The 72,089-nt window shown below is 39.6% G+C and overlaps 3 protein-coding genes across 3 annotated transcripts; 2 read left to right on the forward strand and 1 right to left on the reverse strand.

Moving 5' to 3' along the window:
• The first annotated feature begins 1,008 nt into the window (after nucleotides 1-1,008).
• Nucleotides 1,009-14,223, forward strand: LOC115815708 (syndecan-1-like). Its single transcript, XM_030778703.1, has 5 exons — nucleotides 1,009-1,163; nucleotides 10,965-11,040; nucleotides 11,231-12,006; nucleotides 12,575-12,698; nucleotides 13,113-14,223. The coding sequence occupies exons 1-5, from the start codon at nucleotides 1,098-1,100 to the stop codon at nucleotides 13,277-13,279; spliced, it is 1,209 nt and encodes a 402-aa protein (XP_030634563.1). The 5' UTR covers nucleotides 1,009-1,097; the 3' UTR covers nucleotides 13,280-14,223.
• Nucleotides 14,224-32,566: 18,343 nt separating this feature from the next.
• LOC115807531 (hippocalcin-like protein 1) lies at nucleotides 32,567-55,826 on the forward strand. The gene is made up of 4 exons (XM_030768558.1): nucleotides 32,567-32,983; nucleotides 51,011-51,543; nucleotides 52,940-53,045; nucleotides 53,439-55,826. The coding sequence occupies exons 2-4, from the start codon at nucleotides 51,166-51,168 to the stop codon at nucleotides 53,534-53,536; spliced, it is 582 nt and encodes a 193-aa protein (XP_030624418.1). The 5' UTR covers nucleotides 32,567-32,983; nucleotides 51,011-51,165; the 3' UTR covers nucleotides 53,537-55,826.
• Nucleotides 55,827-59,959: 4,133 nt separating this feature from the next.
• Nucleotides 59,960-63,147, reverse strand: odc1 (ornithine decarboxylase 1). Its single transcript, XM_030775933.1, has 9 exons — nucleotides 63,046-63,147; nucleotides 62,584-62,757; nucleotides 62,190-62,362; nucleotides 61,876-62,092; nucleotides 61,585-61,668; nucleotides 61,283-61,445; nucleotides 61,068-61,183; nucleotides 60,586-60,800; nucleotides 59,960-60,098 (listed from the first exon to the last, which is right to left on the reverse strand). The coding sequence occupies exons 1-9, from the start codon at nucleotides 63,145-63,147 to the stop codon at nucleotides 59,960-59,962; spliced, it is 1,383 nt and encodes a 460-aa protein (XP_030631793.1).
• Between the last annotated feature and the right edge of the window lie 8,942 nt (nucleotides 63,148-72,089).

Genomic DNA, 72,089 nt, shown 5'->3' on the forward strand with positions numbered 1-72,089 from the left:
CATGAAATAAACCACATGAACCAGATACGAGTGTCTCTCACAGAGAAGAGAGACATGCGTCAGACACTGCAGCCTCTGTGAACATCAGCTAAAGATCTAACATCCACAGCCACAGCTGGCGGACAGACACATCCTCTAAAACTAAAGTGTGTTGTCATTGTCTGGACGTGTCACACATCATTTTTACATGCAGATGAGTGTTGTCTGATTATGAATGACGCACTGAATTTTTAGCGATCTTGCTCTCATAACCTTTTACCTTACACCTACAATAAAATCTTAAAATATTGAATATTTGTACTACAGTGCATGTTACCATCATTATGAATAGATTCAATGTATTCTGTTTAAAAAAAACATGAGATAGAGCCTGCCGTCTTTCACATCGTGCAGAGCCTAATAATGAACGTAACGACGTTTCTCACGATTATTATTTTACATTTCGCTGGGATCGTTCATTGGAACGTGACAGATTATATAACAACAGAGTACGTCGATAGATAAGAAACGATATTTGTTTTAGGATGCAAACTTTGCAGGGTAGACTGATCACTTTTGTTTTACTATGCTTTGTGAAAGCGAGTAATGGGGGTATAGGGGATAGGCAAAAACTGGGCGGGAGCAGTTTGCTCTGTTTCGCGTTGTGTATACAGTCAATTTTTTTAAGGTTATCGGTAAAACTGCTGGTCACAGCCGTAGGCTACCAAGTTTCGATGGATTTATGAATGAATAAGCCACTCATAGGAATAACAGAATCGAATGTAACGCTCCACTTTACTGCATATGTAAGTATGCATTATTTTGATCGTAAAACCAAATGTCTACAGGATGTTGTTTTATAGCCAAATTTGGTTTGGGGGCGTATCTCATTGACTCACCTTTGGTAGGCCACACCCCTTACGTCAGCAATGCGAGTGGGTGGGGCTTCAAAACTAAGAGTTTATATATATATGCAACAACCGACGGCGGATGTTGCAGTGTACAAGCGTCCATTTGGCAAGACTACAAGCACATTAAAGTTACTTCTACACGAAAGTTCATAAATTGCTTAAACAGAGAGCAGACTAAAGTTACATTATAGCACAACTCTAGAAAAAATGAGGATTCAACCTAAACCAGTGTTTGTGCTCCTCCTCTGTTTGTGGATACCTGTTGCTCACTCCGTAAGTGTACCGTCTGATAATTATCAAAGCTTTTAGACTAAGATTTGAAAAAAAATGCATGAAAGGCTGATGGTGAAAATGTCCGCTCAACGCGCGTTTCTGCCAGAAGTCAGTATGTCGTCACATGGTTTGAGTTTATGTTCTTTTATCAGAAATTCAGTATCAGTTGACGTTGTTCTTTGCATCAGAGAAAAAGTGTTTTTAGTTGTGTGCACAGATAGAGACATCGCTAGCGTGTGATACTGAGAAAGTTGGTCAGTCGTTTTTATTCAAAGAACTGTTTTGATCTTAGCGAATTTAACCCGTACTTCCCACATTAAAACTGAATAATCATTCGAACATTTTCTCAGTGTATGCTCATGACTTCTAAACAGACCTTGTTTCAGTTAAGATTCGGGTAACAATATAGCCTACTGCCGCTAAACCACACAACTTGATCAATATCGACATGACAAGATGAGCGAACTATGGTACTATTATTCAAAGCCATGTGCACGTTTTTTTTTAATGAAATCTCGCCCTTGTGGATACTACTGAGATTAAGAAACTATGTGCAACTGCTCTTTCATATTCATTTCTCGTGTTTCAGTTGTTTTGAGATAAGCAAGGCGTTTTTTTTTATTAACGCTAGTTTTGATCTTAAGTTGTGTTATACTGTGTCACGTCATTCTGTATATTTTTCGTTTTCATACATGAAGTGTGCAGTGAGATTTCTTCAGTCTTATTCATAAAGTGCACACCTCCGTATCATGCACGGCTTTCAAATCAGTTCTTACTTGATTACCCTCGTGTCAGGCAGACATATGCCACAGCTATGTACCGCCTGCACCATGATTTTTAATATATACATTTTGACTATATCTCTTCTTCACAAACACCAAAACCCATGTAAAATATATATTCTACGTTTTATTTTAGGAGAAATATGAATAGGTTTCTGTTTGCAACTGTTGTAAGGAGACAGCATGGCTGTTACCCCACAGGTATTCAGACACAAGGGAATAGATGACTTCACATGTAAGAATGCTGAAATGGAAAGTTTTAGCAGCTTCCAGGGCACTGACTGATGGTTATACCTTAACCGTGCAATAGAAACCCTCTGTGGGAGTGTGTTGTAGTAATTAAAATAGATTGGATGACTTGGCGTGTATGATCAACTGTTTAAGACTGTAAGCAAATAGCTTCCACTCTTGCAATCTATTCTCAGTATTTGGGAATGTGACTAGACATGGCAATGTTTCTTTTTTTTTTAATGGAAACGCTCTATTAATAGAAGCAAAGTCAAATCCTACTAGTTATGCTCTTTAAATCTTAACATTTGAGAAACTCTTATTATAATTAAAACTAAGGGATAATTACATTCTTTCTGTGTTCATGAAAATAACTATCCCATTCCATCAAAGCTTAACTCTTTAATTTAAAAACAGACAGATGGTATATGGTGTACTTTGCTTGCTTTGGAAAACAGGAACTAACTCATATCTCCTGTTTTACAAGCCGTTTCCTAAGCTACTGAGCCTTATATCCCTTCATGTACAGTGATAGTGTAGGCTGTGACAGTGCAGCAGTGTGCCAGATTGTAAATGTGCTATTAGGTGTACACAGATTAAGCAAACAGAACACTCCTGTGTCCTCCTTTGTTCACCAACGTCCAGGTTGTAGGCTATTGTTCTCATGCTCAGTGTTCTTGGCCCCTTGGTGTTGAGTCAATTGGTGTAACTTGTTTTTGATTTTGAAGTGTCATAAGTCAGTAAAAAAAACCTTTATAAAAAAATGGTGGAAAGAGAAAAGACGTCTATGAAAGATGAGGTCATACAACCATTTGGTTTGAAGGTTGCATACCTCTGTTAGTGTGAAGGTTAAATAAGGAATGCATCGTTTTTCCACCCTCTAGTTCCTTAATGACCAGTATCCAGTCATAAATCACTGCTTGAGCTTGTGACTTTAGGCATGCTCAGATTAAGGAGGAAAATGTAGAGACCAGTATACAGATGGTACTTGGAACCAGAGGAATGTTCCTCATTATTTCAGCTGAGGTAATATCTAAGAATTAAATTACAAATGATCTATAAAATCAGTGAATCTCTGACTTATATTTAGCATTTCTCTATGTGTGTGTGAGAGAGAGAAAGAGAGAGAGGGAGGAAGAAAGAAGCTCTTCTGGTAATAATATATAAACTACTAGTAAACTAATATATAAAGCATAGTCTTAACTTGTAAAGTCAAAGATGTACAGCCTGAGGAGGGTGTTGAATTGTTGACAAAGTGTCATATTTTGAATTCGGAATATGTTGCATGTGTTAAACTGTTGTTGCTCGGTTATGATCACAACAGACTAATAGCTTTGTCCAAAAGTTTTTTGATCTGAGCCTATATTGTAAAAAACAACGTCCAGGGTTTCCTCTAGGCCTAGCAAAATACATTTTCATAGTACTTCTCAAAGGAACCCATCTTGGGTATTCTCTAGGTACAGCTGAATATATACACACTGAATATAACATAATAAAATAGTAAAAAAAGAAGCTAATAAGCATTTGATTATTAGGACATTTGGATAAGATCTATGACACCGTAACCCAGCAGTGAAATTACATTGGCTTGTTTGAGCCACTGATCAAATTGAATGATCGGTTTCATTAATGAAAATGCGCTGAAAGTTTCTCTGCTGTTTGTTATTTGCTTAATCTTATTCACCAATCATGTCAAACCAGATTTAAGTTCAAGTTTATTTGTATAGTGCTTTTTATAGTAAAAGAATTGTCTCAAGGGAGCTTTACAGAGATCAGAGCATGAACCCCCTTAGTGAGCAAGCCCAAGGTGACAGTGGCAGGGAAAATCTCCTTAATAAAGTAAATAGGGGAAGAAACCCAGAGGAACCGTGACTCAACAGGGGGAGCCCATCCTCCTCTGGTCAGCACATAGAATAGAGACACTAAAGTATAAAATGAAATGAGTCCAGGGTAGCTAGATTCAATGGCTTATAAATCATTTACAGTATATATATGTTTTTTACAGTTTAAAAGAGTTAATATACAGAGGTTCTGGGAGTTCTAGATGGTATGAGATAATTTTATTAATTTGATTAATTTAGATTAATTTGATAACCAAGCAGTGTTCATATCAGTAAGTTTATCTTTAAGACAAACTGTATAATGGCTTAGAATGATTAGCTTTAGTATAGTTAAAACTGAGATTATGATGTGGCTATAAAAGATAGGTTGATGTTGGTTCCACAGTCAGGTTGAGTTAGCTTCACAGGTGGGCCATTGGCTCAGAATAGGTGCTTTTGGACCAAACAGTTCTAGGGACTCATTGAACTACCCACTGGGGAACTCTCCCAAGAGCTACACAAGCTTTTTTCTGTTTGCATTTGCACAGCCAGTAGGAACGCTGAAGTGACATAAGCTGGGCATACGTATGCCATACCACTTGCTTGTTTTGAAATCAGGTGTGGTGGATGCCTAACGTAGCAAGTTGAGAACAAATGCTAGCGAAGATTTTTATGCTTCGCTTAGACACATTAAAATTGCATTGTATGTCCTCCGTCACATATAGGCCCAATAAAGCCTGGACTGTCAGTCCATTCATCCGTGTTTTTGCTAAGAGCTGTTGTTTACATGGCTAATGTTGCACATTGACTTTTCAAAATGCCGGTTGCAATCGTGCACTTACGTCTGGACCAATGACTGTACACTTGTGCCACTCATGGTTCCTTTTTTGCTGGGAGAGTACCTACCCTGAAGTAGGTGCTAAGAAAGTCCAAAGGTTCCAAGAACTATAATCATCCTCAGTTCCTGCAGCGTGGACACACAAAAAAGGGAGTACTTCCTCCAGCAGTTCTAAGAACTATGACAAAGTTCCTACGGTCCGAAAATGCCTAATAGGGGCTTGCAGGAGGGACAGTAGTATATAGGCCTCATGCTGGGAGCAGACGCTTGGGGCTGGCACCTTGTAGACCTATAGGTTCTTTCCAATAGAGGCAAATTAGTCTCTGTGAAAATTCTTGTCTGAATTGAGGCCATCTGAAAACTATGTTGACTGATCCATATCATAAATCAGCAGAATCCAAAGCCGTGACTGCAAGATGACTCTGTGACAGATCCGTTTGATTTATTGGTTGTGATGTTCTTGCTTTTTGCAGCAGTTTCCTTGTATGTAAAACCAAGGTTTCTCACCTAGCAAGTTTAGGCTACAAGTTTTCTTTGGCCCAAAAAAACTGCTTCAGCTGGTGGGTCAACCATATATTTTTTTTTTTCATTCCTTCAAGCGAAGCTTAACAACACTGATTAGAGAAGTCAGGTATTTGATTATCTGCATAGGACTGTTCTTCTGTTCTCACAAAAGGTTTGGACATAGCAGTGCCATTAGCAGTTCCATGACTTAATTTTGATGTTTTTCATGCATGAAAATGGTCTCTTTTTTTGTCTGTATTCACATACTATGTGCCCTGTGTGTTTTGTGAATTTTGGCACTAAGTTGGACCTTGGAGCTATTTATTTATTTATTTTTTGATATAGAGGGTAAAATTCTGTATTGTTTTCGTCACATCAAATGTAACAATACACAGTATACATAACAGTAGATACACTCACAAATAAAAGCTTTTGTGCGCATTCCTATCTGTTTGGATTAACCGGAGTGGAGTGGAACCTGTACTCACTACCTGTACTGATTAGCAAGTTTATCTGTTCATCTTTATCCACACCTTTCTTTTTTCTCATTCTATCCTTACATTCTGTCATCCCTCAGACCTCAGTATTGTGGAAAAAATACTGTCTACAGTAAATCATTGACATGCCTTAGCATGCATCACACTTCAAAGGAACCATTCACTGTATTGAAACAGAATAGTCAATCATCTGATGCATTTGACAGTTTAAGGTGTAAGATGTTTGTTTTTTTGTTTTTTTTTATCCAACAGAAACTCTGGGAGTCAATGTTCCATACTTCTACAATGAGGGCATTACATCACACCGTTTCTCCTTTTTATTAACCACATGCACGCACGCACGCACACACACACACACTACAAACACTATACAGAGTTATCTCTTATCCGTCACCTTGTCTTTTGACCTTGGTATAATTTTAGTTTCTTAGACGGCATGTAGAATTATGCTCTGCCAGCATAATTAAGTTGGTCCTTTGTCTTTGTTTCACTGCTCGCCACCTTGTTAGGCCCATTTTCATGTCTGTTAAACCCAGCAACCTCGTGGAGAATTTTACTATCCTTCCACTCAAGGGCAACCCAACAATGTTGCTTTTCTGATAGAGGCACATTTAAGAAAGGTTTGGTATCTAGTTGCCATTTTCTTACCTGGGTTTCAGGTGTTGGCCAACTCTGTCAACAAGCTTTGATTTAGTGCCGACTGCCTTTTAGCAAACCACATCAGCTTGTGTTTGTGTTTGCTAATCACAAAGAGACTTGTGTGCGGTTGTAGCCACAATCAGATCAAAGAATGAGAATGACACTGAACATTACCTCTGAACAATATACGGTGTTGAAGGTTGATGCCCTAACAATCACCGTAACTAACAGAGTGTTCAAAGGCCTTGAGAGGACCTGGGTGTAGTTAGTATGTTACAAATCGCACAACCTTAGATTGCATAACAGCGTGCACGTTAATGTATGTATGCTTGCGTTTGTGTTTGTGAACGCGTGCAAGTGTGGGTGTATGTGTGTTTGTGCATCTGTGTATTTGTGTGTGCGTGTGTGTGCGCGTGTGTGCGTATGTGTGTAAGATGAGCGGACACATTCGGTCCAAGGAGGAGGTGTTCAGGTTGTGTGCTGATGATGAGCGTGGTGTTCCATCTTTTATGAAGGTATTTGGCACATATCCTCTAACCCCTCAGATAGCTGTGAGTACTCCTTGTTTCTGCTGACTCATCTTGGCACTTAGCTTGGTCACATCTTGCTTATGTGACTGCATACTCTCGTTTCTCTGTTAAAACTCATATGCACATGTGTTGGATCATATCTCAGTTTTAGCACATGTTTGCTGAAATATTCCCGAATAAGTGTGCCTAGCGTAGAATGGGACTAAATTTTCCTTAACTCGCAGAGTCCGTGGTCCATATTTATGTAAAGTGTTTCTCCGTATGGTTTTGTTCACACCTTTGTTTCCTTGTTTCTTTCATTGTTTCTCTTTCTCTCGCTCTCCTCATGATCTCTAGCTACATACCATACTTAACAGTGTGTGTTAACCTTGCCGGCTGATGACAGCATTCTGTCAGCATATCCAATACAACCTGAATCCCCCTCTGGATAAGACCACATTCCAGAGGTGCCAGTCTCTAAGAACTCTTTGATGGAGGGGTCCGTGGCTGCAGCAGGGTGTTGTTTAGGACAAAAGGGAAAGAGTAGAAAGAAGGGGGCCCAGGAAACCCAAGATATCTATCACCTAGAAGTTGAACATGTATAGGTTTCGGATGTACTCTTTTCTTTGATAACAGTGTTATTAAAGCCAGGGGTAGTAGTTTTATTTGAGTTTAGGAGATAGTAGATGGTAGAGGGTGTGTGACATAAACTTTGTAGACACTGCAGTTTTGAAGTCGTGGCAGATTATGTAAAATTTGAACGAGTAAAGGAAGAGGAACAAACTGTATGAGGAACAGCGTGTTTGAATGTAAACCAAGGCCGGGAAAGCTCAGATGCCTCGGCCTGAGAGAGACTTGTTTATAAAATGGGTCCGTCGCTGAAAGGGAGAGGGGATTAAAGTGATACTGAATGCAGCGAGCAGAGAGAGATAACACCTTCCTGCCGGACGTGTCAGCTGAGGGCTTCCAGACGTGGGGACAGGCACCCACAGGGGGGTTCTGCCCAAAATCCGGCCATAGGCCTCAGCTCTTTGATTTTTTTTTTTTTTTTTTTTTTGTAAATGAGCACAGACCTTTTATCTATAGGAATTCAGCTTAATCCATCTCAGTATCGGCTCCTGTGATCATGTCCACTTTGGTATTTCAAGGGCTTTTTACTCTTTCTCTTTCTCTTACTCTTAGCAGGAAAAGATTGACCTTGACTCTCTACACGAGGGGAAATCGCTCTTATCTCTGATCTCTGGGACTTGCCTTGTGTCCTTATTGCCAGGAACATTAATCTAAAGCAGTTTCTAAGGTTACCGTATGTGTGTAAACTGGGACGGTAGAACTGAGGAAAATGGTTTGCAGGAATCAACCGGCAGGGCTTGGAGACATTTCTAATGGCAGGAAATCAGCCGTTCATGCAAATCCTTTTTTTTTTTTTCTTCCTTTGACCAAGCCCAGTTTACTGAGCCGGAGGGGGGAGCGTAGGTGGGATATCACACATATTTGTGACTGTTCAGGACATACGCCTCCAATCCCTCTGGGCTATTTTTATGCTTCCTTGGCCTTCCTATTGCTCCTCTGAACTTCAATAAATACATTGAATTAGTGCTGTCATATGTTCAAAGAGACTCAGTGGTTTCACATTTCCCTGGTTTTTATGGGGCCATCTGTGCTATTATACAATTCGTACCTTAATCATTTTTGGGTGGGTGAGGAGTAGAAGTTGTACTAATGTAAAATATCTTATTTTTAATGCTTTGGTCAGTTGACCGCCTTCAGGTTAGTACTGTTCTTTGTAGTTGTACATATTCATGAGCTTATGTAAGGTTTGATTCAGCTATGTTGTTATTTGTGAATATTTGTCTGTTTTGTTTGTTTCAAAGTATTCCTGAAATCATGTTGTTTAATGAACCTATTCCAAATGGTCGGAAGTCAGAAAAAGTATGTTAAACACAGAGTCAGCAATGTTGCTCAAGGCCAGTGATGGGCATATGCCCAGAACATTCTCAAAATAAGTCACACAAAAACATCCCATCGTGACATCGCTCCAAGTATTGCCTTTTCATTTCTTTGTAGAAGTCTTTCAAAATTCCCATTGATCTAAACAGCTGTAGAGCCCGCACTGTTGACATCCCCCACCAAGTAGCTGCATGGTCTCTGGGCACATTTTAATGGAACTTGAAAGGGGCACCCTTTTGAGATTTCCTTAGAATGGGGCAGAGATCTGTTTTTTAATGTATTAATGATTTTTTTTTTATTCTGTGGAACTGGGCTCCCAAGTCAAGCTGTGAGCATTTTTCGAGCTGTAATCGGACACAGGCACACCGAGCTCCATTGTGATTGGCTGTCGGGCTGAAACGTCGTGAAAAGCGATACCCCTTGGTGTAATGAGGCCGATTGCTGTTGCCAAGAGACTGACTGAAACTCCCATACGCTCTCAGTGTCTGAGAACGTTAAGACCTGACCACAGAAAGCGTGTGCATGACACCTGATAAGACACCCACTCCTCCTCTGACTCCTTACATTATGAGAGTTACGCAATGAGAAACAACGAAGAGCAGGAGAACTAACATTATTGAGTAACTTGGAGTGTGAGGATAATGAATGAGCAGAGTGAAAGAGAGCCCCAAAAATAGCATGGATACAGGGTTCTGTCGGCCAGATCTACTGGATTTTGTCAGCCAAAATAATCACTTACTGAAAGAAATTCATGACCTAAATCACTTTCTGATGTCAAACAATCACCAAACATCTTTCAATAACATAAATTTCATGATTGTTGCATGATAAATTTGTCGTGACTTCATTACATTGGCAAAAATCGTAATCTTTCAGACTTAAATGGCCAGTTACCATTCTCTAGCTGATACAGTTACAGCGTGTTTAAAAAGCTCTGTGAGATTTAACGAGGGGGGTTGATTCAGCTTTATGCTCATGCTGGGAGCTCCACTGAAACACTGCTGATTGTTGCTGCGGTCGAAGGAAATACTTTCCCTTACAGAGCGATTTTCCTATTTCTATTGGTTTTATGGTAGAAAAACATTAAACTTAAGTTAAACAGAGATTTCTGGGTATTAGTCTAATGGGAAAGATTAAAAACTTTCGTTGAATATCTTTCTAACTATTTTCACACAGATTTGCAAAGGGAATGTTTGCTGAATCACTGACTGTGAAGTTCTGGTTTGTCAGTTATGAATCAGATAGAGGTCAATTAACTCGCACATTTGATTTCCTTGTATGAGTCACTTTAATTTGAATCCACACCCTCTACTGAGCAACAAAAATTCATGCGGAGGTTCCCAGCCATTTACTCTATTGTTTTCGGGGTTTTCACCTGTTCATGCTGTCCAAATATGATTCGTCATCTTATTGTAGCTTCTTTAGCACTGAGTCAAGAGCCTGCACTGAGAGCCCTTGTTTGGGTGAAATGTCTGTTGAGTTTACCAACCCGTTGCACGCAACCCTGCTTATCAGTGGCCTTCGTGTTCTCATGTTAGTTACTGAATCGTTCCTTCTTTCACATCACTCCTGTTATCCCATGGAAACGCTTAATGTAAATAATCTCCAGGAGCTTCAACAGAGAAAATTGTTCAAACCAAGCAAATGGTTAAAGTTTCTGTGGTGGAATGTTGTTTTAAGTTATGTTTTGATTCTTTTAATTATTGTTTGTTGCATCTCAGACACAGTAATGTACACCTGATATGCCACTAAAGCTAGAAACCCCTCAGCAGAAAGATGAAACTCACTTCTGCTATGCACCATCCTTACTCAGTCGGCTCCATACAGTCCAGTGTTGTTTCACGTTTGGCGCTAGAGACTAGGGGTCAAGAGACCAGTGACTCATATAGGGCTAACTATAGAGACTAGAGGCAAAAGACTATGTGGTCAGTGCAAACTGACCCAGAGCATTTGGATGAAACTGATGAAAGCCATGGACAGCCTTCACATGAAAAAAATAACTCATCAAATGTCTCTCTCTCTCTTACTCTTTTTTAGCAGCACATTTCCAGTCCTCCAGAGGATCAGGATTCATCAGGAGATGATCTGGAGTTCTCGGGCTCAGGGGAGGAAGGTAAAAACAGCCAAATTCTTCTGGATTTTTATTTGACTCATCCAGGAAAATAGTCTTAGTTGCCCTCCAAAAAACTATTCAGCGTGAAGAGTTTTTTGGAGGGCAACTAAGACTGTGTCACATATGATATTGCATTTGATGGTATAGCTGAGGTGGACTTATCTAACTGTTTTTTTCTGACCTTGTGCAGGTTCTGTAGGTGTCACAGAATTAAATATCCCTGAAGTTTCGTGGAGTACCAAGATCACACTTCCAGCTTCCAATGTCACTGAAACAGCATGGGTAACAGACGCTCCTGTCAGGGGTCCAGAGAAGACCACGGTTGAGCTACATTCAACTAGCATCTTGGGATCAAATGACAAAATACCAGACCCAGTCAATACCACTCCAGTAGTAAAAATGACCACAGCCAAATCTGATGCTCAGCCTTCTCCCACCACCATGCCTCCTCATATCCCTCTCACTGAGCTCGGAGATCTGGAAACCACAGCTTTGATCCCTGAAGGTGTGGAAGAGACCACCGTTTCCCCAGAGGAGGAGGAGGAGGTCCCACCTGTGATGGTCATAGAAGACACTACCTCCACTTCTGCCACTTCTGTTGTGGGGAGTGAGATGTGGACTGTGACTCCACCTGAAGAACCCACAACGCCTTCAGTGGTGGTGGCGGAGGAAGAGGAGGAGGAAGAGGAGGAGGAACGACAGACCACCCCTGCGGTTGTTATGGTGGAAGAGGAGGATGGGACCACTGTTCCAGTTGAAGTTGTCGACATTGCTGACATGGAGACAACTCTTCGTCCTCAGATGACCGTCAGCACAGTGGTTGACCCAGTTCAGGAAGAAGAAGAAGAAGAGTCAGGAGATGGTGAAGACCTATCATTTATAGCTCAGACCACCGAAGAGCCCCAAGGACCTGGGTTGGATGTAATCATTCCAGAAACTAGGATCAAGATTAATGCAGTAAAGCCGGTAAGAAGCAACCTAATAGCTGTGCATGTTAAATATAAGTGATCTCCAACTAAGCCTCTGTTTCATTCACATAAAGTGTATTGGTACATTCATTTGCAGCAAAACATTTAATACTGGGCAGTGGTTTGGTATGTGTAACTATCCATGCAATTTTCCACTGGTAGTTAATGCAATAAGAGTATATATATATATATATATATATATATATATATATTGTACTACACACTTGTTAATTTTCACATGAATAGTCTCATATGTTGAAATATAGATTGCATTATTATCCCAATCTGTCTGTGCCTTAAAAGCAGGCATATGTTTTTTACTAAAATAATATGCATACTGAATGTTAAATTAAAGTTCAGGCATTAGGGCTCAAGAGACACACTTTGTTGTCTTTATGTATTACAAAATAAATGAAGTCCAACTTTATATTTGGTATCCCACCCCCCCAGCCCTAAGCAATGTGAATGGGAGGGAGGGGGAGGGATAACATATTTGCTTTAAAATGGAACAAAATGCAGTCAATTCATGTGTTGTGTATTTGATGACACTATATATTTTCTTTCAGGATGACGAGGACTTTCAGTTCGAAGATATCAAACCCTCGGAGGAGAAGCCTCTGCCAGAAGAGTTTCCTCGCGAGGGCGCAGCTGAGAACCAGAACTTAATGGAAAGGAAAGAAGTCCTGGCAGGTAGGTTTTAGTGTCAGACAGTCGCTTATTGTCCAATACACCATTTCATGTCTGTGAAAATGACAGCGTATTTAGTCATGGTAGTTTTTCAGTGTGATTTGTATGTGAATTCATATTACCAAGGTTTATTAAAGCCAGGTTTAAGCAAGCTGTGTTTTCCACGGAATACTGACTGTGTTTTTTTCTTGTTATTCCAACCTCTGAATTTCAAATTCATGACTTTTGCACATCTGATACTTAGATGGTTTGATGGGAAGGTTTATTCACATTTTTTGAATGGTGAATTTATAATGAATCAAATGTCTTGGTTCTTTGGGTCTTTATGTTAAGTCTTAACATAAGACACATAGTTGTGACTAGATGGTTCCATGAAGTGTTCAGATCATTCTAAAGAAATGTCTTCCCTTCCTACAGGTGTGATTGCTGGTGGAGTGGTGGGCTTGGCATTTGCTGTCATGCTGGTGGCTCTCATGATCTATCGCATGAAGAAAAAGGACGAAGGAAGTTACGCATTAGACGAGCACAAACCTGCCAACGGAGGCTACCAGAAACCCCAGAGACAAGAGGAGTTCCTGGCTTAAAGCACTTTTGCTCAGCGCTGTTCAAACAGCCTCTAGTACCCTGCTTGATTTTCACTTTAACCTCTCCTTTTAACAAGCAGTGCTTAGTGACTTTTACTTTCTCTTCTTCTTGACTTGGTCTGGACTGGCCATCGCTATAAGGATGGAATTTGGAACTCAGTTGCTCAGTGGATGTTTGGTGATATTTCATCTTCTTTTGGTTTTGCTATTTCTGGATTGCTCTGGAATGGGATTGTCCTCTAAACTCTCATCTTCAGAGTGCGTAGCTTTGTGAAGACTTCCACTGGAGTTGAAGCAATCCCATCAGATGTGGACTAACATTTCTTCTTTCACTACTGTGCCTTATGTCCTCAAAAGAAAAAAAAGAGTCTGCACGCCTGTCACAGAATGTGCATAATTCCAAGCGCAACAGCTCAATCGTCAACAACCCTCTTGCATCACAATGTAAAAGGATGTGTTGCCATAGTAACTGAGCTAATGGCCATAATAATTTTGTAAACCTGGCGATAAGGAGTGCACCTTCTGTATTTTTTGTATGTAAGCCCTTAGAATTCATATAATCGACAAAAGGTTAAGTTCCAATCTTAACCTCCATTGGACATGACGACTATGCAACTCCTAGAACTCTTTGTTTTGGTTTGTTTGGTTTTTTTTGTTTGTTTGTTTGTTTGCTTGTTGTTTTTAATGGTATTCTGTTATTGTGTGTATCTTTATCCTGATTCAGAAACTCACATGAGAGCAGATGAGCAATGTCCTTATTTCATCTTCAGCTAGCTTGCTTACTGTCCATGAAACATGCTGTTGAGACAACCAGACAACCGATGTAGACTTGGTGTCATAAGTTTGCCAAATATCAATATGTAAATAATGATTCATAAAACATGATCACTAATGTTCTGTTAGACACCAGCAGAGCAGAAACACAGGAGCATAACAATATTAGACGCTGGCTGAATTAATATTACCATTAACCCAATGTGAAGAGAGCAGGTCGAGCTATACCTCATGTGGTGATTTCAGCTCCTTGTAGTTCAGTGTTGGATAGCAGTAGAACACATTTAGATGTGGGTTCAATTAAACCTCACTGATAAAGCAAATGGCTACTGTATATATGCACAGGTTTGTTATGAAGGCCTGTGTGTATAAATAAGTATTTCTGTTGTTGATTTGTCTCTTCAAGGCTGTATTTGTGGGAGGTAAATGCCCAGACTAATGGGCTGTCTTCCTTATTCCGATATAGTCGTTGTATGTTTGTGTCTGTATTTGTGGTGTGAACTGTCTACTGCTTCACATGCCTCACAAAATGTGATGCGTGTTGATCTTCATTTGATAATTCAGACTTTGGATCTACAGTTCTTTCTGAAACTTTTGAAACTCGAGACACATTCCATCAGTAGTGTTAATAGTACATTTTCAGTAGACTTGTATATTTGTAGTTATGCTGCACTCTCACTCACCATCGCGCCTCAGCACCGTTTTGTGGTGTGGATAGGTATTGCTCCTATATATAAGAACTACTCTGAGCTTTAATGGGTCCTAAAGGGAAAACAAAATGCTGGATCTCTGAACATCAGCCTGTATCTTACACCAAAGTTGGCACATGTGTTTTGTTCTGTACAATGATAAATAACTGCCCCTTTAATCCACGGCTGTGTCAAGTGGACTGTAAAGCATTTGTTTTCTTTTACAAATGTTCTTTTTTTTTTTCATTTTAAATGTGTTTTTTTTCTACATTCTTTTTTTTTTTTTTTTTTTTTTTTTTTTAAGAACTGTTTGAAGGGTCCTAAGGTTCCCTTCAAATTCGAATCTCAGCCTGGCTGAGTAGATTGTTATGGAGGTATTTTGTTGGGGAATAAAAGGTCCCCGTCAAGCAGCCCTCGGCACAGAGATTTTCTTAAGACTATATTTTTGTCTTTCCATCATGGTCTCCAAAGTTCCAGAGTTGCCCTAGTAAATGCTGCTGTGCAAGGGAGAATCATGTTTTATGTTTTGTTTTGTTTTTGTATAAATCTCTATTTATTACCTGCCATTGTTTTTCTATGTTCAATAAAAGCAACCTTTTTCACCACTGCAGAGGCGTCTGAGTCATTGTACGCCATGTACTAAGGTCACCTGCTTAAAAGGATGTAAGCCGACCCTGCCTGACATGGCTTTTGCAGCAAAAGGAGAACCCTGTGACTCTTTGTATCGTACAGGTACACTGAATCTCCTGCTCTTTAGACCATCCACTTGTTTGGTTACCAAGGCACCAAGCTCATAGTGTTGCATATAGAGGAGTCTAAAAAGTTTGCTGTATCAAGACCCACTTTGAGTGTTGCTGACTGAATTTTTTTGGTAGAAAGGTCCTGACTGAATTTATTGTAAGATGAGGTATAAATCCTTGATGGGTCTTTAAAACTGTTCTTCAAACAGTAGTACTTTGAGATACATGAGAGGCCCCAAACACACCTAATAAACAGTCATTATATCCCTAATACCTTTGACTCATCTCATACAGACAAAGTGTAAATCCTGGGTGTAAACCTTTAAAGCATGTAAAAGCAAATCGCCATTGTGTAATCTCCTTTTTGGCTCTCTGTTTTAATGTCAAGGTGAACTTCTTGTGTCAGCCTTGCTCCAGCTGTATATTCCTGTGTTTCCAGCTTGTCCTTTTTTCCATGTTAAGTCCATTCCAAATACATGGTTAAAGGTGTAGTCATGACAAAGTGAGTCATTCACTGTTGAGTGTGCTAGCCTGGCTGATTCACAATGACTGTACAACATGTTAATACTTGACAAAAAAAGAGACCTGTTGGAGTTGCAAAACAGTGATTTTGTGGGAACTCGATGTCTCTACCAGGACTGTATTGAGTGGGTGTCTGAGAAAGCCCACCACAACAGTAAATCCAGAACAAATCTGAGAAATTTTCTAAATTATTCACTTGTTTTTTGGAAGGGGCTTTGTTTCACCCACCCTCACAAACTGCCATGGAAATGTCACCATACGCAGCTGCCATCCCAGAAAAAAAAAAAAAAAGGGAAAACGGAAGAGGAAAACAATGGGGGTATTCTGGGTTTGAGCCCAAGATATGATTTGGAAATTTGCTATGTCCTGGGAAGTAATTGATGGAGGTTCTTGACAATGCTGCCGTGCCTTTGAAAAAAGGTACCGGACCACGACACCATTTCAGGGGCACTGCACACCGGCTGACACAAAGGACCTGTTTTGTTGATGGCAAATTTCCATTGTAAAATGGGCAATAACATTGTACTGTAATTACATTCAAATTGCTGTACAAGCAACCAATCTGTCCTGTAATTGCAAGGCTATTACTTCAGACTTCTTTGAAAGTATGTTAAGGTTTTAGGCACAAGAAATATTTAGGTAGGACTTTCAGTTCAAATACTATAAAAAGCCCCCAAACTGCCTCTAAAGCTGAATCAAATGATCAAAAGCACATATATGTGATATTAGATCATTTTCTCAAAGTCCTCTCATAGCATTCAAGACAACCCTGCCCTAGACATTCTTATATTTATTTAGATTGAACAGTCCTAGTTCAGAACATTAGCTAATGATCTCATTATGAACTACTCATACGCCAGACAAAAGTCATACATTGGGTCAGGAGCAAGAGTGCAGAACCAGAACAAACACTTACATTGCAGAAACACTGTTAAAATCCTCTGACCCACCCACAAGGGCCTTACCCTCAGTGGAGATGCTGCAGTTTCTGCCTGAGGAACAGATGGTTGTTCCTTGAACATGAAGTGCATGAAGAAACTGGGTAGTGTAGGTGTTGGGATGGTGAGTAATTGTAAGGGTAGTTCTGACTTGCCCAGGCTGGTTCCCCTGTGTTCCAGAGACAACCTACCACTCCCTCCCCATTGTTATCCCACCTCTCACTAAAATGTGACTAATTTAGCCCCAGGCTCTTCAGCCTCTATGCCACTGTCTAAGGAGGGAAAGCACAAGAGAGCTGAGAGAGAGAGGGAGAGAGAGAGAGAGGGAGAGAGAGAGAGAGATCAACAAAGACCCCACAAGGCTGTTAGAAGAAGAGGCGGGAAACAGCATTAGAGGAGGAAGCTCACATTTTTCAAAGCTGTGGTAAGCTTTCATGTCTTTAGCGAGGTATTTTTCTTGACAGTCGCCAAACCATCTATCAGATGACAGCTGGTCTGCAGTGTGCAAAAACGCTGGATAAACACCATTATCTGAAGACAACCCCACAACGACTACCCGCTCATGATGGAATCCATATGGGAAAAGAATGGCCAGGGTGAAAGACAGAGATGAACTTCTCACTTCCTCTCTCCTTAAGAAGCATCTCCAGTTGACTGATGATTTTTTTCATAATGTCAAACATTTGTCAGTCTTCAGATTCAGGGTCAGCATCAATTGAGCGTTTGAGGATTAGTTGTTTTAGCCGCAAGATAAATATAATTGCTTAGGACATTTAAAATGAATCGTTGTGTAACAGGGAGTCACGCTGTGTGAGTCATGCTTTTCTGTTTTCAAGGTGTTACTACATAGTTTCAGGTAGAATGCCCTGTCTGTGGTACTAACATCTTACATTTGAATTTTGTGGGGGAAAAAAACGTTTTGCACTATCCTACTACAAACTGTATTTATGCCACAGCAACCAACAGAGAGATGTCCAGATGGATGGGTGGATTGGGAAAAGCAGGGTCGGGTAGGGGACGGATCAATGGGCAGTATCACAGACAGTCCAGAGAACGCTTATTCATTACTCACATGGATTCGGGGAACAGCAGCAGCTTTACAGACTGTGGGGGAGACATTCTCAGTCTTCAAGAGTTCTTCAAACACAGCCAGTGGCTCAACATACCGTCACACCATGTGTTTACCTTCTCTCCTCCCAACAAAATACACTTCGACAGCACCATCATATTGTGCAACAAGGGAAACCATTCAGCCAATACACAGATGTACAGACACACCAACATCTGACGCATTGGCTCAAATAGACCCAGCCTTGCAGGGGGGCTTGCCTTAATGAGAGATTTGTGCATTCTGATTGTTGCATTATACCGTAAAACAGGTCTTTAGTCCTTATTTGTGACTTCCTTTCTGTCCACAGAGGAGAGTTCACACAGACACACTACATATGCCTACGGTGCACTGTTCACCTTTACCATTAAATGAGTGAAAGAGTGAGGATTTGTACATTGCATATTTGTGGGACATGCTTGTGTTTTAAGGTCTAAAAATGATTGTGAAGTCAGTTTTGTTGAAGTCACACAATGCAATTAGAGTTTTGCTCCAATTAGCATTACATCAGATTCCCTCTAAGAGATGTTGCACTTGTGTGAATATCTTTAAGAAATGGCTCATTAAACAGGACATACCACAGACTGTTTGTCTGCCCATTACCTGATGATCTATTTACCTGCTGATCCATTAAAAAAAACTGAACAATCAGTTTATTCCAAGTTTCCTCTGTTCCTGTTTAGCCAAGGAACAAAATATCATCCATACTAGGAAATGGAAATTTAAAAAAACAATATTCAAAGCATGGATTTTACATATAAGACAATAAATATTTTGCCTTGTATACAGTCAATTTATTGTCAAGGCCTACCAAACAACTTCTTGCTTGTTGTAATCCACTGAGCAATTTGAATGCTGTGATTTTAACATCACTGACCAAATCCATTTTTTACTGTGGAGTTTGAACTTTTAAAGTTTTGACAAGTGCTGCTAGTGGCATGCCTAATCATTTTTCCACTGATGCAGTAGCACTGATACATTGACTGTTTAGTTTTTCACAGCAATATTCTCCTTGCCAAACCAACCTCCCATAACTGTTAATATCACAGATGTCATGCTTTGTGTAAATACAGAACTCTAATCCTTCAAATACCACACTCTTCCCATGGCAAAGGCAGAGCCGACACAGGGATAGGCTTGTCCCTGCTATACCCACAGAACCTAAGAGCTCTAAACTACATAGTTTTACCTGAGGCCATCCAAACACGGGACAACAGCAGTAAACCATGTACTTAGTCTGCACTATTAGTCTGCCGTCGGGCCTGGCTACAGCACATCTGAGACCCACAGTGTACATCAGGGAAGTAAGCTGTACTCCCAACATAAGCCTCTCCCTAACTTTACCAATCAAACGGATGAATCATCACTGTTATTCAATAGAGAAGACTTCACTAGACCACAGAGGGGTGGAGACCAGGTGCATTAGCTCAGGGCAGAATAATACACCCACTGTAATGAGGTGGACTTGTGGGAGCAGTACCTGTCAAAGTGTACAATATTATTTTATCATTCTCTAAAAAGAATGTGAAGAAACCTTAGGTTATATGATGAATAGACAGATACTCTGCATACGCCTTATTGAGTAAATTAAACTTTTGGGAAGAACAGTTTCCCAAAAATTGACACCCCAAACAAATTGGATTAATTTTATCATTTATATTTTTTGCATCCAAGGCAACTTCAGGTCAAGATAAGATAAGCCAAAATGCAGTAGTCAGTAGGTGAGTACAGTCAGGTGCAGAGCACTGGGTTAAAATCAAAACAGTAAGGCTTGTGAGTGCTGAGAATGGATTGAGAAACACTGACTTCAGCTAAAGTAACTTGTAGTCAATAAGAACATATTTCATGATTGCATGTATATATGTGTGTGTGTCTGTGTTCATGCGTGTGTGTGTATGTACATGTGTGCATGCGTACATGCATGTGTGTGCGTGTGTGTGTGTCCTCCTGTGTCGTAAAATTATTAAGACTTTTGGAGAAATTTGACCACATTGACTTGCTGGTGCTACATGTTGGTATTGTGTTTGTCAAGTTGGTAAAATGTGTGAAAACAGTGAAGATATTTATTGAGGCAGTGGTATAATTACAGGTTATTGGTGGTTATGGAAGCCATCACATGGTTAGCCTTTGAAGTGACACAGTGGAAGCTGGTATGACAAGAGGCATGCAAATAGACAGTCTCATAAGACAAAGAAGTGGTTCTTTTCTGAATCAACAAAAAAAATGGAGAGAATCTGTTAACCCTCCCCCATCCCCCATTGTCTTCATGGACAGGCCTACTCCTTCCTTCGTGCTTTCCCCTGCTGTCTTGGACAATAGAATGTCTGTTAAATTTTGCTCCATACGGAACACACATTTGTGTGTTTGTGTTTGTGTGTGTATGAGAGGGAGGAACTGAATATTTCCGTCACCATGAGCAGGAATGAGTGTCAGAGTGTAAAAACAGTGACCACTACATTCTCACATGGTCGTTATGTAACTAAGCAGCTGATTACAGCTGTGTCTAATTGTTCCATCAGACTATAGTATTTAATCTCTATGAAACCCAACTGGTGAACTCATGAAAGATCAAGCTTAGACTGATAGCAATTAATAGCTTAGAGGTCACTTTTATTGCTTTATTGTTCTTTTTTGCCTATATTTGTGTGTGTGTTTAGACCTGATCATGTACCTTGTGGCTGAATACACCGTAAGCTGTGCAGTGTAAACTAAGGTGTCCAGCAGTACAGCACAAGTTAAACTTGTTGCTGAAGACACATCCATAAGAGGATTAATTGATCAAAATACCCATCTGAGTCTCGCAGTTCTTGGACTGAACTGCTGAACCTTAATTTAAAAAGAACCTGTGCAGGCCTTTTGTTGCCAGAGCTCTCTTTCTTCTGTTGAAACTCAAAGTACAGGGATATGATGCAGGGAGATGCTTTCAGCCCCCAGCTACGGAGATGTAAAGTGTTTTTGGTCAATTGTGCATGGATTTTTTACATGTCACTTCAGTTAAGCCTCATAACTAACATCATTAGTTAGAATCATCAGCTGTCCACCGGCAAATCGTTCCTGTCAAAGCTCTTTTTCAAATGTTGTGTGCAATGTGAAACGCTGTTGGTAATACCATCTAGAAGACCACGACCACTCTGTAGGGTAAATATCTTGGACTAAAAGACTTGTGAACTTCCTGCGGACGGATACTGTGGATATTATGACATTACTATTTTTGGTCGTATTTGGAGTCTCATGAGACTTTTTGTCTCCAGATCTATCATAAACCTCTGTGAGTCTTACAAACTCTAGAACTGTAGTAGACTGACAATGATCTTCAGAGCTATTTTATACCATGTTCAAAACCGACCATAGTCATGAAGAAACAAAATGCTAGTGGTGTTTTTGTGCCTTCTGCTAAAGCTCACCCTATGCAGTCCCATAAAGTCACAAGTGAACCACAGTAACCTTCTCTAACATCTTTTCAATCAAACAATGGCAGGAGTTCACTCTTATCTTTGGGAAATGTCCCGCCTCTAAATACCATGCAGGGTATGCCGGATATCAGACTTCACATTCTCGTCCAATTTATAATAATATCCAGGGTCACCTTAGAGCACACTGTCAACAATGCTTCATTCCAGTCATATTACGTACCGTCTGAGATGTAAGTAAACAATGCAATATGTATAAACAATATAAACAATATGTACAAATATGCATGAAATACCAGAATTACTCACCCCCCTGGATTTTAGTTTCACATTTCATCATGTTTATTTATTTTGTTTATTTATTTTGTTTGTTTGCTTTCTTCTGATCCACCTTGTTCCAGTATTCCTGTTTGAGAAAGCGGGAGCTCTTCAACGATTTACCTCCAGCCATTAACTCACAAATTAGCTAATACATTCCAGAACTGCTGTTGACTGGTTGATGAGTATCCACATTTTCAAAATAAATAAAGAAATAAATAAGAAAAGTGAAAAATTGTGACATGTTATTTCCCTCTCAGAATAAAGCTCACGCATGCCAAGGACATTATACCACTAGATGAAAGCTGACATTTTGATGAAGGGAAGGAATAGAGCTCAGGTTTCCACCTGCCATGTTCACCCTCAAGCAATTACCAGTATTTAAAAGGAGAGGGTTCCCAAGCAGCATAATTTAATAACCTAGGTGTGACGAAGGACTTGCAATTTCATCAGTTTTCACTGACGCTTGGTTTGTTGGGGTTTGTATTGTTTAATCCTTTATAGTTCATTTACCATTTTTCCTTTCATTTCAGCCAATGAGAGAACGTATTAATGCACTTTGACATCTGAACATGAAACTGAGTGCCACATATCAACTGTTTTCACACAATCGCCTCATTCAGGCCTTTCCTTCCATTCCCCCCAGTCATGCTCTGGGGATGCTCTACAACAGCAGGGACAGCTGTACCTGTATGGTGAGAGGGAACAAAAAATGTAGCCCAATTCAGTCAAATGCATGAGGGAAACATGATTAATTCTGTACAAGACCTTAGACTGTGATGAAGATTCATCTTCCAAAATGACAATGACTCCAATGCCTAAACGTCACAGAGCCTGAGAAAGTCTGCAAGGAGGAGTGGGCAAAATCCCAAATCCAGATGCTTAAAGCTGATAGAGACACAGCCCAGACAACTATGCTGAAAGGGTTGCCAAAGGTGCTTCAACAGTTTTGTCACAGTGGGTGAAAACCAAAAAGAAAAAAAGAAAAAAGAAAATGATTTTCACATTCTGTTTTTTTGTCCCAGTAAAAACACTTGGCACCTATAACTTGTCCAGTATTGTAAGTAGGGCAAAGGGGATATCTTTTCAAAATGAAATTGAAAGCACTATAAATAAACAAACAAATGAATGCATACATATATATATATATATATAGATATATATATATATATATTCGAAGTGGCAACGTGGAACATGCTTTCTAAAAGAACTTTGTACTAGCCTTTCAAACATTCATAACTGTGAAGTACTGAAGTCTGCTGCATTGCTTTGAATGTATTCTTGGCTTGCTCTGTGATTATAACCATGCTAAAAATGGCTTTGAGTGGTAGCTTGCGAAGCTGCTAAGGAGGGAGGGAGATACAGAGGGAAAGAGACAGAATTGGGAACACTCTGACTCTTTTCACAGCAGGTGGTTGAACCCTAACGGAGCAGGCATATCAAGAGCCCACTTACACACACACCTGGACTGTGGCAGCTTGGTACACACTGCCTGGGTCTGTCAATTCTACATTATCACGTACAATTATTGTTCACAAGTAACTTTAATGTACACCATGCACATTTGATGCCAGGTGTTAAACAACACCCTGATAACTTTGGTATCTTGCCTTTAACACAACATCTTTTCTTTTATTTCTTTCTGTTCTTTCTTTCTTTCTTTCTTTTACTTGTTTAGAGGTGGGTTTTGAAACTGTTTTTGTCCTTGGTGAGGGGATTGAAAATGAACACATAAGCAATGCGACTGTAGAACATTTGGAATGAATTTCATTTCCTACGACCTGCTTTCATCCACAGTCATCATTCACATGTTATCATTAGACCATATGCCCATGGGCGCCCCTTCTCCAGTTCTTATGTGTTTTTTTATGGTGAAAATACACACACACCAGCTTGCCTGGATCAAAAGGGAAAGGATACCCGGCATCCTCACCAGGCTACATTAACAAGTTCTATAAATGGGCTTTGGGTTTATGGGTCATTTTATAGAACTGAGGTTCAGCTAGTCAAGAGTCTCCTAGGGCATTCAGAGACAAACATTAAAAAGTCCCTCACAGCCTGAGTTATGGCACCGAGCTTTTAACAGGCTATCACGTTACCAAAAAAGCCATGTGAAGCAATAATCACTTTTCACTCTTCTCTTTTTACATTGCATCTCTCTGTTTCTTTCACTAATTCACTAATCTCTCTCTCACTGTCTAATAATGGTATTGAAATGTGTGTTGGAATAGAGTGGCAGATTTTAAAAGGTGTGGTCTGTATTTTAAAAGCATGACACTGAAGATGCTTTTTTTTTTTCTTTTTGCAGAGGGCCACCAAAATGACTTCTAACGAGGCTGAAGTTATTGCAAAACTAAACTGGCCGATATGCAAATATTCACGTTTCTTAACGTGTGCGTGTGATGAAATCACGTAAATCTGACATCGTTTAAAATTTCCCTTGCTCAGAAACAACATTCACTTGCCAATTTGATCCATGTAATGCAAAGCCTTAATGTTATGGTAGACACTGGCTGTGCTGAAAGCCGCCACTGTTTTTAGATTCTAGGACATCGATTGAAGCCTTATCATGTTATTGTTCCTCTCATCACACCTCTTCCCTTATTTCTATTTTCTCTCTTCCTCTTGTTCATCCCATGGCCCTTCTTCCTCACACGCGCTCTGATTTATGGTTGACTCTTTCCCTTTTGTGATAAATAAACACGTTTGTCAGTACATAATTAATGTTGCCATACGTTGCTTTAATGGTAGCGGCAGCAACGCTTAAAAGTAGGGTTTTTTTCTGGGTGCCATACGGTCAGAGCCGACAGGTCATAGAGAGGGAGGGAAGAATTCAAAGGCCCAGGCCTGTAATTTATAGCCTGAGCAGAACTCTCAGTTGGGCTCCTTGAGGTTTGGGCTCCTGGGGTTTGGCAATTCCTATACTCGCTCCATATGGAGATCCTCTGTTCACCATTTCTTCAGAGGTTGACGGAGCTGTCCAAACTTCAGCGCCCTCGGTCGCACACCACATTTCATGTGTTTTGTCGCACATGTGCATCTGTTTGTGTATGTGGTGCTTTTGAGAAAGTCATTGTCAGTGAGATATTGCTGTTTCTTTTGTGGCTGAGGAGGTTCTAATGAATTTCCTCACTCTTAGGGGTTGGCACATAAAAGGAGAAAACTATTTCTTTTTTTTTCCACCCTTGTACAGAACCCCAGAAGGAATGCAAGCTGTTTGTAAATTCTGCACTGAACATCAAAGCAAGTGATTGGAAAGGTGGGGTGGAATGGGGGCAAGATGGTCAGTGATTCATTTCAGAAATAAAATGTGTGTATCAAGAATGTTTCAAAACCTAATTCACCCAAAGACCTCTCAAACTTGACAGCCACTTAACAGTTATGAAAAAGAAAGATAACAAAAGCAGTGAAAGGTACACTTTAGGTTACACTTTGGGTCTGTATTTATTATGTGTCAAATACAGTGAAGCCTTGGATGACTGGCTCGCTGTTTGATCTACATAGGAACTTTTCCATGTGTCAGGACTGATTAAAACCTGCTTTTTTTTTTTTAATCTAAAAAGCTTTTCTGGAGTTGCTCTCAGGTGCTGCTGTTTCAGTAGTCAACTGGTTCTTAAGAGGCTCCACTGACTTTGCTCAGGTACCTTGAACTCAGTTAAAATAAGTAAGCCTAGACAGATCTCTAGGTTCTACAATTTAGAGTCCAGCGCAGTCTGCTCAAAAACAAAACCAAACACTGTTTCATACTGCACCCTAAAACACATTAATAATCTAAGTACTGCTTTTAGAACTGGAGTTAATTATGAATAGTGATTGTCTTTTGCTGAAACAACTAACAGCATCACACTTCCTGTCAACGAAGCAACACACTCCACAATGTGTCATTATTTTTGTGCTAATTTTTTCTAGATTTGTGTAGTTTGGTGTACTGAAGTAAATTTAGACTGACTGACGTAAATGATTCTTTTTCCTGTTGTGAAGGCCCTGTGCAAGACTGGCAACTTCATAATTGTTTCTGTGTTTTTGCTAGTAGCTTACCCTCGTTTAGTTAGCCAGACCTGGAAGAGTTGTCTTTGGCTCTGACAGCAATTTTCCAGGTCCTGTAACTCTTTAGTTCATGAAATGGTTAGGCATTGTTAGCTTTGATTTGGATTATATTTCCTCCCCTCATATTTTGTTGTTGTTTCCACTGAAAATGTTTGTTGCAGTTTTGATTCGTAGTCATCCATTCAGATTGCCTTAGACTTAGCCACTGGGTTGTAACAATACTGTTTAGGAATTAGAGCTCAAAACATACTGCATCAGATGACACAGAACTTGGCTTGGCTTTAACAAATGGATTCCAAACAATGTAATAGCATGACTCCTTTAACTAAACATCCTTAAGAAAAAAAAGATATATAATTGTAAGAATATGACGGTAACTTTTGTAACCATGATGTTCTCTTGCTGACTAAGAAAACAACAGTAGCTGATATTTGCTTTTAAGAGAAATAAAATCTAAGAATCATATGAATACCTTCCACGTATGGCTCATATAATTTCTGTCTTTTACTTTATGAGGCTACTGTCGTCCACCTTATGCCACTAGGATACAGAGATAATGGTGGAAAAACCAACAGGAATCTGCTTGACATTCTGAACATACCAGCATAACCAGTTACAACCTTTGCGTGAGCCTCATATGTGTTTTGTGTATATACATAGGACAAACCAACTTACGTTATGAAGAAGACATTATGACTCTCTACTTAGATATTCACTCATCACTAATACAGAGGTAGGTTATGAGAAGGGAGGAACATGGTGCTGCCTTCAAAGGCAGAAAATGATAGGAATGTGTATTTGTGTGTCTGGGTGTGCGTGCGTGTGTGTATGTGTGTGTGCGTGCGTGTGTATGTGTGTGTGTGTGTGTCCCGAGGCGCCGTATCCATTTCCACAAGCATGTGAGCTGTGCCAATGCTGGAACAGAGCTGTCAGTGGAATGTGGTAGCTCTGAATAAAGACAGTGGATTTTCCCAGGATCCTAAACAGACACACTGGGGACTCTGTGTGTGCCATCCTCATCAAAGATGGCACAGAGAGAGAGAGGGAGAGAGAGAGAGGAAGAGACGGAGAGAGAGAGAGAGAGCAAGAGAGAGAGAGAGAGAGAGAGAGATTTGATGTAAACAAACACACACGTATTTTGACACTTTGAGGAAGATAAAAATAATTCTTGCAAAACTCAAACTTCCAGTGTTCGTTAGCTCGTTTTCTCACGTATGCTAGTTACCTGTTGTATGATTAGAATGTAGTTTGCACCACCGTATTGGACATTCTTTGCCTCAGGAATCCCTAAAAAATAGAAAAAAATATCTTTATTGTGGATCTCACAAATCACAAGCAACAAGTTATTATTCCTTCCATTTCAGTTGAAGGCCTCATAATCCCTTTCACTCTTTTGAAGTTAGAGGTAAATATAAAGGTACACAACAAGATAGGCCTGTGAGACAGGCATGTGTGACATGACCTGAGAGAATGCTTAGATAACTTTCACATTCAGAATGAAAAACAGCTCAGGTCAGAGCTTAGCTTTGAGGAGCCGCTCTTTGTGTCAGTTTTAAGTTTTAGGGTGGAGTTGTGCTTGATAAATCCTAAGTGTTCTCAAGGCTGAATATGCACTGACTATAGTGATAAAGTGAGATTTTAAAAAAAAACACAGAAAATATCAGCTGATGTGAGAAATCCGTGATCATTCTGGCATTAGAAGAAACTCTTCATCACTCTATGGTGTGAATTTGACATGGTAATATTATGTGTCTCCATGACAAAATGTGTATGGACTTGAAATGTTAACAGTGTTGCTGTAGAGCACAGATAGGTCTGTTTTGGACAAAACTTGTTGAATTTCACAAGCTCATGAGGCCAGGATACAAAGGATACCAGGACACCCTCTCTCTCTGAAGAGAGAAACAGACTGGAGACAGAAAATCTGAGCAATCAAATAACATCGCCCTTTCTCAAGTAGGAGAGAGAGAAATATTTTGCTGCCTTGATGGTCAAGCCTGCCTATCTATCTATCTATCTATCTATCTATCTATCTATCTATCTATCTATCTATCTATCTATCTATCTATCTGTCTATCTGTCTATCTATCTATCTATCTATCTATCTATCTGTCTGCCTGTCTGCCTGTCTGTCAGTCTGTCAAGCTGTTTACTTATGTTTGTGATGCTGCCTCTTCACTTCACCTCACCTGTTTTCACAGAGAAGGAATGACAGTGCATTGCCCATCATGCAGCTCTACTATGTTCCTGCTGTTGTGGGAACCATGCAAACAATTCAATCAGGAAAGAGATGACTACGAGTGATAATGGGTGATAATTCATGTGCCTGTCTGAGATCTCAGCCAATGCACACAAACCTTGCCCAGTATGCAATGTATTCTTTGCCAATCGTAGGTATTCCATGGATTGATTCAACACAAGGTTATCATTGTGTTAAAAAAGTGATGTAATGTAATCCAGTGTGTTGGCACTATTTTGCATGCTTTATCAACAGCCTGAAAAATGTGTTTCAGTATTTTCTTTACCATACACAGTTTTATTTGTCAAGCCACAGTGATCGTAATCACACACGTGTGGTTCATTTCATGTCTATGAACACAGAGCCACAGAAATTCATATGAATGAAATTTCAGTCCAGGTGTCTTTCGTGATCTGTCTTCACCCTTAACAAACAAAGAGTCCCTCAAGAGTCCCTTGAAAATCTTTTAACTGGGCTAGGAATATGTAACTAAGTGAATCCATGTTATAAGTGACTTAAACCAGTTTTACTTGTTACCCCAGGCATACTACTAACGCTACTTTCATTCAAAGATCGTGAAAATGGCACTCCAAACATCCCATATATCCAAAAGCTCTGCCGTGTGAATGGGGGATGTTGGCCATCAAAGCCATCTCAGAAAGAAACCTTTTCAGCTAAGCTCATTGGTTTCCACTCAAGAGTGTGGGAAACTGGGGATGAACAGAGTCTTTGTGGATCATGGTGTTCTCATTGCTTCATCAATGGTAAACTTATGCACCCAGAGTCCAAAATTTCACCACTATGACGAACATTCAAAGAACCTCTCAGTTCCTTATTCCACACGATGAAAGGAGCGGAACTCTCCCTGATGTTCATTCCCGATTGGACAGAGTGATCAGTGAGGCAACTGGACATCTTGAAACAGAGCTAGGGAACATCATGTGCTATCTTGCCAACCCCCCACCCCGTTTTTTTTCCCCCAAAAACACCTTCATTAAAACCACTCCTTGTCATAGTGATATCATGAGGGTGTCATATGGTCATAGTATTCAACATGACGAGACAGTATACACAAGTTCTCGTCAACATGCTTCAGCCATTGCAATTTCGCTACCTTTATAACATGCGGGTATTTAAAATCATGCTGTGAGTTTCAGCCTCACAAACTCTTCAGACGTCTATACGCTGAAGAATAAAGATTGAAATTTGGCTGTCATTGGTTTAACAGTACACCCTTCATCTTCACACTTGAAAGACAGTTTAAAGAGAGCGAAATCAAGCCATTCTCATCCACATTAACATTTCACATGATCCAACAAAACAAGGACTACAAAGATTTCTTTGTGCTGATTGAAGAGGAGCACTAGAAAGCCTGTGGCTCAACTGACAGCAGTGCAAGATCCTCTAACCACTTCTGAGATCCTTTTCTTTCTCTTTTTTTTGTGTGAATTTTCCCCTTTAATGCCATTGAATGGAGCAGGCTTAACAAATCATGACTTATCTTGTCTTATCATTGTACTACACCACATGAATTCACTGATTTAAGCCCTGAGAAAGTAGTTTTACATATTAAGTCTTGAAAAATGAGGAGGAGCATGGGAAAGGTGAAAGTTCTGCAGCTGATGTGTGACATCTATGGGTGTAACTCAGTCATTGCAAGGGGCGAGATCAGGTCTGACTGTAAAAGGCATGCCACCTGCAATGTGTGATTTTGGATTATGTTCACTAGATGTCCTCAGAGATCTGTTTTCCCTCTTTTTGTTTGTCTGAGCAGATCAGACTCTTCTGTTAACACTACATCTTGGCTCTTCTTTTGAAATGATAGTCCCTGGAATGTGCCTATTAAGCTTTCATCCAAACCTGTCATACATAGCGCATAGTCTAGACTTTCATTTGATTTAACCTGAATCTACTGAGGTCAGGCTGAATGCCTGGATGGGTAAGCCTGTGAACTGATCATCCGATTAATAACTCCTAAAGGACACATTGTCCCATTTAAGTATACCTCTTTGTGGCACTCCTCCATACAAAGTCAAACTGAGTAGGCAGGTAAAATAACAGATTAATGATACTGTGTGTATGCGTACACATAGGGGACACAAAGGAAAGGATCAGTCTGAAATTAGTACATTCAAAAACATGCTGTCTTAGGTTGTCCTTAATTTGCCATGCCTTAGTTAACCGCTTGAGAGGAGGAAAAATTGCTGTGATATTTCAGGCTTGAATGAGCATGGTTCAATCTGAATTTTTCTTCTTTTTTTTTTTTTTTTGAAAATAGAACCCAAATTTTCCAGTGTTATTGCCCTCTGTGATGATAGCCACTTATGTCTGTTTCAGGAAAGTATTTTCACTGAAAGTTATCAGATGGAAATGAAAGCGTTTCTTCGTCATTATTTTCTAGACTCCATCTATTGCTGTCGTGATCAGTCACTGAAATCTCAACAGATAAAAACACAGCCTTTGATCAGCGACACCCACCATCAGGAGGAGAGATCATATATGAAAGGAATAAAGGAATTTAAAAATTAAAAATGAATAAAAAAAACCCAATTTTTACAATTCGTCGTAAGAAAGATTTATTAAATCAAGGAGAAAGATATCCACAACACTACAGTAGTCACCATGGAAGAAAGAACTTATTTTTGTACATTTATTTAGAATTTTAAATAGACCTAAATTTGCAGAAATCAAATTATGACAAAGGTTTGCTACAGAAGGGGACAGTCATAAAATATTCATAAAGCTTTAATGAACAACTTCCTTTTTTTTTTCTTCAAACGGTCTTTACCACTTGATTTTTGTCTGTTAATATGATGAAGAAGGTTATAAAGGTTATTGCTTTAGTTATAAAGTCAGGCCTTGCTGGTTTGAAAGTTCGCAGAATGCATTAGCAAAGCTTTCAGTTTAAAACCCAATAATCTTAATTACAAAGGGGACAGCTTATCTTACTTTCATCAGTATATGTATTTTTTTTCTAGATCATTTAATTATCTTTTCATACATTTAACAGTGGGTGAAAAAAATCCCATCTGAACAATTCTCCTGTGATTGCTCCGAGAAAAGAAAGGCTTTGTCGGCGTTAACAACCGACAGTCTGGTAGAGGGACTCCTATCACCATGGACACAGACTCTCCGGAGATATTAGATATGCCACATCCCTCAGGCACTGCTGGCATTGCTCAGAGGTTCCTCTGTCACCCCACCTTTTAGGTCTTTGTTCTGTACGACTATTCTGTTAAGTTAGATTGATGTGTTTATTTATTTATTTAGAATAATGTAAAAAAAAAAAAAAAGATCTGTCTTCCTTTCAGTCTCTCTCTTTTAATCAATCAGTCCAGAGCAATATTTCTCAGTCTATCTATCTATCTATCTATCTATCTATCTATCTATCTATCTGAATTCTCCTTTAGTTACAGTGTTATTTTTCTCTCAGCTTCCAGGGTAAAGTTGGGAAGAATCTCCAGATAATTGGCAATACAGTAAGTCTTATCTAGTGTTGCTAGGAGACAACACTACAGGTTATGAGGAATTGAGTTTTTCCTCCTAGATGTCACCGTTTAGGTTTCGTTGGTGGCAGGTCTAGAGAAATGGGATGTTCCATAATACCAGCAATGTAGTTTGAACACGTGTTATTGCTCCTCACTGTAATCACCTGATTTGATAACACACACACACACACACACACACACACACACACACAAGCATGAGTCACATCTTTAATCACATATTAACACTGGTTGGATTACCCATCATATTTCTCAATCTAGCTACACTTCATAGCTAGTTAACTCGTCTTGGAGGTTTGACAGTGCAAATTATTCCTATGAGTGACAGTGGCTTCCACATATTGGAAATATGAAACACTCGCGTCTTGAACACGCAGTGTAATAGTGAAAAGAATATTAGAAACGTTCCTTTTCAGATGTGTAAATAGCCAAAAGTCACTTTGATTTAGATTATAAACGCTTTGCAGATCTATTAATAGTTTTTCAGTGAAGACACCTTTTGTCCCATAAAGCTTCACTTTTGATTGGCTGTATTTAAAAATACTCATTTAACAACAGTCAGAAGACCATAAAACGGATCACGTAAGCAATCTGAAACGTTTCGAAACCTCTTAGAAAAAATCAGGTAACTCTTTGAAGAAACTACAGTAATTATCGTCCTCTATTAACACCCTTCGATGTACTGGCATTCCCCTGACTAGAGAGAAAAAGGGAGTGTGCGCAACCTGATAAATGTCCTTGTTTTTAAAAACTTGTTTTTCTGTCCAAACGATAGCTTACATAGTTTATATTCAAATTTCTAATAACACTGACTGTATTATCAAAACTCACACATTTATATATGATCAAGGTGTAGCCAGGCACCGAAATGAACTGCATGTTGTGTCTCAGTTGATTAAAAATGACAGTGTCTCCCCCCATGTAATTATGAAGTGGATGCGTCCACACAGAGTCATAAGGTCAGGAACACAAAGAGCAGTGTATGGGGCTGGAAGTTGAAATACTTTTGAAAATATGACAGTGACGACTTTTGAGAGAGGGCTGACCACAAGAGAAATGTGAAACATCGTTTAAACCAACAACAAGTTGCCTTGCTCAATTACCTTTTCTTTCTCGAGATACACGAGTCAGGTCGCCACCAGTCTCATCAAAATATTTTCCAGAAGTGAACGGTTTTCGCTTGCTCGCGATTCGCGGAATTATCACACCATAATCCGAATTTCTACCGATATCTTTTATACGTCTGTGTTTTTTCTCTCGTCTGAGATGATAGTCATTAATTGTGTGCAGAAGTGGCGTAAAGAAAAGGAAGGCGGATCGCACGGGCATCGTTGACACTGCGTTGTTATTCCGACTGCACTTCGCTCCATCACTTTCCATCTCCTGTCACCGAAAGGCTCCGTGGAGAATATTGTAAGTACAAATTTGCAGTTAGTTTCTCTTTTTTTGTGTGTGTGTTGTGATCTGTATGGCTCAGAATGTTTAATGTGTAGTCAAATACGTTCACTTTGTTTTAACATCTGTCACCTTTTTTTACAAAAACTCCAGTCTGTCTCAAATAGCAGTTATCGTTGCTTTGATATTTTTGGAACCTGAAAAGTGAATATACTTATGGGCCAATACAATCCGTTCGCTGGATTGTTCCCGCGCGTTCGCGATCAAACAAATCCTGAACTAATGGCTGCCGGTTGTCATTTATTTTCATGCTGTGTTTTCAATGAAACATGCAAGAAAGTAAATCAGATAATAACCATTTATTTATATGTAAGTTGTCAAATGAAAAGTTAAAGAGGATAATAAAACAACAGAAGTAGTGTTATGGCCGTGAAGAGCAACAGATGGAAGTGGTAGCGAGTACAAAAGTAAAACTGAGTAAGCGATTAGACACTTGGGAGATTATTTAGTCTAACGGTCACAAACCTGCCTTGGTTTCAGGTGAAAGAAATGATCATTCAGCAACACATCTTTTTAAAATCTTATTTACTAATGGTGTTTAGATACTCACTAGGCGTTATTCTGCAATGTGATAGTTTTGGGGATTTTTTTGTATCTTTTGGACTCTATGTTTAGAAATGGACATTCATTCTCTCTCTCTCTCTCTCACACACACACACACACACACAGATTCCATAACTTTCTACAGTTAGCCACTGTGTCTCTCACACAAATCCACAAACAGCTATGGTGTATTATGCGTCTCATAGTGTTGTACTGTTGTAAGAAATTACAAGATAGCAATTAGAGTGATACAACTCTGACACATACCTGAGTGGTCATCCTCCACAGAGAATTTATTGATGGTCGGTGTGAGCACTCCTGGTAACTGCGCTTCTCCTCCATTGTGACTTCTTCTTTTCATCAGATACCAACTTCATGACTACTGAGAGCGCCACTCTCTTTTCCTGCATATGTAACTTAAGATAACTAGTAACTGACTAACTGTGTGCATTTGTAATGAAAGTCTTTGGGCTCTGAACTTATTAAACTTTACATTGTTTGTGTACAACTTGTAGGTTGATGAAATGACCAGTCAGCAGCATAAGACATTCATTTCAAATTGCCAAACAGCTCCAAAGGATTATTGGCACTCTGTAGTTAAACAGTAGAAAGAGAGAAAAAACCAAAACAAAACAAAAAATCTATTTCCAGCTAAATATTTTTTATGCAGTATGCAAAGTTTTTGATGCTGCTTTGGGCAAACCTATGGGACTCGCCCACCAACAAAATTGCGTAACGCAGCGTAGTTGCGTACAGTTATGTGGTTTGTTTGACCTGATGGAGGCCTAATCAAGCCATGAGGTATTTAGCAATTTAAAGACACAGTAAGTAAAGCAAAAGACTTTTGCAGTGTGTTTCGTCTGCCTGGCCAGAGAAACCAGACGGGAATCTGTCTGTTGCCTTACAGGTATCTTGCAAGAGGGGAGTAAACTTGTGGTACTGTTACTACATTCTGACTGAAAACTATTCATTAGCGCCAAAGTAGAATTAATAGATTCCAAATCATTGGAGTGTTTCAGGCAGTGCCTCAGTTTTTGGTACTTTAATGAGGATTCGAATCCCCGTCAAATAACTCTGCTTGTTTTCCTTTTTTATTCTGCCAAAAATATGAACTAAAGCCCTCTAAGCACATGTTCTTCTACTGAGTTTCAAACTGAAATCTGTTTGATAGAGGTGGAGATGTAGTTTGTTACACCATAATATTTGATGGAGTGTGGGTCACATCAGAGATGGATTCATAGTGAAAATGACCATTTGTCCTTTGTTTCTCATCATTTTCCATGATGTTTCACTGGTTCTTACCTGTTTGCAGTTATGATATACAGCTGCTATAATCCTGGCATGGACAGCATACTGTATGTCGTATAAGGAACTGAAGTTGTGTTGAGTGTGAGAGAAAGCAGTTAAATTTCTGTTAAGTTACATTTTGTAAAGCTTGATCTAATCCAGGAATCACTAGATTTTTTGTACCATGATGAAAGTTTGATATATTTCCAGACATGGCATACTCCATGCAGTGGATTTATTGTCAGAATTTGATGAAAGAATGAAACATTACTAAAGCTAAAAAAAAATCTATTGAATGAAATAAATAATACATTGATTATTACATTTCCTGAAATGCTGTTCTGTCCTCAAAATATCTAAAAATATTACTTTTTTTTTACTATGTAAATAGGATAGAAAGGCAATGCAGCTAAGACATGAGAATGTGTCATTGATTTTACATAGTAATCTCTATTTGTTAATTATCAGGTATGGAAGCAAGAATGGAAGGTGTTGTATGCTGAAAAGAAAAATTCATTTCTGTCATGGCTCTTTTCGACATTTTTTCTCTCTTCTTTTAAAGCTACATGGTATCCTCCGTGTGAAAACCACAGGAACTAGGCACATCAAATTGATGTGTCACAGTGAGATTTCAACTTCCTAGAGAAAACAAAAAGGAACATAAATAATGAACTAAGCGTAGACTAGAAGTCAAACAGACTTTGACTAAATGTTTTGGCAGCTTCTTACATTTGCTCTCTGTTAAACAACAGTGAATCACAAACATTTGCAACATAAGTTTGAAGAGACAAGCTGATTCATGCGAACGTGTATATGTACGTATGTACTTTCAACGAGTTGCAATAAAATAATTTTTGTGTGTCGTTAGTAGATGCACAGTTATATATAAGTTAAAAAAGGCTGTCTTAATGTTAGGTCGATGTGTTTTTTTGTAAAGTGCAGAGCCAAAACCATGAATGTGCATGCATAATTAATGAGAGGGGTGTTGGATGATTGGGTGGGTGGACAGATGATAAGTAAGTGGTCCGAATATTCCACAGTTCAGTTAAAGTCTCTTGTTTGTTGTGTGTGTGTGTGTGTGTGGAAGTTGGTGCCATGTTTGCCTAGTCCCTTAGAGCATTTTACCAGTGCTTCCATCTTTTTAGTGCATATTTTGACAGATTTTCAGTTCGGTTGATCAGTTGACCGGGACAGTTGATAGTTCGTGTGTGTATGGTGTGGAGGGATAACAGAGAGGTATTTCAGAAGAACAGAAACTGGAAGGAGGAGAATACAGATGGAGGTACACCAACAGAGGAGGGGGCACAGATGGAGAGATGGAAGGAGAAGGGGAGAAAGATGAAACAGAATCACTAAATCACTCACGATGCAATCTGAGACATTCCTTTCCAATTAACAATTATTACTTCAAATAATAACAATTTCTCCTGTTACATCCCTACAAGCATCCATTCATCCATCATTCACAGACCCATACTGTCATTAGGCTCATTCTTCCAGTGGCTCTCAGACAGCCAAGCCTTTTGTGTATGTGTGTGTGTGTATGTGTGTGACAATTCCGCTGAAAATGAGCAAAGCCCAAAAGAACATTACTCTTGACTCCAGAGAACACACAAAACAGCTGAGGCCTCTTTCACCATTCTCTCAAAGTGACATTCAAAAGAAAAAAGGGAAAAAAAGAATAATGTGGTGATTTTTAGATTTGCAAAGGAGAGGGAGAGAGAGAAAGACAGAGAGAGAGAGAGAAAGAGAGAGAGAGAGAGATCTGAGTGGACAGATGTGTAAAGGCCCTTACAGACTTTAAGGGCTTTCGTTAAGTGCTGATGAACTTATTAGAGTGCGTGCATGTGTGTGTGTGTGTGTGTGTGCGTGTGTGTATCTGTCTGTCTGTTGTGTTTTCCCAACGCTTGAGAACCTGCAGAAAATGAGGATCTTGAAAAAGATTGATTACTGTTTACCTACCAGTGATTTCTTCTCCCACACCCACACAGTTAATCAATGTGAAGTTTCAGAGCCAGAGATGAAGTTTGAAATCATAAATCAAATTCCTTGCAGGCAGTTTCAGTGATCCAGTGGTCAACAGGATGTGGGTTTTGACCAAGTCTTACATTTCTTGTGTAACTACTGTACTTGCATTTGTCTCAGCTGCCATTTAAATAAATTTTTATCTATTCATATTGTTACTCCATAATCATGCGAAACTCATGCTATTATCATGTTATAATTATCATATAACTTCACTGTAATTTTAGGTAGGAGGTTCTGTGCTGTAATACTATTTGAAAAAGCTAAGGTAGAGATCTTTCATTGACCTGTAGTGCTACATTAGTTATGTTATCCCATTAAATAATAATAAAAAAAAATAAAAATCAGACATGACTGTTAGTGGTTGCAGGAAATTTTCTGTCCTGAGAGACTGAATGACATTAAAAATTGCTGAGTGTTCCTTATTTGCAGGAAGACCAGAAGAGCCCTAAAGCTCAGGCTATACCCATGAGAGGAGTTATCTCTTTATTTATGAAAGGTTACTGGAGTGTAGGATAAGACTACTGTGCCCCGCGGTTGAATCAAAGGTTTATGTTGATAAATTGTATTCTAACTGAAAGTGCAAAAGTTACAACTTTTATCTTCTTCTTCAGTTGTTTCCTGTCCATGACTACAGCAATCAAAAGCACCTTCTCCTTCCTCACCTTTTGAGGGGGGTGGTGTGAAAAGAGGTCTTTTAGATCTCTCACTCTTTTGTTCAGCACAGGAGAGAAACACTCGCTGGGCTCATATACAATGGTCAAAGTATCAGAGAGATTTGAAAAAGATTAGAACACACCAATTTTATCTAACTTTTTTCCTCCATGACATACAGTGAGTTACTCAATTCATACTAATGTGGCAGTTAGATGAAAAAAAGTTTCAGACTCAACAAGGTTTCACAGTTCTGGTTTTTTTTACTGGAAAATGCTCAGCAATTGTTGACATTTCAGACTGGAAAGAATATATTTTCCACTCTTCATGAGAAAGATTGCACAGTGCAGTATGAACAAGGTCAAAATCCTCTGTGTAAAGCTTCATTCAAGAGCCTTAAAACATCCTCAAAAAAAACACAAACCATGCAATGATGGAGCAGTTTGAAGTACCAATTAAAAACAGCAGCTACCACCCTCTGAGATTACTTTTTAAAGTTTAATTTAATCTGGGTTAATATGCCTTAATCTGCTGATCAGACATTTACAGAAATTGTCGTACTCCATAAAGCTGGGGATCTCTGCACTGGGATAGATGCCATCCTGTCTTGCGATTGATTAAGTGGGAAGGATTAGACTTTATAAAACTGGGTAACGATTAAAGACTAAAGCCAGGGGGCTTTAACCCACAAAGTACTCTCTGAATTGGACTAGTCTTTCCTTTACATTTTATAGAGTGTCTTTTTCAATTTGCTCAGTTTCGTCCCAGGTTGAACTGCACACTGAAAGCATTATTTACTTAACTAACTGTTGGCAGCTACCTAGATGTTTGACACTCAGGGCCCACATACACAAGCATTAAAGGCATAGAGAGAACCTGGTCATATTATTTGCCAAAGGGAGAGGGCCGACTGTATTCCCATGGACTCCTGACCAAAGCTGGCGAGTACAGTATACATGGAATTCCAAGTAGTGAAAGTCAGATATAGGGATTACTTCCTCAGGAACCTTACAGTGTTTTATTGACCTGGTCATATATATGATGTGACCGAATGGAAAGGAGGAATTTAGCAGTAATTTAAACTGAAAACAAATGTGAGTTTATCTTCCATTTCTGAATGAAACGGTTGTGTGCACACATTGTATGTGGTGGTCTAGCTTTATCTGGTTATAGCAGGAGAAACAGGGAAGCCAGGAAACAGTGTTGATATCTGTCAATGTTCATTAATGATTAACCAACACTGGAGTGCCATAATACGGCCTTGGACAAAGGCTGTGTGTGCGTGCATGTGTGCACGCCTGTGTGTGTGTGTGTGTGTGTGTGTGTGTGTGAACAACCTTTACAGCTTAGTGTGCCAACAGCAGCCTTTCCTACTTCAGATTTCTACACTCTAATGACTTTACAAGGTGTTTTTAGTTTTAATATCTGTGTTTCTGATTGTACATTGAGTCACATGTGTTGACACTCTTCCTCAGACAATAGGAAGAATGCTGAAAAATAATCTCTCTCTCTCTCTCTCTCTCTCTCTCTCTCTCTCTCTCTCTCTCTCTCTCCCCCCTTTTCCGATAATGCATCTTTATAATTATGTACACTGTATAGCATATGCGTTACTGGGGAAGACAGAAAGAAAACATGTCAAAACAATAACAAACACTATGGACACAGCAGTAAATTCCCAATTCCTTCATTCGTTATGTTTGAGCATAATGTAGTGAAGAGGACAGTTGGGGTTGGGTGGAACCGGAGAGAGAAAATGGGGTCGGGAGGAGATTAAAGAAAGAAGACAATGACTGATTGAGAAAAAGATAACGTGAAGAAAACAGATTTTGGAAACAAGAGAAAACACGTGTAAAGCTTGATAGATGAGAGAAAATTAGTTGCAACTGTAATTTGTAGGTTGGGGATTGATATGAATCCACCCCACCCCACTCCCACCCGGTCTTTCCATGGCGCCGGGTTTCCTCTCCAGTGGTTGTCTTGTAGTCATTTATAGAAAGGGTTTTTCTCTGACAGGAAGTGGGTATATTCATGGTGTTGATTGCTGGCATATTTTTAAAGATGGTGGGTGGTATTTCTCTAAGGTGTTAATCAACAGGCACTTCACACACAGGAACCTCTGAATATCCCTGCTTCTAATTGTACCACTCAGTAATGAATGAAAAAGTTATGAGTTGCATAAACACTGTGCAAATAAGAAGATCTTAGTGTTACAAACATTACAACCAAAATTATACACATTTTAGACCTTTGAATGGTGTAAACTGAAAACATAACATTCAAAAAGGAGGGGATCGCTGGCATTTGGGTGTTGTGAGTGCATATTGTTAATGTCTGTGTCTAATCACAAATAAACCCTCCTTGGTCAAAAGATCACATTTATAATAGGGAAATACTGAATCAGTCCATTTTTTTTTTTTGGTTTGTTTTTTTTTAATTTTCACCCCTCTTTGGAATTTGGAATGGCCATAGACTCTTGACTAATGCTAAGCTTTCCTCTCTGTTGGCAGCCAGCTCAGCGGAGGTAAGTGAAGCTGGCACACGCTTCCTCCATTCCTCCAGTCTTTTCACACTGCAAACAGCTTAGTATCACCAAGCATCTTAGCATACTCGGAGGAGACTGGTATTTGTATGACTGTGTACATTTGCATTACTGCAGCTATGCAGCTACAACTCAGACACCAAGACATGAGTGACCAGCAGCTGGCAGTGAGAGGGACTGTGACTCTGATTGACCCACACTGTCAAAGGCAACACGGCCAGGTCGGGTTCCCCTCGGACAACTGGGCGTGGTTGTGGCACAGCTAGGATTTAAACCACGAGTCCCAGATACAGAGGAATGAATCACGTTTTTGAATATTTATTAAATATGAGATATATGGCGTTAACTAATACTATAGATTTTAAATCAAAATACGGTGGGCCGTCCACAAGTGGAAAAACCGCGAATATCTCTAGGGACCCCAAACCTTAACACTTACTACTGTAGCCTATATTTACGGTAGTAAATGATAAAACAGATTAATAATACATAAGTCTTATGCATTTATGACTTACTAAACTTTTTTTTAGTTTTCTTTATGTTGCACACTTGAATAAAACGTTGTCGAAAACAAGTGTGTTAATTCGTTTTCTTCATTTATTCCATAACAGCGTATAAAACTACACATCACTCCAGCATTTTATCTCACTGTGTACTCTCCTCTCTTCAGTTTTATTTATTCTACACAAACTCCGACAAGAACCTCGCTAAGTCACTCACTAACTCCTCTTCTATTAAAGGTATAGTAGCAAATTATGTCTCAATAAAACAGCATGTATAATAATGAAAAAAAGTCTACAAAATCCTAGAGGGGACACAAAAAGTACAATTATGGGGGGTGTACCGCATTTACATTTTCTAATCTACAGGTGTTATCTGCGATTTTCCAAAGTAGGTCGTGAAACTCCCAAAAATTTCCCATTTAATTATTGATGGCAAACTCGCGAATATTTGAATCCGCAAAAGTTAAACCTACAAATCCAGAGGGCTGACTGAATATCACAGTCTCTCACACTAACCATCAAGCTAATACTCTAACTGACTCTACACTTTACTGGTGTAATCAGGCCAATACTCTAACTGACTCTACACTTTACTGGTGTAATCAGGCCTTATTCATAATAAGCCAATACTCTAACTGACTCTACACTTTACTGGTGTAATCAGGCCTTATTCATAATAAGCTAATACTCTAACTGACTCTACACTTTACTGGTGTAATCAGGCCTTATTCATAATAAGCTAATACTCTAACTGACTCTACACTGTACTGGTGTAATCAGGCCTTATTTATAACAAGCCAATACTCTAACTGACTCTACATTTTACTGGTGTAATCAGGCCTTATTCATAACAAGCCAATACTCTAACTGACTCTACATTTTACTGGTGTAATCAGGCCTTATTCATAACAAGCTAATACTCTAACTGACTCTACACTTTACTGGTGTAATCAGGCCTTATTCATAATAAGCTAATACTCTAACTGACTCTACACTTTACTGGTGTAATCAGGCCTTATTCATAACAAGCTACACTTTACTGGTGTAATCAGGCCTTATTCATAACAAGCCAATACTCTAACTGACTCTACACTTTACTGGTGTAATCAGGCCTTATTCATAACAAGCCAATACTCTAACTGACTCTACACTTTACTGGTGTAATCAGGCCTTATTCATAATAAGCTAATACTCTAACTGACTCTACACTTTACTGGTGTAATCAGGCCTTATTCATAACAAGCTAATACTCTAACTGACTCTACACTTTACTGGTGTAATCAGGCCTTATTCATAACAAGCTAATACTCTAACTGACTCTACACTTTACTGGTGTAATCAGGCCTTATTTATAACAAGCTAATACTCTAACTGACTCTACACTTTACTGATGTAATCAGGCCTTATTCATAACAAGCTAATACTCTAACTGACTCTACACTTTACTGGTGTAATCAGGCCTTATTCATAACAAGCTAATACTCTAACTGACTCTACACTTTACTGGTGTAATCAGGCCTTTTTCATAAAAGTTCTTTCCCATTGCTTTCATTTTAGAGCTGAAAGTGAGACTAATTCTGTTTACCATGCACAATAATTTATTCATAGTTATACATTTCTCTAACTGTATTTTCAAAAGTCCATAGTAATTCAGTCTGTTTGATTTTTAATTGATTTTACATATGGCCTCCAATTTACAATCCCATGTGAGTCAGACTGAATTGTATGATGACTCTTTAAAATGCAGGACACATGTGTGACCGTATTTTCTCAGATATTCTAGGTGTAGGCCGGTATTATGACCCTCAGTGATTTGCTCTTTCTTAGCTGTCTGTTTGCTTTGTCTTTTCAGCAAACTGGGACAGGTTGACTACAGGATGTTGATGTTAAGCACACAGAAAATCCAATATTCAAATAACTGTAAATGTAAATTTTGGATTACACAAAAACTATGCTATAATCCAACCTTGTAACGTAATCATCGATGGATTATAATTGGCAGCACTTGAAAAGCAATGACTTCTTTATCTGATTGTTAAATTTAGATTTTAATTGATGCCAAAGAATTGGAGATTATAGATGCCAAAGAATTTAGTGCTTGTTATGTGGTGGAGTAGAAGCACCTGCAGACTTGCAGCAGCGCCAAATCATTAGTAAATTCACAGTAAGGGGCTGGCAGTGCTAAATCAAACTGCCTGTCTTACACACTCTGCACAAGGGATTTGGAGGCCACTGTGAAGGCACATACTAATGTTTGTGCTGATGGTGAACAATCTTAAAGAATGTGGGCAGTTCACACACACACACACACACATACATACGTGTACACACACACACACACATACACACAGTCAATCAATCAATCAGTCAATCAATCAACACTTTACTGATTGCTATTTACCAGGATAAGGATCTCTGGGCAGCAATTTAAGGGTCAGATTTAAAGACCTCTGAGGACCAGATCTCTGGTGTTAAGGATCTGCTTAAGGATCATTTTAGGGATGAGTTTAACATTTTCTTAAGAACCAGCTCAGTAAAGGTTGGTTTTGAGGTCTGTAAGACTTCATTTATGAGACAGTTTAAGAAAGTTTCTAGTGAAGGTTCATGCTTTAACACTCATGAGCAGTCGCACTGTGAGTGGCCCATCATAATGCTTGTACAGGAATATATGTTATGACACATTTTCATGAATATTGACTATGTGTACCAATACTCTGTATATTATAGACCATACATACAAACAAACAAACAAAGCAGGTGTCATACTGTCTATATAAATGCTGTATTTGTGAATGTATAGGACTGTGATAGAATTGAAGGAAATTGTTTTTCTGAGACAATCAAAACAAATGTCAGAAAAATATGAAAGTTTGTGGTACTCAGGTGTTAGGGTATAATTTAAGGCAAATGTATGTTTGGTTTTTGTCGAGTGTGTGTGTGTCTGTGTTTGTATGTGTGTGTGTTTGTGCATGTACACGTGTGTGTGCTGGACAGCAGTGCTGGTGTCGAGTGGCAGCCATAGGTTGTTACAGTGACTCAGGTTTCTGCTGGGCTTCTGTGAGTTGACCTGGTTGAGTGACTAACACTAAGGACATACATTAGTGATGAGAGGCACAGGGCTAATGCTGTCTTTCTGTTTACTCTGCTATTGTTGTGCCTCTATACTTCAAGCTTGCTCTCTCTCTCTCTCTCTCCCTCTCTTTCTCTCTCCCTCTCTTTCTTTCTCCCTCTCTCTCTTGTAATCCCCCTCCCCCAGTCTAAGTAGCAGTTGTGTCCAGATGGTTGTGGCACGGGGAGAGTTGACAGCCTTCATGCTTGGCGTGCATATGGCGGGTTGGAAGGCCAGTGTTTGTAATCATGCTGGTCTGGCATGTGATAAATAAATGACAGTTGATCATCGGAGGCAAACAGCTCAGGAATTCCTTTAACTGCTTCTTAATCCTCTCTGACTTATGCTTCCAATCTATTAACCCGTCCAAGTCTGATTAGAGTATCTGTTTAGTTCTTTTTTCTTTTTTTTTTTTAAGTCAGTCAAAGGAATGTTTCTGTACCTTAATTGAAACACTATTTGTTTTGTAAATCAGAACTAGTGACCTTTCTGAACATAAATATAGCTTTCCTGTTTAGACATCAGGCTTTCCATGTACTTAACAATGAGAGAAAAAGAGGTGAGTGATGGATGGAGGGGAAAAAAATGGAAACATTTGTGTTTTTGGCACGGGTCAGTTAAGGGGATTGACAGATAGACAGTGAGTAAAAGCATAGCTAGAGAAGGAGCAGTGAAGGAAAGAAGTGACAGTAGAGATGACAGCTTGGGTTCCTCCTCTGTGGCAGCAACAGCATGTGTGTGGGAAGAAGCACAGAGACAGTGGAAACCTCAGAACAGGGGGATTAGGCAAAGTTCTCCCTAGAGAGAGAGAGAGAGAGAGAGGAGAGGGGGACAAAGAGTGGTTATAGTTGCATGAGAAATATACAAAGCCATGTTAATATTTATCATTGAACAGTGAATCACACTGCTTCATCATCAAGTGCGTGAGTGGTGGATTTTCTCTGTGTGTGTGTGCATGTGTGTGTGTGCGCGCGTGTGCGTGCGTGTGTACGTATAAGAGAAAGAGAGAGATTAAAAGAGAGACAAAGAAGAAGCCGTTATCTAAGAGATGATCTTTCTGTCTTGAAGTTGTCATGTATATACATTTTATATACATTATATATACATTCATTCCCATAATGTCACTTGCCTGCCTGTTTTTAATCTCTCAGTAGGCAATCATGTCTTCTTCTCACACTCTGAGTCTTGTGGGAGTAAAAGGTCAGTTCACAGTCCTTGTAAGCTTGCTTACTGTCTTATGAGGTGAGAGTAATAACGTTATTACATCCAAGCCAGCAGTATTTTTAGACATGAATAAATCCCACACTAAAAAAACACACGATGCAATTAGTCACTCCTTTGAGATTAAAGACATATTATCTAACTCCTCCTAAGAGAGAAACTTGTACCAAAAAAGTTTTGCTTTTTACCCCCACAAATTATGTTCACATGGCAACATCCAGAATAGTTAAAGTCTCTGATGTGTTTACTTGGATTATTTACAAGTGTATGATAAAAATGCTTTATATTTTTGTGTAACAAACAGAAGTATTAACTGATGCACTCTTACGTGTTTTATTTGCCCATAAACTTGTATTTAATGGTCCTCTCTTCTGTGTGGCTGTATTGCCATGTTCTATCTGCCTTGTTTTGTTTGGGATGTTTTCTGTTTCCTTTGGCCCTGCTCTGTTGCTGCAGATTGATGCTAAATCTCTGTCTTATATTGTCATATTAAACCTTTGCCAGTTTTTTTCTCTTTATTTTCAAAACAGTAAAAATACATCTTTGTAAAATTAGTTGAAGGACTATATGAAAGCAACGGACATGGGAATCTAATGTGTTACATATTGTTTTCCTATGTCAGTTTGACTGTTAAAAAGATAAGTGAAAGTCATCCATGTGTTTTTTAATAGAGGAGTACCATGATTGATTCAGGCACTAGTTTTTCTTTCTGGTTTACCCATTGTGATTATAAGGCACTGGGTGTGATCCAGTGACTGCTGGGCATCTGTGAACACTGGATCTCAGAGCCTCTGTCTTTTCAAGGCTCTGCATTAAAGAGGAAAACATATGGACAGATACCTACCTACCTCTCTATTTTTCTATTTTTCAGTCTCTCTATTCTATTTTCATGTGTAGAAACGACTAGAAAATGGTCCCGTGACTGATGCAGAGCTGTAAAATAGTGGAGAGAGGTTCTGTGGTTAGCAGAAGAAGCTCAGTAACCTGAGGCATAGATTCCTCTGCAGTACTGTGCTCTGCCTGTTTGTCCTTCAGGAAGACTCTTCACCCCAAGGTTACTACTGAGATGGATGACCTCTGACATAGAAAAAAAAGAAAGTCTAAGTTTCTCTGTGATGAGAGCAGCAGCTGAATTAATAAATGTAAGTCATATACTTATAATTACTACCACATCACATTTTAGAAGCTAAGAGCCTGTATTTAAATATATTCTGGGGGTATGTGGTTTAAGGCACTTACATTAGAGCCATTGAACTTGTCGTGAAACTTGATAACCAGCTAGAGAGAAGACAGACACAGGCTTTTGAAGGAAACTTAAGGTAAGGGGTTGACTCTGCAGAGAAGGGTAACTTCTCTCGGTTCCTCTCAAGCTTGCCTCTTATTTTCACTGTGGCCTTAAGATAATGTTTCATCACCACTGTGGCCTCAGACTTGCTCACTTGCAGTCTTGGGCCTTGGTTTCCGTAAAGCCTGTTTGAACTGGAATTGTGATGAGTGCATCACAATGGAAGAATAGGTGGTCATACACACAACTCTATGGAGAACAACACTATACAGAAGTGTAAATTTAGAGAAGAACAAAAGAAGCTTGCACGCCAGACATTTCTCCAGAATTTTTAACAAATAGGGATATGGTCACTGGAAATGACAGAGATAAGCTACTACTGGAAACCAAACAGGATAGGAGGGATATACAGGCATAAGGAATGAAGAGATGGGAGAAATTGTTAAGAGATGTAGGGTAATGGAAGAAACAAGCCAACTATCAGAACTGAAAGATGCAAAGTGTAGAGTGAAAAGACTTAAGGGTCAGACTGGCAGCTTGACTTTTATTGAGAGAGAGTTCATGAGACTTAGACATAGTGAACATGCCTGCCTTTATTTTGTGTGTGTGTGTGTGTGTGTGTCTTCTTATATATGTGTTTGTTTGTGGTGTGATATTCTTGTATGACATGCAGGCAAGTGCACGGGTCTTTGTCTGTATCTGCACACACATGCCGTGGGGGCGTTGGTGGTGTGTGCAGATGCATGACTGTGTGTCTTATCAGTGGACATCCTCTTTTTGTACTATTGTAATCCAGACTGCAACACTCTCTTCCTTCCCCAGAGGAGTGTGTGTGTGTGTTTGTGTGTGTGTGTGTGTACACGTATGTTTCCCCAGAACAGGAGGGATCCATTGTTACCCACACACATTCAGGATATTTTGGGGTGGGCAGATTTTCCACATCCTGTTGTTCCTCCACCATGCCGTTCTTTCTGTGAAAACCTCTCAGCATTTCATCATTAAACACTCATTTCCATCGCTTACTGTCCTGTGTGTCTGCATCTTTGCATGTTTATTGTTCATATTTTTTCACGTTTGTGTATGCGTGAGCGTGTGCATGAGTGTGCACATGCATAGGCGTGTGCAATTAAAGAGGGCATGTGCGTATGCGTGCATGCGTATGCGCGCATGTGTGTGTGTTTGTGTGTTCTACAGAAAATAAAAGAGCATTTTCCACCTCTCTTATCTCTGATAAGATTGGGACACAGAGAGAGTGAGCAGACAAGAGAGGTCTAATGTACATTAAGTCGACTCTCGTGTAAGCAGGACATTTTTCAAATGCTCCATTCAATGAAAAGGTTACTGAAATCTACCAGAAGTTACATTTTTAAGTGAGCGAAATTAGCAGAGAAAATTTAAACACACAAAAAACAAACTTCCTAGGTGCCAGTGTCGTTGTGTTTGGGCAGTGTACTCCAGGACATATTAAAGGTTGAACCACTTTGGTTACCAGGTAGTAATGACAGCCAGCAATGACGTTTCCCTGAGGTGTTGTCTGTACACCATCAGTAAGAAATAAGTCACCACTGATCACAATCAGAGTTTTCAATTGTGTCATTTCAAATAATGCTGCTTCTAGATGGTTTGTTTAGTTCAGCACAGTAGCGATTTCCACACTTTTCTAGTGCATCTTCTAAGTTGCCTGAACATAAAAATTAGGGGTTTCACCCATGGAAGTCTGTAAGAGACACAAACTGTATCCATGTTTGAAAAACAGATAACTAATCAAAACCTTCTACCGTCTAATCGTTTTATGAACTGTGATATTGGATGGACGAGCAGTTGCTCTTAAATTATAGCCATCTGTCCAAAGACTTGGTTTCTCGCACAATGACCAAAAAAAAAACAAAAAACAAGTTACCATATTTGTAAGTAAGAGATCTTAAAAAAATGTCTAGCAACAGATTCTGTGTATTACATAAGAAACAACAGTTGTGATGTAGTGTAATTTAAGAAACATGGCAGAGCAGTCTGTAAAAGGAGTGTCTTAGGATGTGTTTATTGTTTCTAGTGTAAGACACAGTTAAGGAGAATCTCATTATGCTGTCTTATATTATCAACCGAACCATTTACGCTTAATCAAAAATGAGAAGTTATGTTTTTAATGTCATCCTCAATTCTGCATACACTGTCCCTTCCTCTTTACACAATTCTTTCATGACTCTCTCGTTGCAAAGAAAGCATTCGTGGCTTCTTAAGTAATTCAGCTTAGAGTGACTCCATTTGGCCAGTGTGGTCTGTGTGGCCTCTGAAGCTTCTCGTGTGTGTGTGTGTGTGTATCTGTGGGCTCCTGGACAATAATTACTGCCATTACTGTTAGTAGGATTTGACATTGAGGGAGGCACTCAGCTCAAAGTAATGAACCCTCCAACCACATAAAGCCCTTCTTCCAATCAATAGCACATTCTCTCCCTCTCCACTGCTGTGGCATTGATCAGCCTGGATGCCAACTACAGAATGATGCTTATTAGAGGTGGAGGTCTCAGCTCTCAGGGGGTTGTGGCACATGGTCACAGCTCTGAACAGAGAATGGGGAAAATCAACACCCAGTGGTCTCAGAGATGATTACCCCTAACACTCCCTTAATATTGCTCTGAAATATTTCAGGTACCTGATGAACTCATGTGGCTTTAAGGCAGAATTCTCTGAATTTTCTCTCTGGTATATGTTATGCTATATTGTTGAATTGCCCAAGTAAACAAATATGGCAATAGTGATTTGTTCTATTCCTAACAAATGACTTTTTCTGTTATTTGATCTTTTGGTGTCTGCAGATGTGATGTGTGTGTAAGATGCAGTGTGTGTTTGTGTGTGGATTTGTGATGTGCAGCTGGAGTGTACCTTTGCTATGAGGTGTGATTACATTTTGGCATGATAATCTCTGATCCAGAAGGCAACAGCATCTGCTTTTGGGATTTGTGTGTGTGCATGTGTGTATGTGTCAGTATATGTGTGTGTGTGTGTGTGTGCGTGTGTGTGTGTGTGTGTGTGTGTGTGTGTGTGACAGTATATATGTATGTGTGTGTGTATGTATTTGTGTGTGTGTGTGTTTCTGATCATTACATTATAGGATGTCTTTGGCCCATGGCAACTATAAGGATCTCCACTTCATACAGCTCCAGAAAGTTGGGATTTGGGTTAATCTATGTCTTTTGATTTGTGCCTTTGTTAAAAGTGTTATTAAATAGAGTAAACACTGAACAGAATAACCCCTGTTTTTATAGATAAAAAAGGTATATTATGCAGTAATCAATGGACATTGTGTAGAAATGCAGTCCACATCAGTCCATATCTCACTATGTCCAGTGGTAGAAGACTCTACATTGTACACAGTGTTTCTAACTGACAAAGAGCTGTCGCTATTCTATAAGAGCCGGTAGCCATGGAGACCATGCTATACCTGTGTGTGTGGGGGGGGGGGGGGGGTGTAGATGTCTGCGCGTGTGTCTGTTACGTACCACTGTGTGGCATATATTTGATTGTCTCTGTGTTATAGGGTGTTGGGTATATGTTGTAAAACACTGTGTCTCAGAGAACACTGTGTGTGTTACAGAGTGCTGTGTGTCATGTGTATTTTGAGCTACATGTGTTCAGTTATGTTTTGTTTCTCTGCGCGTTTGTTTATTCTTGAGCTGTATTTTGAACCGTTGTTACTAACTCATCTTTGAGGAAAAGGGTGGTGTGTCTGTGTGTGTGTGTGTGTGTGTGTGTGTTTTTCTCAGTTGTAAAATGACCCACTCCTCTGAAAAGAAAACACATAGCTCTTTCCTATTGCAATCAAGTCTAGATTACGATAGAAAATTGGCTTGTGTGAAACCCAAGCCCAAAAACCTCATCTGAAAAACAAAGGGATAAACACTAAAAACAGAAAAAGAATTAATATGACTCATGAATAACAAGCAGCTAAGTAACTGGCTGTAGCGCTCATTCAATTAAAAGAGGAAGCAGACAATCTACATCCACACAATGGAAAAAAATTACCCATCAAATAACATCAGTGGACCAGCACTTAATGCCATGGTGTCATTTAGTCCTGTAGAAACTGTCTCGCATATGAAGACGACTTTGAGAGTCGGATCACATACAGTTTTTTTTTTCTGAAGGCACAATAAGGGTTGGTTTTTATCAACATTTATCTTTCTCCTAAATGTTTAGAGACTTGCGTTACTGTCGTGTGCGGGCCTTTGTTTTCTTATTTTCACACAGAATGATGAGCTCATCTTTTTATAGTCACAGTTACGGTTCCATTATTAATTAATAGTTTGATGTTGGCTAATTATCCATTATGGAAAACATTGCATTTGTCCTCATACTAATCAGTGGTTCCTTTTGTCAGACTAATTCTTTTGGCATTAAATTAAACATTTCTTATGAATAACTTTCTGGACAGCAATGTTTTTTTTGTTTTTTTTTAATTGGCTGAACTGAGCAGCATTTTAATGGGATGTATGAAAAAAGTTTTTGTTTCGGACCTGTCAGCCAGCCTTGGCCCCACAACAGCAGCTATTACTGTTATTACATGTGTAGTGATAATACTGCTGCTTTGGCAGTGGAATTGATAATGTCAGATTTGTCTGGGGAAGTCCTGTGTAAACAACACACAGATGGCACTGTTAGGCCTCTAACTGAGCTCCAAAAATGAATAAAACAGTCTTTTTGCAGAGCAGTGCAAACATGGATGCTGCAGCTTTTCATCAGAGAATTTAGCTCTCTATATTTGTCTTAGATACCACTAAAAAGCTAATCTCTCTCTCTCTCTCTCTCTCTCCATCTTTTGAAGGTTTCAAGGGGTCAAAGGTCCCAGGAGAGAAAACAAAGAGGAGAAGAGAAGAACAAAAAAATTGAAGAAAGAAAACCCAGACCAAAACAAACAGTGAGTGGAGAGAGCGAGAGAGAGAGAGCGAGAGAACTGAATAGGGCCAGTGCTAAGGCACCATGGGCAAACAGAACAGCAAACTTCGCCCTGAGGTTCTCAACGACCTGAGAGAAAACACAGAATTCACTGACCATGAGCTGCAGGAGTGGTATAAGGGATTCCTGAAGGATTGTCCCACGGGTCACCTGACTGTGGAGGAATTCAAAAAAATTTACGCCAATTTCTTCCCGTACGGCGACGCTTCCAAGTTTGCCGAGCACGTCTTCCGAACGTTCGACACTAACGGCGACGGCACAATCGACTTCCGGGAGTTCATTATTGCTCTAAGCGTGACGTCACGAGGAAAACTAGAACAAAAGTTAAAATGGGCCTTCAGCATGTACGACCTGGATGGAAATGGATATATCAGCCGAGCTGAAATGCTGGAGATTGTTCAGGTAAGGATCACAGCGCAGCATCATTGAGAGAACCCATTTTTCATCTTTTCGTGGTTAGGTCCATACTTTATAACACAATATAGATGAATATGACAAGGTGTTATGTCATAAGCATTGTCCTAGCTGAGTGTAATCAGAGTTTAAAAATTCTTTTAAGGTAAGAAGATGATGGTGATTAGCCCTTGCCTTGCTCAGTCATGTCTGCATGGTTTGTCTCATACAACTTTATGACTTTCTGCTTTGTCATTCAGACCTTAGTCAAACAGTTAGAATGAGAGCATATCAAACGGATTTAAAGTCATCTTTCCTCAGTCCACACCATGGTCACAGCAAGAATGACAGGCCGGTGTTTAATAACATGCAGGTCATAATGAAAGGATGAAGAGATGGAGAGCAGTGAAATGAATGATTTTCATTTGCTAATGACTTTATTCAGCCTTCAGCGAAGTGCAATCAGCATGGCAGAGAAATCTGTCTTTCTTTCTGCTCCATTTCCTACGCCGCCACTAACCTCTGCCTGGCTCCTCCGTCTTTTCTCCAAAGAGGGTCTTTTTTTTTTTTTTTTTTTTTTCATGTTTACAACTTCAGCAGAATTTATAGTTATGGGAATGTATCTGTATCCGGAGATGAAATATGCTGAAGCGGAATAGAGAAAATGAGTCTGACACAGTGAAAATATAGTTGCCTTAGGAAACGAGAGGTGAGAGGAGTGATCCGACTGAAATGTGTGCAATGAAAACCCAGCTGTCATTTAAAGCATAATGATGGAAATCAGAGGAAAAGAGACAGAGAGAGTCAGAGAAAGACAGAATGGTTGTGTGTCTGTTTCTGTGTCTGCTACTGTGTGTTTATGCCCTGCAAAAAATAAGTATATTCAACTCATTGTCTAGATTGCATTTCTTTTTTATGTAGCATCTTTAAACTGGCGTTCGGAGTTGTTCATTTGAACATCACACAGGCCAAGAAATCTCTGTATTTTTAATGTGAGAAGGAGGAGTGCTGAGAAAATTCACAAGCAGAGAAAGACAGAGAGAAAGGAGGGAAAGTGAGGTCACACAAAACTATTCTTATGTCCTTTTTTCGCGCCAGCGTCTTCCCGTCTCAGGAACTTTAAAATCTCACCAACTATGTGTACAAGAAGCGTTTTTACTAGGAAGGCAAGCAGTCGTCATCAAACTTGATAATGTCGTTTAAGCTGAAAACGTATGATAATATGAAAACATGATGATAGACTGGGCAGGACAGACAGTCGATACTCGCCGAATGCTAAAACGCCTATTATATCATGTGTCACCTTCTATTTTCATCTAAATATTTAAAGGTACCTGCAGTCATACCATTTTACAGTCACCATTTTACTCCTGTAGTTCACTCTCCATCTCTCCTTTCTTTTCAGGCCATCTATAAGATGGTTTCCTCTGTGATGAAGATGCCAGAAGATGAGTCCACCCCAGAGAAGAGAACAGATAAGATATTTAGACAGATGGATACCAACAACGATGGTTAATAACTTTTCTTTTCTAGTTTTCTTATTATCAGACATTTTTTAAAAAGCCGTTCTTTTGCCTTAATGCAGTGTCTTAGTCCTTTTTTTTTTGCCCAACCACATTTTCTCACCTCTAATTCAGTACTGAGAGTGTTGCTGTGGGTTCTTCTCATCTCAGCACTTTGTGGGCCTTGTTCAGTTGTGCTGTAATAATGTAATAATTAAAAAAAAAATAGACAACAAGAAAAAAAGCCCAATAACAAACACATTCAGCTTCTAAGGCTGTGTAACCCTTCAAGCATACAATATACTGTGTAATTTTATTTACATTTTTTAATTAAAATACCAATACCAATGTGCCAGTGTTTTCTCCCCCTCTCATCTGACAAACCCGCCTTTGTTGTTTTAGGGAAACTTTCGTTGGAGGAATTCATCAAGGGTGCCAAGAGTGACCCTTCTATTGTTCGCCTGCTCCAGTGTGATCCCAGCAGCGCTAGTCAATTCTGAGAAACAACCAATCGCAAAATGGACAGCGCAATAGGGACACGCCCTCTTGTCCTGCCACCAATCAGTCACTGATCTGATAAACACAGCTGTAGTTGTTATTATTATCATCATCAATGCTACATAAATGCTTTTTAATGAACTTTTACTCAACACTAGAGGTCGTAATTCGTCATCAAATGCCCACATTTTTCGTTTTTTGGCCTGACACTCAAGCTTTTAGCTCACACAGAGGTTTTTAGCAGCAGCAAAACTAGCACCTCACCTAATGATTGGTTTCAGTATTGATCATACCATACACCTCACCTTTGTGGTGTAATTGGTTCAGCAATGTGCTAACAGTTGTCTTAAAGGCATCAACAAAAAAATAATGAAGTTGTGGTGCAGTTCGTCTCATTAGTGAAGTATTCAGGTGCTTCTGGATTGAGACTGCAGTTTGCTAGCTAAGAAGAGTTTCAGCTAATGTTAATAACCTCAGTGTCAGTTACGGTGCGTTCATAACTGGGAAACCCAGCTTTCTTTGACACTATCCCAGGTTCCCATTGGAGTACTGACTTATTTCTGAGTCAGAAACTCATAGTTATGTGAACACTGCATAACTTGAATGCATCATTAGTGCTCTGCACAAAGCCTAGAGCTGAACTTCAAGTGCACACGGAACTAGTCAGACCACTGCTTTAACTGACCAATCCCCTTGTTTCCCTAGTTTTGCTGTAGTATATTGTGTATAGTATTTCAATGCTGTAATTTCAGGTGATATAATAGGTATTGACAGTATTTTCTGTGCACAGTAATCACTTCCAGGATGTGCTGTCCTCTGGTGTGTGTGTGTATGTGTGTGTGTGTGTGTGTGTGTGTCTTGAGGCATTAGTTTCACGCTTCATGACTTTGAGCTTCTGTAAGCTGGCCCGGAGCTGCACCATCTTCCTGCCGTGTCTGAATGAACATTATGGAGAAAATGAACCGCTTCACGTTTGGTCTTTTGCTGTGCTTGTGGTCTGGCTGTTACTGTTTGACATTTTGATGATGGTAATAATGATATATTTTTTTGTATTGTTCTTGTAGTGGTTGCAAAAAAAATGTTATTGCTCGTCGTTGTTTTGTATAGAATGCCATTACTGTTGTGAATGGTGAAATTGAATGCACTATGTGATTGTATAGAATATACTATTCATGTAACACCCAAAGTTTTTTTCTTATTATGCTCACAAATTCCTTTTGTCACCCAAACTTAAATTATATTGAAGCATATCTTCATAAGTCTACGCGTACCAGGTAAGACACAGATTACAGTGTAATGCAAATGCCAGCATGGTTGGCATCGCAGTAAAGTGTGGTTCTACAGGTATCCATTGACACATAAAGTCATTACAGGACATCACTTCTTCCCAAAGGCAGCGTATGAAGTGTGTGTATACACACACACACACACACACACACATTATTACACAGAGGTGTCCCTGACCAATGTGAAAGATCATGTCAAATGCCTTTATATAGTATATGAACCCATGTCAACAAAGCACCTGGCTTAACACATAGTCCTTGACTGAATCCAAACACAACATTTATCAGAGCCTCTCCCTGACAGTGTCTTGGCATTAGTGGGAGGAGAAAGGGTTGAAATGGTTAGATCAGTTTGGGTATATTTATGACATATTGTACAATTGTTTGGATGAAGGACTGTACTTGGCTCATCCTCCAGGATGGATTTACTGTTGTTTCTGTCCTAAATACCTTTTCGCACCTCTTCTGTCTGTACAGAAAGAATCCAAATTTTAACTTGACTCTGTCTCTCTCTCTCTCTCTCTCTCTCTCTGTCTCCTCTTTCTTCTTTGCCTGTAGAGGTAACAGTAATATGATCAAAGATCAACTGTTGAGCAGCATTGAAATGGATTAGCATGTATTATTAAGTTGTACAAATTAAGTTACAATATCAGTGATTGGTCAAGTATTTTTTTTGTAGTGGACAAATCATGTGTTATATTACTATGTTTGTACAAGCTGATAGCATAGGCGATAGGTAATGATTTAGATATATCTACCCTACAGTTCCTGCAACATTTCTGCCTCATGCTTTTTAATTTTGTCATAGTGCTAACCAAGGGAAGGGTTGAAAGAGGGATGATCATTCTGAAAGGGAGGATTTAAAGGTGGGGTGGGGGGCGCTGAGCAGGAACTTGTCCCGGTGGTGTGGTGGATTGCTGTGTAACAAGCTGTTGTCATTGTGATATTTGCTCACCTGCTGCCAACTACTGTGATTTCAGAAATGACAATAAAATGTTTTCTGTTACCACTGCCCTCCCTCTGGTCCAGGTCTAATGAGATACTCAAACGGTGCGGATAGATTGAATTGAACCGAACTGAAATCAAATTGTGTTGATTTGAATGTTAACAACTGACCAAGTAGAGGAAATGAATTTTAGTGTGTATCCAGTGATCATTTATAAGATCCAGCGTTTTTGGAATTGTACTCTCTCTTTGTCCGTGTGTGTGTGTGTGTGTGCCAACATTACAGCAAAGAGCTCATTAACAAAGCTAATTACGCCATCTCATTATCAGAGGTGTTGCTGTCCTACACATTCTGCCTAGATCTCCTCAGGTATTTCATGCTGAGAATATGTGTGTGTGTGTGTGTGTGTGTGTGTGCAAGTGCGCGTGTGTGCGCATGTGCTTGTTTGTATGTGTTTGTGTGTGTATGTGTGTGTGGGTGTGTGTGGACACGCTCATGTGGAGAGGTATTGACTGAAACTGCATCCCTCCCCCCTCTTTAAAGAAGAGGTGAGAAGAGGGGGAGCTCCTGAGAGTCACAGTAGATGACAGCCAGTGGAGCCTGTGAAGGACAGAGGGGGAATGGAAGAGGGATGAACCCGGAATGAGTGAATTCCCTTTTTCCATCCTGCTGGCTTGACTGACAAGTGGGAGTGAGTCATACTGCCCCTAATCAGAAGCAGGGAGACCCCCATCCACCAGAACTAATTCACTGTCAATCACACTGAATAGCAAAAGCAACACAGGTGGAAAGCAGTTTAAAACAAAGAGCAAATAGCAGAATGAAGAAAATGACAGATAACAAAGTGGGATCACTATTAGATCTTTTCTCTTACAAGTGCACTGTTTTAGTGCTGTTGTATGTTATGCTGTGCCCAGAGATCTGTTGTATAAATTTTTATGTCAAGCATTGTGTGTGTGTGTGTGTGTGTATTAGAGAGAAAGCGAGAGAGAGAGAGAGAAAGAGAGGAAGGGGATTGAACTCTCTCTGACCTCTCTCTGTCTCTCTCCTGGTGTGTGTAGATGGTCAGAATCATTTGTCATTCAGAGAGAGAAATCTAACTGTCTCAGAGGATATCCTTAAATTCTCATCACTGCTCTTAGGAGAGCAAACACAGCCCCCGGATGGCGCTACACTCTCAATTTAATCGTGCTTAATCAAATATGTGTGTGTGTGTGTCTGTCTGTGTGTGTGTGTGTGTGTGTGTGTGTGTGTGTGTGTGTGTGTGTGTGTGAGGGTGGGTGGGCAGTGAGGGAAGGGGGGGGTGTGCAGATAGGCTCTAGGCAGACTTCAGCCATCATTTTATCACTCCATAGATGGGATAAATAGATTTAAAACTGGAGAAGTAGGGACGGTGATGAGAAGGTTTTACAAATTGTGTTTTCTATTCTGTGAACTTATTCCCCAGATAATGAATGATGAGCTTTGAAATGTCTGGGTTGATCTTTAACCTGATAAGATTTTGAGTGTCTGACTTCTGCTGGCATTTCAGCGTTTACTCCTGCTTGCCATGACTCAGTCTGCCTTCAGCAGACGGTCCTCATTCTTTTCTACTGACACAATGACATTTTAACTTTTTAAACCCATTTGTCAAACTAGATCTCAGTAGGAAGATCATTTTCTGCTTCTATTGTCCTTAGTAATCATGAGTTATGGTTATAAAGGATCCCAGAAAAGGCAAATATCCACCCCCTGTTTACAGATGTTAACGGTTCTCTTATTTCCAATCATGTATAGTTCTACACTCTGGCTCAAACTCTCAATGTAAATGTATTTCATAGTTTGCAAGATTAGGTAACATGACTTATACTCTTTCATTTAGCTTGTGCTCTCATCCAGAACAGATTACACTTTTTGACTGTGACACGGATCCAATGTGTCTGCAGCAACCTTGGGCCAAGAGATTCACTCAAGGGCACGTCAGCAGAACGACAGCAAGCTGGAGAAATGGACCAGTCATTTGGTTACTGGGCCTTTCCCTTACCATCACTATTGTTGTATTGTTGTAATGCTATAACAGCTGTTTATTATATAGGCATGATGTCCAAATACAAATACAAAGATTCTGTTACCATTAAAATGTATCGGTATGTCTTCTTTAGTGAGAGATCAGATTAAGACAGGCACCTTTGTGCCCCCTGCTGTCTATAGCAAGTTTATTCCACTCAGAGCCTAAATAACTCAGTACTGTTACCACTAAGATTAGATTCTGTAATTTTATGTAATGAGAGATGTGGTAGAAAACTTCATGTTACAGAATGAAGTTCATACAGGACACATTTTAGAATAACAGTGATTCTGCTATTACGGTTATTTGATTTTCAAAAACCGGGTTGTTAAAAAATGTCAAAAATTGTATCGTTAGGAATTGTTAGACAAGTAAAATGATTTTCTAAGGAAAGTTCAGATAACAGAGCTATCTGGGCCTGTCTCCGTAGAGCATTAGTACTGACCTTAGGCTGGCCGTTAAAAGAAACTTAGAAGATATGGGAAGGGAAAGAAAGAGAATAGAAGAAAAGAGAAGAGAAGCGGAGAGGAGAGACGACTCCTAATTCCCTGTGGGGAAATGATTTACTAAGATCCTACTGAATTAAGATGATTCTAAAATGAATCCATAATTCATCAGTTCCCAGTATCAGATTTTCCTTAGGTATGGCTGAGTGACTGACTAAGTGAGGGGCTCTGAAATCTATGGGGTGATATGGGAACTTTTTATGTGTCACTTCAATACTGAACCAATCAGCTGTTCATTCTGAGGGTATTTACAACAACCACAACATCTGCTTTCAGATCAAACATTGGTCAGCAGTTTAGAGGCGACTCTGTTTTTATTTATTTGTGAACTATGCTTTGGTGCAGCCCTCCTGTTAAAGACCATTAACTCACTATATTTCCACCAGTACTTGTAAGAGAAAAATGTACTATAGGTCTGATGTGAGGCAGGCTCTAATTTGTGAGCTGCAGCTACTACTCTCACCACCAGATGGTGCTAAACGTTTAGCACTCTCCGGCTGACCCCTGGCACCATGAAAATAAACACCTCACTAATGATCATATTACTGCAGTCTTAATGTGAACCATGATCACCTTTTTCATTTAAGTAATGTTGCACTGCATAATTAAGACTGCATAGAGCTTCAGCCTGCAACTGTATAGAGTAAAACATCTGGTACACTGTCAAGATGTGTTTTGACTTACTGCAAATGCTTTTTAATGTGTCTATGAAATCTGAGTAATATTTAGGTTGAGTGTTTTTTACAATTAATAATAATGTTTGTTTAAGAATGAAACACTGGCTGAACACACATTATATAGCTACATGTTTTATTTATGTAAAAAAATACAAAATTAAAAAAAATGTTTCCATAGGAAAGCAAAGTGAGCGCAATCCCATCTCTTTCACATCCATGTTCAAATGCATCCCCGACAATAATAATAATTATTATGTTACTTATTATTAATATTAAAAGGACTTGCTAGCTAATGAGAATAAAGCACTTACATCAAGTTGGAATTAAAAAAAAAAAAAAAACACACACACACACAAGTAAAAAGGAGAACAGGAGAGAGGAAATCTGTGTGAACTCTGTTTGATGGACAAGATCTGAAAAATTAAATAAATTGGTAGCAGCCTTTTCCTGAACAGTTTCACCCAAATCTCAACCCATCCCATATGATACAGGGGAATAGCAGGAATTCCATTCTGCGTGTATAATTTTTCCATCTTTGAGGTTTTTGAGCAGGACAGGGATCTGTTCAGGATTTGACCTCAACCCAACAAACAGAAAGAGTGACACACAAGGGTTCACCCCCCTTTAATTCTCCAGTCAAGTAACTGGCCTTTAGGAATAATGAGAAAGAAAAACAAAACAAAAAAAAAAAACAAAATGAAAAAAAATAGATGGGTGGGGGTGTGTGACAGGACAGGGGAGCCAGCATGTGCTAACAACTGGCATGACAGAACTGGTACAGATACAAACAGACACAGTGTTTTATTTCATGTGAACAGCACCACAGTCCACATCAAAGTCTGAACCACTCTTACACTGGTAACAGTGGGTATTCAGACACATGGTAAGTGACTAGGGGACACTGGATGGAGAGACGGCTTGTATCTGTACTGGTTCTAGTGGTCTGTGTGGTACAGAGCGATCTCAGAGCACGTGGGTGGCATGGGGTTTGGTCGGCAGTTCCAGGCTGCTCTCGCGGCCACAGTAAGATGGCATGTTGCCCGTGCCCTGGTCCTCAGCAACAGTGGGCAAACCCTGGGCAGTGATCTGCTGCATGCACTGCCTAAATTTAGAGAGAAAGAGTGTCTGTGTGAGAGGACATTACTCAGTAACAAACTATTCAGTGATTCATCGTGTATCAAACAGGTTTTAACTTTCATACGCTGAATATGCCACCAGGCCAAACGTGTCTTATTGCGTATGATCGCATGGCATTTGAAACAACAACAACATTCTCAAATATTAGTGTGTGGTTTAACACCGATTAAGTAAACCAAGTTACAGCTGATGGGAGAGTATGTCCTGCACAGTAATCTAATGGCTTTATGACACAGATACGAAGTGTTTATAACAGCGTTCACATCCATGACTTATGCCTATTTGTGGGTTTTATCAAAGCGTTTAACAATGTTCTTACAATTTTTATAGGATTGTCATAAATCCAAATTTAGCACTCAGCAAAATTCTCCAGCGGCTTTTTTTTTTTTTTTTTTAAACAGTAAAAGAGCGGTTAGTGCTGTAGTGAAAATAAGACGATCTCTGTGACTCACCAGGCAGCCCGGGACATGATATAGTGAATGTCAGGTTTCTGGAAGCCATTGAAGGTGGAGGAGGCAGCGACAGTATAGGCGCCCATGTTCTCAAACAGCAGCCAGTCTCCAACCTGCATGTCAGGCAGAGCACAGAGCTCCACAATCCGGTCCAGCCCATCACAAGTGGGACCCCACACACTGCACGGGTACAGACGCTCATCTGGCTTTGGCTTCTGCACAAAGAGAAAGAGAGAAAGAGAAAGTGAGAGAGAGAGAGAGAGAGAGAGAGATTGTCATCACACCGAACAAGAGCAAATGTGCTTTAGACATCACACAGAAGAAAAAGGTAAAAGTAGATGATGTTCAGATTAAAAACACTGACATAAATATAATGTCTTTTTGAGAGTAATACAGCATTTGCTTATGAGGAGGGGGAAAAAAAAGAGCCCAAAGGCCCTGCTGAGACCCAGGTCAGTTCTGTGTATTTTGTGCAGTCTTACCTTGTGTAGGGTGGGTGTGACATGGGCATGGTCATACAGGATACAGTTGAAAGATCCATAAACTCCATCATTGACATAGTACATCAGGGTTCTGTCATTGGTGCCATCGTCCTCTTCTGTATGGGCCAAACATATGGACAACCTCAGTCTTTAAACTCTTAACAAAAAAAAAAATCCTCATCAATATAAATGACATGTCCTAAAACTGCTCTCACCGTCAGAGCCAGACTGCTCCTTCATGATGACCTTCTTGGCGATGATGTTGACGGCCAGCGTGTACGCCGAGGCCACGTAATAGCGTCCTGGCTCCGAAATCACCCTCACCCCAGAGTCTACTGGGAAATACTTATCCAACGCAACGTTGATCACTGCAGCAATCTGAGAACACAGAGAAAAGACAACTTTCAGATTTACTCCACACACCAGATGGCTTCATAAATCACATCTATATTAAATACATAATATGTTCACTACTGTTCATTCATTATTTAACAGATTGATTAATGAAGAAATTTACCTCCTCAAACTTCAGTTTGGTATCTTCAGATCCAGGGAAGCCTCCACCAATGTCCAACAGTGTCATGTTGAAACCCAGCTCGGCCTAGAGAGGGATTCAGAATTTATAATATAAACCTTGGCTTACAACTCTTAATGTTCACTCTTGTTACACCAAAACTTGTGTATCGTTTTCAGCAATGTTTTCACAAAACAGCGGTGTACATCTTCTTTAATGACAAAAATAGAGAAATCATCTTTGTCTCTTTAACCTGACTAAATGTCAACATGCCATGGTCCAATGGTCACTCACCCCCATGTCAAAGACACAGCGTGCATCCGAGATGGCCTGGCTGTATGTCTCTGGGTCAGTGCAGCCACTGCCCACGTGGAAACTGACACCAATAACGTCCAGACCAAGGTCCCGCGCACGTTCCAACAGCAAACGGCTGCTCTTCAGCGTGGCTCCAAACTTCACGCTTAGACGACAAACCGCCTTGGAGTCATCTGTAGCGATACGAAGCACCAGCCTGCACAGGAGTCAGTGACCGAGTGTTTAGAATCGCTGCATTATGATCACTTTACAAGCCAGTAATCTACAATAACTATGCAGTCTGCTTGACTCACTTGGCGTTGTCATGACTACGTGCAACCTTCATGAGCTCCACCTCGCTGTCAAAGGTCATCATCTGTACCCCGTGTGCGGACGCATATTTAATCTGCGAGACCTGCTTACAGGGGTTAGCATAGATGATCCTGTTTGGGTCCACTCCCACAGACTGTACAAGCTGAATCTCAGTCTACAGAGAGAAAAAAAAAAAAAGACATTAATACAGAGACCATTCAAGCAAGTACAATGAGCAACGACATCATTAAATGTTTTCATTAAATAACACGTTCATCATTAAATAGCATTTCATTTGAGTCCATTACGCAATAAAATGACAGAAACTTGAGCTTACTACAATCCAAGACCTTCTAGTGAAATAACCAAGGTTCGTTAAGACACACATGTACAAACCTTGCTTGCACAATCGAAACCTGCCCCCAGTGACGCCAGCGTCATGACAACGGCCTTGCTGTCATTGCATTTGACAGCATAGAAGGGCGTGATGCGAGGCAAAACACGGGCCCATCGCAGGTGTTTCTTCAGAACATCGCCCAGGTCAGCCACATAGAATGCATCTTTATCATCCTAAAGAGTGGGAACGTGAGAAATTAGAATAAACAAACATAAAGACAAACGTCTCAGCTACTAAGGATGAAATTGTGATTCGTGAGGGGATGCTAAATATGAGAAATAGGCTGTACATGGTATGAGCAGGAGTAAGACTCAAACATGCTTTGAAAGTCAAACAGAAATGAAATGAAACATGCTTTAAAATAAGACTGAACCGAAATGACAATTTAAACAAACTCAAAACAACTGAAAATCGAATGAGACAACAACATGAGAGGGCAGAGATAGACGGCGAGAACTGACCGACAGGGATGATTCGTTGATCTTCTGCTCCACGATGTCACGGGCACAGAATCCTTCCTCCAGGAAGGTGAAGTCAAAGTCAGCAGGAGTGAAAGCTTTCATGGTCACAATTTCAAAGACTTTGTTTCCACAACAAGCTTTAGAAAAGAAAAAGAGAGTGTTACACTAATCATTGTCTCACATGGATCGTAAACTCTAGAGTAATGTTTTTTGTTCAGATCCGGACAGGAATGCAAGCAAATCTCAGGTAGTTGCCACTATGCTCAAACACCTCAGCTATAAACTACTAAGGAGAAGTTTTCATTATGTCCCAACTACCTTTTGCTAAAGTGCTGAATCTGATCATTACTATGATGACATTATTAGGAACAAAGGAAACTTCCACAATGGTTGATGTCACAATGTTGATGGCTCAACATACTATGCAGTTGTTTTCAAACAGCAGTCCAAGAAGATGTGCTTAATTTTAATATATCTGTGGCTCCACTGTTATAATGTATGATGTTTTATATAAATTGTAAGTATAAGTGCAAATAAAATCAGCTAAAAATAAGATGCAAGAAACAAAGATGTATTTCAAACTCACTTTGACACGAAAGAGATGAAATTAGAGAATGCCTATCAAGTGTAGAGCAGCCAAGGCGGTTCTCCAGTGAAGTTGAATCCTTTCAGATAAGCCTCAAGGCCAGGGCCTACAGAGCAGCCAATGTGAGCTTTTCTCAAGCGGTTATTCTGCAATCAGACATAGGCAGCGCAATGAGTAAAAACAGACAGTTTACACGATCAGATTACCGAATAGAGCCATTTGCTTTGAGGACAGCAGGATACGTCATCACTAATCGTCAGTTCAAACTACTTCAATGACGTTTCCAGAATCATGTAACGTCGGGGGGAGGGGTAATTCCTGTAACATTATTGGATAAAAACACATCAAACGTTTTTGAACACGCAAAACGAATGGAAAATTTCCATACTGTCAGAATTTGGAAATATTTAATCTGTGACAGTCACCTCCCCTCGGCCCATTTCTACGCACACGCGGCCGGCTGTTACAAAAGCCGGTTAAGAAAGTACCACCCCGCACAGAGGGTGGGCAAGAAAATACGATAGCCAATCAGAGGACAATTTGACAAAGAAGACTCACTACACCATCAACAAGAACCAATCGCTAAATCCTGACGTATGTCTTTTACCCAATTTAAACCAATGGTGTCGACCTCATGCCGTGACAAAGTTCAAGTCGAGATATACCAGAAAAGGCCCACATGCTACTTTAAGCACGCGGCCCAGGAAAGTCAAAATCACCGAAATGGGAAGAAATGTTGCCCAAGTCTGTTTTTTAGAACTTTTAATTTAAGACCGTCGTTCTATATATCGCATACAAATCCCAATCATTAGTGAGTACTGACTGAAATCAGTACATCACCAGCCATCCACACTCAAAATCCAAAAAGGGTGACGTTATCAAAGATTCTCAGGTCACGACGGCCAGTGCAATCGATCCAAAACCAAAACTGTGTTTCCAGTCAACAATAAATAGATAACGGTTGAACTGTCCATTGTATTGTAAATCTAAAAATGTGATTCACTAGCAAGTGAGGAATCTTTTAGTTCCTTGCATAGCCGATAGACAAATTACTTGATACAAAAAAATCGAACGACGGCTGCTACTTCACGGAAATGTTCTTTGAATGAACTTACTCAGTTAACTGTCTGACAAACACTGTTGATTAACATGGCGAGCTAAAGTATACTAAAAAGCTACACTAGATATTCTGAAAAGGTCTTCAACCCCTTCAGTTTAAATAACTCTACATTTCTATAAAGAAAAAAAAGAATTTCAGCTTACGCCAAACACTCACCTGTAAAAGCATTTACAAAGAGTTTTCCCATTAGATGTGAATCTTGGAAATAAAGGTTCCTAACGTCTCCTCGCCTGGACTCCCTCGTCTTTTCTCCTGACTAACTGTAACTCAAGTAGGAGCCGGTAACGGAGCCAGCTCTGTATTTATAGGTCTGCGGTTTCCATGACAACGCACCAGCTGAAACCGGCCGCAATTCCATGTGCTAACCGGTTTGTTCTTGTTACCGGTTCCACACGAGCAATGTGTTGCAAGTGAGAAAATTCTAAGAAAGACAGATTTTTTTTAAAGATGCAATTTAGCATAACGCAATCTACGGAGAATGCATTACCAGTTGAAGATGACAGGAATCAGTGCAGAGAGAAAGAGCTTCCCTGATCTGTAGGGCAATAATTCTTCGGTTTTATACAACTTCAGTATGAAAAAGAAAAGAAAAAAGAAAGTGGCCCTTCAAGCGTATCTCATTTCCCCTCCTGAAAAAAGTAGTATTGATAAGTATCCCTGGGAGCAAACTTTAATGAAAGTTCTTGTTTGTTTTATGTGACAGTATGTACTTGTTTTTATGTTTTTGTTAGTTTCACTTTAGTTGGTGCGAAAGTCATTTTTAAAGCCATTGACAATTATATTACAATTCTTAGATACTACCATAATAATAATAATAATAACCCTTAATTTGAGGACTATGTACGTTTCATTTACAGTCACATACACCTCCCCTGACTTCAGTTTATTTGATAGTTCCCCATTCACGCAGGCTACTGGCCATACATTAAAAAAAAAAAGAACGAGAGAGAGAGAGAGAGAGAGAGAGAGAGAGAGAGAGAGAGAGAGAGAGAGAGAGAGAAAACTGCTATTTCTTCACTAGAACAGGATATTGTCTAACATTTGGAAGTGTCCACAACATTTGGAGAGCCCATGCGTGGTGGGAAAGGACTGAAGAGACTAAATGCACATCCCTCATTTACTCAAACTGTTAATGTAAACTTTTCCTCAGAGTACTTAGATCTTTCCCTCAGCACCTGAAAGAAGGGAGTGTTCTTCCCTGAACTGAGTAATACCTGTCATGACTCATCAGGATCACGTGTTTCTGAATTCATCACGTCGTCACCAAAATTACAGTTTGAACATGACTAAAGATTCAGTGGCACCTCTAGGTGTAAAACCAGTTAGAATCAGTGTAAACCAGTAAAAATGGTTTCCCTGTGTTTCTGTGTAGAGCAGACCTATGCTCAGATATATTTGGGAAATCCGAAAAAAAAACCTAAGGCACACACACAAACAAAAAGATTAAAATGAAGAAGATCTTCAAACATTAATATCCAGAAAATATTTTAAAAGACTCAGGTTTGCATTTGAGGTGATTTATGCCCTGAATAACCACATAAACTACAGTCAGTACATCTGTTAGTAAAGCTGTTAATGTTGTCCTAAACTTTCTTCCTTAAAAGAGAACTTTTGTCAACTTCATACTAACGAAATTGTACAAATTATTAACAATATTCAGAAGACCTGTCTTGGTGGAAAATAATTAAGTTTGCATCACGCACTTGGTAGATGTGAAGTCTGTGTTAGCATGTCCTTATCTGTCTGGCACAACTATCTCATACCTTTTGACAGTCTTTTGACTCAGACATGCCTGCTAAAAGGTTTTTTTAGCCTAACCCTAAGTGTAAGTCATTACTATGTTACTAACAACTTAACTGTATAGCTTTGCATTCAATTCTGTCAGTCCCTGCATTTGTGTTGGATGTTATTTGACTTGATCTTGATATGCTGTTGTTTCTTTTGCATGACATACATTAGATCATTCATTCATTTTGCTTGGGTAGATCAGGATTCATAGCCCTCTAGAACAACTAAAGCCAAAAATGGATAATACACAAATCTATCCTTCAGCACACTTATACATGTATGGATGTGTCATGTAACCACTGGCCATCTGGCATCTGAACTTAATCCAGAAAATGCACACACACACACACAGATACGCACACACCAGCGCACTCCCATGACTTTGTTACTTTGTATGTCCATCTTCAGGAACACAGTGAACCTGTCTCTGTGTGTATGTGCTGTAGAATCAAGACTGTGATCACTCCCTAGATCTCACTGACATAAAAACCCCTCACCTTTGACCTTCATGGTCTTTATGAAGTTTCAAATGCAGATTTGAAAGACATAAGCAACTGGAAAAGTGGTCATGTGGTCTCTGATCGTGTGGCTTTCCATTCTGTGTTTAACGTAGGAAACTTGGTGATCCGTGATGACTACAGTATTGTGGCTGTGGTCTATTCCTTTCCCAGATGTAAACGAACTCCCAGGCAGTGCTTTTCCAATCCATTCTCCCACTGCTGTTCTGTTTCCAGATGGATTGTGTGATTTCCCTCCAAAACCAGAACATGAGGTCATTTTTTTTTTATTACTCCATCCCAAACCCCAGAACCCACAGAGAGGTTTTATGAATGGAATAACACGTGGAGAAAAAGGGAAGTGAAGAAGATGGTGTGCTTTCTTTTCCATTTTTTCCCCTCTTCATTCCTGCAAGTGACAACTAGTCTTAATTCCTTATATCCCCAAGTCTTAATTGTACAGTCAAGCGGAAGCTGAGAACTCATTTGAAGTACTATAATATTTTCTCTCTCCCTTTTTTTTTAATTCACTGAAAAAAAGAGGCCATGGGATGGAAGGAATGAGAGGATTGTGGCCCCCTCTCTCTCTCTCCCTCTCTCTCTCTCTCTCTCTCTCTCTGTCTGTCTGTTGTATGGACTGTGTGTTATCTCCTCTGTGTCCTGTGATGGCTTTAACCACTTATAAATGTCTTGTACAAAAGCTATGATTGTTGAAGCCCAAGGTCAATAAGGCATGAAGCCAAACAGGATGTATGTAAGTGTGCACGAGTGTTTGTGGTTTGTGTTTGTGTGTGTGTGTGTGTGTGTGTGTGAGACCTTGCTAGCACACAGATAAAGATACACATAAAGAACTGAAAGAGAGGAAGGTCACCTGAGAGGCCATGCCATGTTCTAGAAACAGCAGATCAGGAGGAGGGCTGATGGAACTTATGCCCTTAACTCCCAGCCCCAACTTGTCTCTTTAGGTTATCACCAGCATTGGCCTAAATACTCAGCTAATAGACGGGGAGCCTGCTTTGTTCCTGAGGTCATCCTACTGGTTCATGAGAGTAAGGGAAGACCCTGGGACAGTCTATGAAACAGTATAGCTTGGCTGCATCACTCAGGATGGGTTCTGATATGGACCTTATTTTTGTCTGGAACTTTCACTATGCTCTCTTTTGTTCTATTACTTTCATGTACATTTCAGCCTATGTAATATATAGATACTTTCCCTTATTCCTACTCCAGTTCTAATTTTATTGTTGACTTTAGACTCGTAATGCACTCTTGCCTTACGAGTGTTAGTCTTTGCAGTATGAGTCTTAGTCTTTGCAGTATGAGTTTTAGTTTTTGCAGTATGCACACACTTTTTAGTCTTTGTAGTATGCACACACTTTACCTTATTGGTATTCCTATCCTTATTATAAATTGTACTATTTGAATGCCATTTTGTTAGAGTTTTGCTGTAAATGTCATCCTTAAAAGCATTTTCAGATTGTACTGGTACCCTCTGCCCTTACTGCACTTCCTGATGTGATGTTTGTGGTTTCATCTGTGATGTTTTGCCTGATGAGAATTTATGAAATTGTAGTGCGTTGCATCATACTGAATCCTATGGTGCAACATGATTGGCTTTTACCGCTCAAAACATAATTTCTTGCTGTTTATTTCCAGAAACACCTTAAACTATAATTACCTCATTAAATTTTGAAGCAACTCGAATTAGAAAATAACACAGGCACAGGACACAGGCACTGCCTTCCTGGAAAATAACTTTGATTATTCTTGCCACGGTGTCCACAGTCACGTACTGAGTTCACACCGGCATGCGTTTATTTACTACACACCAAAATATGGTGTTGCAGCAACAACACATCAGTCTACTGTATCAAATAAACAGATTTGACCCTGAGAAAGACACCTTAACCCTGTGACTTCATGCAACGTGAAATGGTTCTTAAAAAAAGATGCAGTGTTTACCAGTGGCCCAGAAAATGACTCTAAAGTTGTCAAGTCAGTAATTGTCCAAAGTTGATCGTGGGACCACAGACTTAAATCCAGACAGTCTTGAAGAATCTTTATTTTAAATTCAAATCCAATTTTAGTTTAACTTTAAACTGAAGTGTAATATAACAATTAAACAATTAAAAAAAACCTTCATGAGGTATCTTGTGTCCAAACAAATGGAGACAAGGAGGCCGGACCTTAGAGACAAATGTTTGATTGCTCTTTTTGCCAGCTGGCAGACAGACCCTCCCTTTTCTCAGAGACTCACATTAATCTCAAAACAGTCTTAATCTGCTGTTTGTCTGCAGTTAGAGACCCCACACTGTAGAGCAAATGCAGTCAGTAAAGACTGCAATGCAGTTTATACGTTCATCCATGAATATTCAAATGGATTCACCATTGAACATGTGTGATTTCCTTAGAGGGAATTTGCTCATTTTATATCTGAAAGATCAGGTCAGATTTTAGCTGTAGCAACTGCTATGATCTAGTCTGACGTTATTTCTCAGAGGATCATTGGCTCAAAGTGCATTAGTGGTATCTCAGAGTAAACGCACATATGTCACAACTACTACTGCTTTAGCAGGTGACACAGATAAATCCCTGGGTCAAGAGTCATTTGGTGTCTAGGGTTCAGGTCAGGGTGTCTGAGCCGTGTGACTATGTGTGTATATGTCAGATGTCAGTGGGAGACCTTATGAATACATTAAGACAGATAGCCACCTATAGTCATTTTAGAACATGCTATTCATGTATGAATGCTCGCACTATATAGTGTGGCTGGTGGGTTTTGAATCTGTTTGAAAATGTTTGCATGTCTTTATTAAAACAGAGCCAACACAGTTAAAAAAAAAAGACAACTGCCATTTTCAAACTACCTTTTTCCATTAATATAAACCCTTTATTAGAACATGTGTGTAAGGAGATGTATAGTTTTCTGCATTTTAAAGGTATTTTTCTTGCATCCAAATTAAATAGACACCATTCACTATGACTCTGTTTACACTGATTGGTTGTACTTTATTGAGGATCTATAAAGCCCTTAAGCAGGTTTGTGAAAGGGTGCCGGGCCTGTGGGGATGTGACTTGCTTATCTTCCCGTAGATGTCATCTGTCCACAAACCTGCCAAACTAATGAGATTTAGTAAAGTCAAAGCCTGTCAAGGATAGAGGAGACCTGCTCCACTGATCCCGCTGACTCCTCAGTATAAACATGTTAGCACGCATTACGCATGCACAAATACATGCAGATTGCCCTGACAAAACAGAAACACAGATAGACATAAACAATTTCACACCAAACATGACACATTTGTATACAGTCAAAATATGGAAAAAAAAATAATAATCACATTTTTACATCCCACATTCTCATTACATTGTCATTCTCAAACTCATTACACAGTGAATCAGACAATATAATGTGCATGTATAGACACACAACAGAGTATAGGTTCCCATGAAATTTGGAAATGCGGATACAGCGCGCATGAAAAAGGTAAAAGTAACATATCTCTGTGGTTATAAATAAAATGTCATTTTCCTCTTTCCATCATTCAGAGGAATAAGAATGGAGTTGTGGAATTACTGATTCCCCTGAAACACTTGACATGTAATCTCAGATCCAACCAGGTATTCTTAGCCAAATTCAACTGTTTATAAAAAAAGAAACTTTGTGAAATTTACATAATGGTACGACAACATACGAACAAAGTGATTACGCAGACCGTGAGTCAGCGGGCTAAATACCCATGTGACTTATCAAATTACTGATGCAGATGAGTCATGATCCCTTGTCTCTTGTTGTCATAGGGCAAACTCTGGAGTGTCTTTTGTTTGTCCATCTTTTGTTGTGTAATCAGTTCAGTGTATTCATTACATGAGTGCTTAGTCACACTGGCGAAGTAAAGATAAAATTATACACATGAACAGACCAAAGGTTTTACTGTCTTTATTCCATATTCACAACTACCTTAGAGGCATTTCTGATGTGAGAAGCTAATTCTCCAAAAAATCTCACCCCTCTCTCCCTCTCTCTTACCATCCGTGTCACCCTCTGATTTTCACCCGTCCCCTCGCTCTCGGCTGAGGAGAATATGATTTTGGTGTGTGTAACTTTTTTGGACCCTTGTCCGTTACTCTGTTCGCTGGCCATAACGAGGTCATTTTAGGACGTGTGAAAACGAGGGACAGATCAAAAGGATGGTTGACGCAGTGCAACACAGCAGACTCTACAGACTTCTTCCGCGCTGGAGGAAAACACAGCGCTGTGCAAGCTTAGCACCAGCCTGTGTTCTTTAAGGGTACAGTAGGCTTGAAATTTTCCATTTTGACTCAAGATTTAACACAAGATCTAATACATCTAGTGTCCCAGCACATGCATGCAGAGCGAGTCTCTCCTCTCTCTCCTCAGCGTTGGTTCCTAAGTCCGGCCCTCAGGATGATACTACTGCTAAAGCAGGTCACACTCAGAGATCACTCTGAGCTTTGTATTCAGAGAAAATTGAAGTATTAAGGATCTGACTGAACTAGCATCTGTAAATCTCACATAACCACAAGACATAGTATGATTCTACCCCGAAAAGGAATCTGCAAGAGAAAGTTATAGAACAAACATAATGTCACAGCTCTGAAATGTATGTGTGATTTTTGAAAACTGTTGAGTGAGCATATCCCAGGTTGAATGCTGCCCTTTCTTCTAAAGTATCTGAGATATTTCTGAGTGGGTGAAACTGAGAGGGGTGACAAAGTAAAAAGGCTTACTAAACATGTGCAACTGTTATGTATGGCACAGATATTCATTACGAAAATTTGTTTCCTTATTGGATAGATGGAAATACAAAAAAACTCTTTTCTGAGAGAAGAAGAACATTTGTGTGTCCACACAAATTGTTGAAATGCTATATTTAGCATCTTGCCATTTAGATTTGCTAGTAGGTCTTTGGGTACCGTGTCCACGTCCATGGGTCTTATTTAGTACATGAGAAAACTGACGTCATCTTTGGGGCAGACAGAGAGAAATACATTTATGGCTCTTAATATCTCACACACAACACCTATAATT

The sequence above is a fragment of the Chanos chanos genome, chromosome 1, assembly GCF_902362185.1.
Source record: "Chanos chanos chromosome 1, fChaCha1.1, whole genome shotgun sequence".
NCBI lineage: Eukaryota > Metazoa > Chordata > Actinopteri > Gonorynchiformes > Chanidae > Chanos > Chanos chanos.

Bases quoted from the DNA above. Each gene is read 5' to 3' on its own strand.
- LOC115815708 (XM_030778703.1), top strand. From the start codon at position 1,098: ATGAGGATTCAACCTAAACCAGTGTTTGTGCTCCTCCTCTGTTTGTGG. The intron at 1,164-10,964 runs GTAAGTGTACCG...ACTCTTTTTTAG, and splicing joins GGATACCTGTTGCTCACTCC to CAGCACATTTCCAGTCCTCC. The intron at 12,007-12,574 runs GTAAGAAGCAAC...ATTTTCTTTCAG, and splicing joins AGATTAATGCAGTAAAGCCG to GATGACGAGGACTTTCAGTT.
- LOC115807531 (XM_030768558.1), top strand. From the start codon at position 51,166: ATGGGCAAACAGAACAGCAAACTTCGCCCTGAGGTTCTCAACGACCTG. The intron at 51,544-52,939 runs GTAAGGATCACA...CTTTCTTTTCAG, and splicing joins AAATGCTGGAGATTGTTCAG to GCCATCTATAAGATGGTTTC. The intron at 53,046-53,438 runs GTTAATAACTTT...TTGTTGTTTTAG, and splicing joins GATGGATACCAACAACGATG to GGAAACTTTCGTTGGAGGAA.
- odc1 (XM_030775933.1), bottom strand. From the start codon at position 63,147: ATGAAAGCTTTCACTCCTGCTGACTTTGACTTCACCTTCCTGGAGGAA. The intron at 62,758-63,045 runs GTCAGTTCTCGC...CCCACTCTTTAG, and splicing joins TCAACGAATCATCCCTGTCG to GATGATAAAGATGCATTCTA. The intron at 61,669-61,875 runs GTGAGTGACCAT...ATCCCTCTCTAG, and splicing joins GCTGTGTCTTTGACATGGGG to GCCGAGCTGGGTTTCAACAT.